Consider the following 72,089-nt stretch of genomic DNA (forward strand, 5'->3'; position numbering starts at 1 on the left):
TGAAATGAACACATCCAGCTTGATATAGAGCCCACATTCATATTTAAATTCATCCACAGACCTCAAGCCCATTCTGATCGCACTGCACTAGGCAAATAACCTTTCAAGGATCCATAATAACCCATTTTTCCCATAACACACAAGAACAGCCATCATAATCAGAACAAACTCCTACAGTCCACAACCAAATGAACCGAGCGCCCTTTAGGCATAAATTCTCAAATTAGTGATATTACCACAACCTCCATACTTGGTTTAAATCTTTAATCAATCAAGTGACTACATGTCACACTTATACAATCTTCACGTGAGATACGCTCAGGAATCCGCAAATCAATACACAAGGCCTCTTACACATGACAATCGACCCTAGGTGACGGTGAGAACAATACCAGCTTACTTTAAACATTTAAACCCTTTCCTGCTCATCCGAGCTCGTGACATCCTTGTCACTACCAAACAATGACATTAATCCTTAACTTTCAAATTTCATGCCACTCACCGCACCTATCTTACCGATACGCGAGAACCCAAGAATTTCATCATAACTCCTAAACCACTAATAGGATACACACTTCACTACGAGGAAACCTTTCACTTACTCGTTTCAGGAGAATCACTGCAACACAAGACTAAATTCTCATAAACGTAGAACACACAAATCCTCAAGTAGTGTTCTAAACCACCACAACCCTTCCGGATCCAACTACACATGGCATGCCATAACACTTGAGTACATCCAATAAAACCAATTACGGCGGTCGTCAAGCCTCACACATACTGTCACAAATCACATGCATAATTTAATCACACTGAAGGAACTGATCACTGCCACCATTATGACAATTCAACCATGGCTAACCGATCTGATTTCTTCTGACCGATTCTTAACTTGGCTTAGAAATAATAATAACTCCATTTAACCTATAACGAACTCAATCTGCACTCATCATGAGTGGCCTTGTATCACGAGACCATGTTGTCTCAACACCCACGAACCATCTCATACCCTTCTTGTGCACATATTTGCGTTTTTAACTAGTACACTCATTCTGATAATTTCTTCATGCATCCGAAGTCATTTGTCCTCAATCCTCCAAATGCCACACTACAAGCCTAAGATAACATAGAACACTCCAAGCCCTTTCTTTATACTCCGCTGCAAAAGCTCGACACTCAACCATATTATGGACTTGAAATCCCCATACACCACACTTCAACTTTTGAATCCCCTAGGACCATTGTTGAGAGTCACCCACTCTGACTTGGTCTTGAATATAATCAAACTCCAAGGCTTTTCTAGCACATGAACACCCTCTCAAAGAAGCACTGAGCTGAATCACTTTCCTTGTAAATCACCTCTATACGAAGCATAAATCTTGAACCTTCCCAAAGCCTGAAGACGAATTAATAAGGTCAATTATAGCACACATTCCTCAAATCCTTTGCTCCAATCACCACTGATGTTTTCTTTCCTTAGTCGTAATAACCCATCTATATGTCGATCACCATAAACCACACAAGTAGATAACCATACAATCCAATCATAGGCAGTGGGACTCTCCCACTTAGCTTGAAGCTACCATTGCATAAACCTGAAACCCACAAAGATTCTTCCTTCGTTGTGGACATGATCTTTCACAATCAACCCGCAAAACTCCTCAAAATCTTCTTGTTACCTATTTCATGAACACTGTGAATCACTAGCTACGTTTACATATTCAACCTCTAGCCAGATAGCCAGTAGAATTCTTCATAGAAGCTCCATCAACCACGCGACCGCTGACCTACTCACAGGAGATAATCCACCTATGGAAATTACATGCCGACATTTTCCAATGTCATTGCACTAGGTGCAATGACTACGGAACCAATAAACCATCCCGGGTCCATGCCTATTCACCAGTTGTACAAACCTATTCACTCCCTATTGACATCAGTTAAAGGTGCGACGACATATTCGAATCCAAAGCCATGTTGTATCCAATCTCCCCCATATAACAGCTAATATTCCAAATTGAGTCTGTAGACCTAGTCACCGTCCACCATGAATCCCAAATCTCTCTACACATTTCTCAAGGTGTGTAATCATCCTACCACAGAACCCATATGTACTCCTCCACTCTCCCACTTTGGTCAAACTCAACCTTTAAGCAACTACTCGACTCCTACTTCTCACACTTGGCCTTCTAAAAGTTTAACCACTGCAAGACACCTCCCACATGTCCTTCCTCATCCTTTGCTGTCCAGTTGTTGCCTTAAATCAAAATCCATCTCTGTAGCACTTGAACTAACAGGTCATCACCAGCTCTAAACCCTTCCGAAAATCATCTTTCTCGAGCCATCAATACTAGGAACGCCGATTCGATCCTAAACCACAGCACACTGCGATCTCTGACAGCCGCTTCTCCCGCACCTTTCATAATACTCTATTTCATAGGCGAATTGAAGAGAACCATAACACCGGCGAACTTAACACTTTATATTCAGTCAAAGATGACGACACCATATCATAGATGAAGATTCCACCATGCTCGAAAATACCAAGTATCGTTACTCCATCAACCCCAACCTGAAGACTCATAGTCCGGTTGCCCTTTCTCTGTCGGATATAAAATACTGAATCTCTGAATCTGGCACTAAGTAAACATCCTTCCAAGTCATTCACTACTTCGATGCACAAACAAGCATCCTATCATTACACCACATTGTGCGATAGCAATGCACGAATCGTCATAACAATCAATGCCAAATCTCAAAACATAAGGTAATACTGATATTGATAGAATGGCCTTCCGCAAGGCGACGGCAACGGCCCAATCAAAACGCAGGGAGAAACATCCTGCACCACGTCTGTAGTACCATTGTGATTCCTCAATTCTCGATTTATAACCAGCGTTTCACGTCGCATAAGATTAAATGGGAAGGAAATAAAGCACACGCCTCTGAGGAATCAAATCGCACGATAAGGAATCAAGAAGGGAAATGCTCCTAATAGCCCTGTAGCCTCTCGAAGATAAGTACAGACGTCTTCGTACCGATCTGCAAGACTCTACTAGACGTGCTCATGTCGTGAGACCTAAGTGACCTAGTGCTCCGATACCATGTTGCCATGACCCAAAATTCAATAAAGGTCGTGATAGTGCCAGACACAGCTATCAGGCAAGCCAACCATAATTACTCAATTTAGTCCTCGTTTTAGTATTTTTAAAATCACAATTTTTCTTCAATTCAGTAGTAAAAAGATAAAATTTCATGATGGATAATATTATTTTCAAACATGTCAATAATAAATAATTTATAATCATCCCAGAATCCAGTGTCACATGTGCATGAGCATCAACTAGGAAGAATAAAATGAATACAGTATTTGTCCGGAATACAATTTGGACAGGAATAGAAAATACAACTACTCTGAAGGAGACTCTGTTGGTTGCGGGTTGTCTCGAGAGATGCAGCTCACCTAAGTTTCCATATCAACCATGCTGCTGCACCCATTTGGCCCTAGACATACAGGTGCATGTGCAACAAAAATGCATAGAAAGTGTAGTATGAGTATGAAAACTACGTGTACCCAGTAAGAATCCAGTCTAATATCGAAGTAGTAGTGACGAGAGGTCGACTCCGACACTTACTATGGCCATCAATAATATAATATGTCATGGATATATTAAAACGGCAGTTAACTCAAGGAAATCATGAAGCAAGTAAACAATTCTTTTGATAATATAGGTTTCCAATCATATTTCATCATTTATCAATTTATCGCAGACCGGGGAAGCAATATCATTATTTATAAATTTCAGGGCAAGCAATACAAGCATGCACAAATCATGTCGAGGTCGTACGGCCCGATCCAACATAATATTTAAACTGTGCATAGCCAGAGGGTCGAATGGCGTGAATCATAGATGCATCTACTTAATCTACTGAGGCATTCGACCTGTTCCATAAAAGGTAAACACATTTAAACAGTTAATCAAGAATTCATCAAAGGGCAATTATCCAAGGAAATGGCAATTCCTCTTTTATCAGTCAATAAAATATTGTTTAGCCTTTTAGAAGTTTATTTACCAAGTTTGATATTATTTAAGCATTTTAAATAGACAATTAGGCTGCAAATATTATAAGTAAAACATGTTTTTGGGTCCTAGACTACCCGAACTTAAGTTAAATAGTAGCTACACACAGACTCTCATCACCTCGTGCGTACGTAGCCCCCACAAATAGGAGCACATATTAAATTATTTCACCTAGGGGGTTAATTCCCTCTTATAAGGTTAGAAAGGAGACTTACTTCGCTCCGAAGTTTCATAATCGGCTTCCGAGCCCTTCAAACAACTTGAATCGATGCCCAACACTCCAAAGCTATCCAATAATTATGCAAACCCATTAACATACGCTCGAATACTCATTATAATCCAATTTATAATAATTTCTAACCCTGATCGAAAAGTCAATAAAAATTACCCTTGGACTCACGTACCCTGATTCCGAAATTTTTCGAAGATAAACTTTACCCATAGCCCCATGAACTCAAATTTATAATTTATTCTAAATTCCGTGTCCAATTTCGTGGTCAAAATCTAAAAATATCAATTCTTATGTCTTCTACCAAAACCCATAATTTCTACTAATTTCCATGTATAATTCATGTATTTAACTCACAAATGGAAAGAAATCACTTACCTAGTGATGGTAATGAAGAAGCTCCTCCAAAATTGCCCTAAACTCGGCTCTCATGTAAGATTTTGAGATAATATGAGCCAAAACTTGTTTTTAAAACAACTCACTACCCAATCCGACCCTTCTTCGTGAACGCGGCACAGCCCTCGCGTTCGCGAAGCTCCACGACCTCGTGCCTAGAATTCTCACTTCGCGTTCGCAACCCTTTGATCACGAAGGCCAGCTGACCCGCTCCTTTGCGTTCGCGTTCCCTTCTACGCGTTCGCGTATGCCAAATGGCCTTAGGCCCAACTCCCTCTTTTCTTCTTCGCGTTCGCGGATGGGCCACCGTGTTCGCGAGGCACTGCCAGGCCCACCTACGTGTTCATAGGACCCTCACCGCATTCGCTTAGGGCAAAAATACCAGCCCAGAAACTCTTCTACGTGAACGCGTCTCTTCCCTCGCGTTCGTGTGAGACAAAACCAGCACCAGCAAACCAACACCAACTTTTCATCCAAAATCGATCTGAAACACACTCGAGGCCCCCGGGACCCCGTACAATCACACAACCCAGTCCCATAACATTACACGGACCTGTTTGAGGCCTGAAATCACATCAAACAACGCTAAAACCATGAATCACACTCCAATTAAAGCTTAATGAACTTTAGAATTTCAAACTTCTACATTCGATGTCGAAACATATCAAATCACGTCCAGTTGACCTCAAATTTTGCACACAAGTCATATTCAACATTATGGAGCTACTTCAACTTCCGGAATTGGAATCCGACCACGATATCAAAAATTCCACCTCCGGTCAAACTTCTCAAAACCTTTAAATGTCTAACTTTAGCCAAATGACTCCAAAATGACCTACAGACCTCCAAATCCACTTTCGGATGCGCTCCCAATACCAGAATCACCATATGGAGTTATTCCTAGACTCGGAATCCTAAATGGACATTAATAACACTAAAATGCACTACAACCCAAATATATGAAATTCTTCCCAAAATGCTAACTTCCACAATAGGCGCCGAAATACTCCCGGATCATCCAAAATCCAATCCGGACATACGCCCAATTATGAAATCATCATACGAACCTTTTAGAACCTTCAAATCCTGATTCTGAGGTCGTTTACTCAAAATCAACCCATAGTCAGATTGTTTCACTTTAAGCTTCCAAAATGAGAATTCCCTTTCCAAATCAACTCCGAACTCCTCGAATTTTAATTCCAACTACGCGTACAATTTATACTACCTGAAATGAAGCTGCTCATGGCCTCATACCGCTGAATAATACGCTAGATCTCAAAATGACTGGTCGGATCGTTACAACTAAACGGCATTCAAAACGCCAATTGGAACACTCCATATAGATTAGTCTTTGGAAAAGCTTGTCATTTGCCCGTAGAATTAGAACACAAAGTTTTTTGGGCATTGAAAGCACTAAACTTTTATTTAACCTCTGCTGGTAAAAAGCGATTTACTCAGGTTAATGAATTGGAAGAACTGAGATTGGGAGCATATGAAAATACTAAAATTTTCAAAGAAAAAACAAAAATATGGCATGACAAGTTGATCCGACCAAAGAGTTTCAAAATTGGAGATAAGGTACTTCTTTACAATAGCTGACTCAGGTTATTCTTACAAAATTAAAATCCAGGTGGACAGGTCCTTACAATATTATAGGTGTCACTCCATACGGGACAATTGAAATTCAGAAAAATTGAGGAAATAAGTTTAAGGTAAATGGTTACAGGCTAAAATTGAACTTTAGAAGACACTTTGAACAACATCCATCGGTTACTTTAATAGACTGATGAATTCTGCAATTAATAAGTCAAGCTGACGATGTTAAACTCAGAACTAAGATACAAAACTCGTAGCCATTGAGGGAGAAGCAATGGAGCCTCATAATCCCGACATAGATTTGGATAATTAAATGTTTAGTCAATTCATCTGGTCAATATCCAGGTTATTGTAGAACCAGAACATCTCATGAAGGCGTCTACAAAAACAGAGTCACCTGTACAGGAGTAACTCCATAGTAATCGATATGCCTAAGTAACTGGTTGATTAACCATTTAATGAATCAATTCAAAATGTTGGCACATGTAAATTTGTTGGTTTATATTTAAAGCAGGACTAAATGACTAATAAGGTCTTAAATTAGTCAGTCTATTACATATAAAAACATGTGTAGTCACACACTTTTTCAAGTTTTTTCTTCTCTCTCTCTCTCTCTCTCTCTCTCTCTCTCTCTCTTTATATATATATATATATATATATATATACATCTTTTATTTTGTTCTTAATTATTGTTCTCGTACAATATTAAGTTTTAAAGTAAATGTTTACATATTTTTCAAACATAATTTTTTTTATTTATGCCATATAACTTCCAAGTTTGTGATTTTATTTTTGTGAAGGCAAAAACGAGTATCTCTAAAGTTGAGAAAGTGTTGGAACTGAGAAGCATTATGATCTCAACAGGCAGAATCAATAAAATTCTGCTAGCACTTGCCCCAAATATCTATCAAGGTGAAATTCTAGACAACACTATTTTTAGAATGAAATTAGGCTTTCTTTGACACACTTTTTAGCCTATCTATTTTTAACCATAAATATTTATATTTTCCCTTTTAGCACCTAACTTTGAGCCAAAAAATAAGGAAGAAAAAAAAGGGGGATAAACCATATTTTATTGATACACCGTATTGGTTTATCCTACAAAAAGATCGATACTACTCCTTCCGACTATAGTTGAGCAAAAATGATTATTAAAGCAAGCGATGAAGGAATACTTGTGGAGTGAATGTTCTATTTCACTCTTAAAAAAAAAGAGAAAAACAAGGTGTATATATCTGTAGAATAAATTCTTGGTTCAAGAATCTTGAATTTAAGGATTCTATTTAGAGAAATGATGAGTTAAGTGATATTAATTATGGAATTGGAGACCGGGACCTTTAGCCCAATCTCTAGAGTTATTTTCTTTGTGCTGAGTTCTACATAGTTACTTTGGTAAAATAATCGGCTCTCATAATAAAGCTGGATGGAACAAAGTCACTACAAATATATCCCTTTACCTTACCATTATTAAGCCTATCATTACAAGCCTGAAAAAGTCCTAAAATATTATAAATTAGTGTTGATTCTATATTAGTGGAGACTGACATGAAGGGCAAGCTTATGGACAAAAAATTGATAAACTCAAATTATGATAATAATGTTATCAATCTCAAAAGGTTCATAAAAAGAGGAGTTGAAAGTTTTTGGCAAATAAAAGCAGAAGCAGAAACAAGGTATAGATTTGGCGACTTGAAAAACTTATACGTTTTGAATTTTATGTAAAATTTTATTTTTCTTACTTTTCTACTCTACAAGAAACAACAATTATTAATAAAACAATTGTCTCGAGGACGAGCAAGGATTCAACTCCCCCCTAAATTGACACTCCTCAAGACGGGCTCGTAACAAAACCATCTAAGCTTGGATATCACTGCACTCAGCTTCGGCCTCTTTGTTGAGCTCGAGTTCTTCCTCCTTGCTCCTCAACTTCCCCTCCAAGACGCTGCACTTCCCCACCATCCACACATGCTCCTCGTTACTGGCCTTCAAGTCCTCCCTCAATTGGCGCATATCGCGGCCCTCACGAAGCTGACACCAAAGCTCTCGGTACTTCTCAAGGACTCTGAAGTACTTGTCCTTCAACTTCACATAGATATCTTTACGCCTCTGCTCCCTACGAGTACTCTCAATTTCTAAGACGACCGTCTACAAAACAAACAAAGGAAGTTAGAGACAGTGAAAGAAAAAAAATCAAAGGATAACAACTAACAGCGAATGTACTTACCTGAAGGGCGAGGCCGGCAATGTTATTCCACAAGCCGTTGTCATTCATAGTCTTGAGGGTCGTACCCTCAACTTCATAACTAAGAGGGACAAGTGAGGGGATAATCTTCTCGGTGTCCACAAGACGATTGTGATCCATCAGGATCGTAATAGTCTGTGAACCTCCTCCAATCTCATTTCAAGCTGAGTAAGCCCCTCGTCGATCATCCTCAGCTCGTCTACATCCATATCGGAATCAGATCCAACATCCCCCTCAGCAACAACCTTCCCTCTATCATTAGTTGAAGAAGGAGCATTCGTCGCAACCCTGGAAGATGAGGCCTCATCGCACCTTGGAATAACAGGCTATTATTTCCCACATCGCCTTCAACCACATCCCCCACCGGTCGTATATCCATATCCTCCAAACATATGGCCTTGGGACTTGCTTCTAGGCTCTCCCCAATATGCATTGTGGTCGTCTCCCAGAGGACAAAACCACAGTCTCCTATATCGTTGGCCGCTGACCTCTCTCTCCTGATGTCCACGGCCCTTCTCTTATGAGGCATCAAATCTCCATCACCGGGCAAAGGTTCGTCGTCCTCGTCTATAAGAGCATATAAGGGAGAAGTCGATATCTCCAAGGCTAAAGTCTCTGCAGCTAAAGGAGGGACAGATCATATGCAGCAACAGGAGGGACCAGGACAATGTGAGGTTCAGTTGCAGTCGAAGCAGGGGTAGGAGCCGAGAACGTAGTAGCATTCCTCTTCCAGAACGAGGGTGCAGGAGCTCTCAACCTCCTTGAAGATCCCCGGTCCGGAGCTAAGAAAACACAGGGAAAGGGAAAGTTCGGCGAAGGTAAACAAAAAAAAAGCTAAGACACTGATGGTAAAAGGGGATTACCAGTCAGAGAAAGAGCGGGCCCAAACTTCTTGAAAAAAGTTGGCCATTCACGGATCCCGGCGATGTGAGGGAGGAGCCGGTCAACCCAGTCAGAAATGTGAGTGACAGAAGGAGGAGGCAAGGTCTTGGCTGCATAAGAAGATGACAAGAAGTCAAAGCCCACGACCAAGCACAGGAGAAAAATTAGATACCTACAAGCAAGGAAATTAGGTGCTTATGAACATAATTCCAAGCCTAAGGAAAACCGTCGACATTTGACCACCACGTTCTCGATTCTGACAAAAAAGAAGTTGAACCAGAATTGGCGGTTGACTTTGTCGTCCAGCTTCACCTCCAAGCACTTTCCCCATTGGTGGCGAAGATTCAACATCGTTCCTTTATAAAAGCTAGGGGCGAACAAATGTATTAAGTGCCGAAGTGTCAACTCGACCCCGGCTAGCTCGGCAAACTTGTAAGCATCTTTAAAAGTTTATAAACTTAAGGTGCGATTTGAGCTAGGCAAACGTTATAATAACGACAAAATTCCTCCACCAACGGAAGGAGAGGGAGAGAGTAGCTGACTTGGAATGGGTAGACGTAGAAGGCGCAATACCTAAGACGGGTGGACCCCCACCGTATCCCATCTAGTCGAGATTAATTCAATGTGATTAGAAAGGCCAAACATAGCCTTAAGTTCTTCCAATTCCTTCACTGTCATCACTGACCGAAAGGCTCCAGGTTCAGCATCTGGTGATATACTGAAAGTTGCGAGGAATCATCTCCTCCACCAACGGGAAGTTTCCATCCTTAACGGTGGTAGGAGCACTCTCCTTATGGGAAGGAAACACCACTGCTAAGGGGGCCACATGACTTCCCTCACTAGACTCAAAAGGCATGTTAGACATAGTTTGATAAAGGAAAGAGAGGTATCAAATGAGGAAGAACTAAGAACAATACAAATCACTAGAACAGAGAAGAGAACTTCGAAGCAAGAAGAGAGCAAGAGAAAAATATGGGATTTCGAAACAACAGAAAAATTAAACCTCAAAATCGCATCCAAATAACTCTATTTATAAGGGTCTTGGCACCAGAGCTAAAAATGGTTCATCATTACTGGCACCAATACTGAAGCGGTAGCTTTTTAATCAGAGATCACAGGCGAAATGAAGCAACGCATTGAAAATATACATCATAATGACGCATGACGTCATGATATCATCCTAACTCGTAAACGGCATGATTTCAGCAAATCGCCCGGGAAAATCGAAGCGTTTGAAATGTGCGGCCCACGTAGGGCCATGCTGCCAGTTCACCAAAAGCACCACGAGCTGCATAGCTCGCTCGATTGTTTCGACCACAAAGAACAAGATTCGTTCATCGAACCCACCTGAAGTCGACCTCAATAAGCGGAGGGACTAACTGTATGGGTCAAAATCTATCTTTAGAATATTGAAGCCAAGATACTACTAGGGGAAGAGCTCCCAAGTCGTCGGTTGTCGAAATGGCTCAAGAAGCGGCAAAGTTTGAGGTCGAAGAGTTAACAAGGGTCGAGGTCGAGTACTTTTGAAGGAGTTATAATGGCTAGTTTCAAGCTAGGGTATTAAAGAGAATATTCTAGTAGATATTCTCTACACTTGTATTATTAGGTTTTTTAGGAGCATGTTCCCTATAAATTCAAAACGTAAAAAGCCCTGAAATATCTCTATACTATTAAAAATTATTTAAAATTATCCTTTGTTATATTATTCGATCAGAAAAACCCTTACCGTCTTAATATTCAAACATATATATCCTTTCTTTGGTGGACTTTACACGTGGCACACATCCAAGGCTCTTGGTCCATCTAGTTTTAAATTAGATTCAGCCCGCCCCATTACCCGGTACCCAATCCATTAAAGTTCACCCTCTCCAACCAAGTTTCTTCTCTTTCACTCAATAGTATAATCTCTCATTTCCTCCACACAAAAATATTATCTCTGAAGCCACTATGTAACCCTAAGCCCGTCTCTCACTATTGTTCCTCCATTACCCCTCCCAATTTTGTATCTCTCAAAACCCTAAAACTCATTCCCACTCTCAAACCTCCTAGAAACTTCTACCCTTCCATCCATTTCATCCTCTAGTACAACTGTAACCTCGGCTCGTTAGATAAACCCCAAAAGTTGTCGTCATTGCCCCCACAAAGATGGCATTGGTAAAACCACCACCATTGCCAATACCGTTGTTGAGGTTCTCAATGGCGATTGTTATCTCGATTAGGTCCTCGTACACGACAAGCGTTGGTCCAATTTTGAATATTTCCAAAAAACAACCAATATTGCACTCTTAATGGGAATCATCTTATTCCTCAAAGTTGTCGTCATCTTCATTTTCAGCATGGAATAATTGGACTTTGGTCATGGAATAACTAGATCCATCATGTCAATCATCTGGTTTTCTATTGCTGGACAATCAACGTTGGTTGCAATCTGTTATGGCATGTCCTTTGCTTTCTTCTAGTTCTCAAAATCAGAAATGGAGTTTTATCTCACTGTCCTCTTCCAATTGTTGATCCATGTAATAACTAACTCCCACAATGTATAAGTATATAAATAAGTGATTGAACCATCTTTATATAAACGATCCATGCCACATTTCTGATTAACAATGGAGTTACTGTCATGTAATGAGGCGATTTGAATTTGTTAGTGAGAGTCAAATTTAACGACTCAGGTATTGGGTAATGGGGTGGGTCAAGTCTAACTTAAGCTAGATGGACCATGAGCCTTGGATGCATGTAACATGTCTAGTCCGTCAAAGAAGGGGTATATGTGTTTGATAGTGAGACGGTAGGGTTTTTCTGATCCAATAATATAATGGAGGGTAATTTAAATAATTTCTAATAATAGAGGGATATTTCAGGATATTTTTCGAATACAAAAAGACACAATGATAGGTGATAGGTGATATCATTTGTAAAAAATACACTTTGACTTGAGAAAGAGAATCAAATCTGATTTACTAAGATACAAACATCACATTTTCACTGAGATTCTTGTATATGCTTTTCTACTAGATCCGAGAATAACTAAAATATTCAAGGGATTGTCTATCATTCATCATTGTCAGAAAGAGCATCCACTTATTCCACCCTTTCTTGGGTGACTCATTCATTCTATTTACTTAAATGTCATTTATTACTATTCATTGATATTGAATGCTACATTATTGCCTCTGATTTCTAGAATATTAATTGTAAGCCATTGCACTGTCCGACTATATCTACATAGTATTTGTTGTTTCTACAAGAGCTCCATCTAAGGGTATTATTGTTAGCTAAGATTAACCCTTGTTTATATAAATTTAATTATTTGAACCAAGATCTATACTTTTTGTCAAACAATATGGCTGTAAAAAATTTGAAACTTGTGGTGTGCCACATGTCATATCACTAGTGTGGCTATAAAAATTTCATATGAAAATATTGAAAGATGTCAATCTTTTTTAAACTAACGAATAATGAAATAATATCAATCTTTTTAAAGTAGAGGGAGTACAATATATTTTTTTCTTCCCACGAATCGAGGAAATAGGTGAACATAACCTTTTATAATTTGAATATAAGAAAATAATTATTTAAAAATTTACTTTATATTATTTTAAAATCTTTTATGTGTAAAAGTAAAATCTCTTATTAAAAACAACAAAATCAAGAGGGGTAAAAAAAAAAGAAGTAAATGGGTAGTTTATTATGTTTGAAGTAGTTAGGGGTTACAATGTCAATTTACCATAAAAAATACTACAGTTGGTTGTACTCCTCTTGATGCACATGGTACCACACCAAATGCATAAGGAATCAGAAAAGGGTGAAGAAACTCAAGAATGTAGCGTAGCTAGTCCGCCCATCATCTTTGAACGAACATTGTGTCATTGTAGCAGTTAAAAAGAAAAGGTCAGCTTCCAGAAGCAGCAAGCAGAGAAAAACAACACATCAAGAATCACAAGAAAATGGTGAATTTAACACCCTCTGCAATTTTTTAACTATGTTTAGTTTCTGAATTATCTGAGAATTTGTAATTTGAATTGATAATTCGTCTTTAAAGAGTTGTGGCAATTATCTGACCATTTTAGAATTCTTTAACTTGATTCAATAATTGGTGAAAAGTTGACCCTTTTACTGATTATTGGTAATTGGGATGAGAATGGGGTTTTTGATGGATTTAAGCTAATGTGATTAATGTGGTTCTTTGATTTCATGATATTATGACTGTTGTAGATTTTCTTGAACTTGATTGATTGCTTGAGAGTTGACTCATTTTTTGGTTACTGTGATCAATCTCAGTGCTTTAAATTCATGATTTTAGGTATGTTGTAGAGTTTCTTCAAGTTGATTGTAAGTTAAACTGTTTTGATAGGTGAAAATTTTGACCCTTTTCTTCATTACTTGTGCATGATTTAGCCAATGTTATTAAAAGCTCTTGCGTCGTCGCTTAAAGCTATGCACCACAGTCTTTGAATACAAATACTAATGTCAGCTATATGGGGCACTCATATCACCCTACTGGACAATAGAACACTACTTCAATACTGTGCCTTTTAAATACAAATTAACAATTTTAGAAGAATGATGAGTGTGGAAAAGGAAGAGGAACTGACTTTTGTTATCAATGTTAATTTTTTTATTTTCACCAGATTCCTTGAAGAGGACCTTTTTGGTTGGTGTCATTACACAGCTGAGCTAGCAATGGCTAATGATGATGATTTCACGTTCTGTCAGGTAATTGAGATAATAAGTAATAACACCATGTAATGAAGGACATGTGAGACATTCATGCTTGAAGATCAAGTCGTATTACCTTGTTAAATTCCTCTTTTATCAGTTGAACCTGAAAGATCAATTGGGCTTTTTAGGTTGGTGGACCTGATAATGTAGACGCACAGAAGTTCGCTCAAGATATTAGTGAAATTAGAATAAAAGATGAGCCCTCAAATGATGCTGGTATTAGTCAAAATAATGATGCACCATGGGAAGGTAAATCGGACAGCAATGCTACCACAAAGAAGGAGGGAACAGTTGGTTCTTTGTCTTTCAATGTTATAGACACATCTCCACGCAAGCAAGTGAGCCGAACTTCTGGTCAAGTAGCATCAAGAGATGGTGGATCTTCAGTCACAGTTTCTAAAGAACAGATAAAGCCTGCTAGGAAGTCTGCAGCTCGAGCCAAGGTTCCCTTTGAGAAGGGTTATAGCCAGATGGACTGGCTTAAGCTTACAAGAACACATCCTGACCTTGCAGGTAAGAATCTCTTGGTGTAATCTTCCGCACTTTATTCTGAAATTTGTCGTTCTTCCAATTATATATTGATAAGGATAGAAAAGAAACAGGGTATAAATGCATTTCCAAGTTCGCCTTTTTGGCTTTATTTCACCGAGTTTTATACAGGTTATAGTTCAATAGACGTATAAGTATAGTACTTCATATGTGGAATTCCTTCCAGAATAACAAAAAAGATGTATTACTTGTTTGCATTATTCTATATCAGGTAAAAAAAGTGATTTTGTTGCTATGCCTAGACGCATTTGTAGTTTCGTTTGCTAATGAAAGTAGTTAATAGATCAACTAGATTTGGCTCGTTAAATCCATTAGGTAGCACAAGATAAGGAGCGAATATGTGAATGTCTAATGCTGGATATTGTATCCTTTCTTAGCTTGAGCTGTAACAGAGCCTAAAAATCCTGTCCAATAATGGACCAGAAAACTTGTTGATCCACTTCGTCCTTGTTAGTCCATTTACCAGGCTTCGCATGCGATGTTGCGCAACTTTCGAAAAGGAGGATTTGAACCCCTAACTTCATGAGCTTATCTTGGGCTCTAATACCAAGGCTGGTTGGAAATCCTATAAGCCAATTGAGGAATAACAAACCTTTGATGTAAAAGACTTCCGATGAACAAAAGAACTACTTCAGAAGGTCATGCGATATCAATCAATCAATTGATCTATTGTGCCTTTATTCTAAGCTAATTGGGGCAAGATATATGAATACTCTAAACCTATGCCACTTTAGTTTGGGATTATTTCATTCCAATACTAAATAGTTTGTCTTTTAGGGTTAATTAAGGGTCCCCTAAATGTATAGGTTGTCTAAAAAGTCCTTTGATGTGAAGATATTATTCCGTATACAAACTCTAGACAAGTACCTATTGTGTGTAGAATGAGGTTCCGTGGTGCATGATACTTGCAGATGATATTGTGTTAATATACGCTACTGTTCTATTATAAAAGATATTGCATATTACTGTTTTACAAATGAAATTGATCCTGTTTCATTTGAGTGTCTAAGCCTCAAGCATAGAACAGGCTTTAGTGGGAAATAGGAAGTAGCTATTACTCACCAACATAGAATTGTAAAACCTTTCAAAATTGCAGCTTGCTCTGCAGTTAACTTTCATTTTGCATGTCCTTTGGAATCAATCTTCAGATGCCTTGATGCATTAAACCAAGGTTAAAAGTTTATTGTACTCATTACTATGGGTAGTCTAGTAAAAATTTCTCCCTCCATAACAGAAGTAGAGTAAACAAATGAAGGGAACATGCAAATCCTTGTTGTACTACAGTAATTTTCTACCCTATGTCTGACATATAAAGTGCATAATCGTCAATCACTTGGTTGGCTTCCTCCCGTGGAACTTCTCTTTCTTGTGCTTCTTATTCCAGTTTTCTTGCATCTGTTGTTCAGGATTGAAAGGACAGTCCAATAGGAGACTTATATCAATAAATGAAGTTAAGCAACACCAAAATGAAGATTCAATGTGGACTGTTCTTAAAGGCCATGTCTACAATATAACACCATACATGAAGTTTCACCCAGGAGGTATGGATCAAATTTTGCTTTGCTCTATCTCGTTAATTAGTTATGGAAATCATTTCTTGTCCCATCTTGGCTTTCTACTGTACCATGTTGTGCCAGATGCATTTCAATCTCAATAGTTCTTTTGTCCTCAAAGATACTCGGTGTTTCAGTTCATAGTCTGAGCTTGCCAGTTTGTCAACTTAGTAGCATACAATTTGACATTTTCTTTTGCTTCTGAGACTAACTAGTTATTTAGATGAGTCTTGCTGGTGAGCTACATCATTCACTGTTTGAAATTCATTCTCCTGGAGTATTAATGAAGAGTTGTCCTAGCGAGTGGGATTACGTGGTGGGCCATACATACCAAAGGAGTTGGTGAACTGTTATGTTCTTGCACCTTGATGTGGCAGGTTCAGTGACGCTCACATTGCCCTGGGTGTAATGAATATTTAAATATTACATGTGGTATAATGCCATAGAAATTTTGTAGCATTTGATATAACTTATAAGTGAGTTGACCTTGCCTCTTAAAGAGTTTTTCATTTTTACCGGAACCTTTAGTATGACTGAGCATTAACTTTTGTGGTAACCTCGAGTTTTTCATGTTAGTCTCCCTTAACTTTTACGTTGTCTTTCATTGACCAATGTTCTTGTGTAACTGACCTTTTGAGGCAATGTGTATGAAGTGTATTTATTATAATTTCCCTAGTATAACATGAGAACCAGAAATTATGAGTAACAAAATTTAGAAGGTTTCTCAAGAACATCCACAGGAGATGGTTGAGAACCATTCCTTACATGTAGTTTTTGGACAGCCTGGTAAGAGAGGAACCAAAGATGTTTTAGAGAGATCTTTTGTTTTATCTTTTGTAAAGATCCAATGCTTACGATACATAAGTTTTTGGTGCAGTATTGCTTTTGTAAATAACACTGACAATGTATTGGATTTCATTTGAGTACATGACACATAGGGCAAATAGTCCAGAGAAGGCTTTTGTAGCTTCGTACAGCATCAACTTGGTGCTAGAATTCTGAATAAAACAGCTTACTTTTCCAAAAATAAATCTCAAAGGGGAAGGTTTTTGAAGACATAATCTCTGGTTCATGCATATCATAATGTGAGACTTGACTGTGAGGGTGGATTCCTCCATTCCCTGCTTTTATGAAGAGGATATGGAAAGGATGGGATGGTGGCATGAGGTTTATGGACCTGAGTTATATGCTAAATGTTGCTCTCAGTAAGCAGTAAATCATAGAGTCGCCATACTAGATGTATGTTGTGTGCGGACCTAGGAAACCAGCATGGTTAACTCTATCTATCTGAAAAAGTAGGGGTGGCAATTTGAGCCCAATCCCATCCAACCCGTCCAGAGATTAATGGGTTGGGCTACAAATATTTTAGTTCATGGGTGTATTTGGGTTGAGCCCAAGTTAACCCATTTATGTTTTATAGTTCATTCTGACCCATTAAGCAGCCCAAATACAACCCATGAAACTCACCCAAAACAAAGGGATCTCAAACCCAACTTATCTAGAAATTTATTTAGTTGCCCCAATTTTACTTTCTTTTTTTTTCTTTTTTAATTTTCAATTTTCTGTTTTTTGTTTTTCTGCACCAAACACCAACCCCCACCCCCCACCCCCCACCCACCCAAAAAAAATTTTACTTTTTTTTTTGTATTTTCAATTTTCTGTTTTTTCGTTTTTCTACACCACCACTTTAACCCCTATCCCCTTTTTTTTGTATTTTCAATTTTCTGTTTTTTGGTTTTTCTGCACCACCTACCCACGCACTCTACACCCTAACCCTCCCCCCTCCCCAGAGATTAATGGGTTGGGCTACATACATTTTAGTCTATGGTCTATTTGGGCTAAGCTCAAGTTAACCCATTATTTTTTATAGCCCATTCTGACCCATTAAGCAGCCCAAATACAACCCATGAGACTCACCCGAAACAAAGGGATCTCAATCCAATTTATCTAGAAATTTACTTAGTTTTCCTAATTTTACTTCTTCTTTTTTTTGCATTTTCAATTTTTTATTTTTTTTTGTTTTTCTGCACCCCCCCCCCCTCCCCTCAAAAAAAATTTTTTACTTTTTTTTGTATTTTTAATTTTCTGTTTTTTCGTTTTTCTGCACCACGCCTCCCTCCTCCTACCCCCAATTTTACTTTTTTTTTGTATTTTTAATTTTCTGTTTTTTTGTTTTTCTGCACCACCCACCCTACCCTATACCCAACCCAAACCCCCTCAAAAATATTTTCTTTACTTTTCTTTTTTGTATTTTCAATCTTCTGTTTTTCATTTTTCTGTACCACCCACCCTCCTCAATCTCACCCCCACCCGCAAAATATTTTTCAACTTACACATTTTAAGGTAAAAGGCCTTTTTATGCAAGATGAGCATGGTTCTAAAACATAGGTCAAGTTGGGCGGGTTGGGCTATGACCCATTGTTTAGTCCATCTTAGCTCAAGTACACTTTGGGCTGGGTTGGGTAATGACCCATTTATTGACCTAACCCATCTTGACCCGCTTAAATTCAGCCCAACTTGCTCGTTTGCCACCCCTGCGAAGAAGTATACATCCTCTGCCATCTTCCTTGCCTTGGGAATCCCTTCTGAAAACATTATTAGAGAACCACTGGATAATCTTTTTTGACCTAATTGTCTCCTGATTTCCATGTGCTCTCAACTCGGAATCCATTGTCTGTTAACGCAGTCTTTTTCTTCTATTTTCTTTTCTGGGAATTTTCCGGCGGTGGGGGCAGATTGTGGACTTTGGAGGCTCAAGTGAGCCTCTTAAATAGAATTCCTTCTAAAGCCTCGAAATTAGACTTTTTTTTAGCTGGAATCCTCATGATTCTTTGTAGTTCAATTCCTATTTATGTATAGCAAAAAAGGAATGTTTATGGATTTGGTGATATGCCAGGCAGCTGGTAAAGATTCCAGAATGGTCAAGAACTTTAAACTCTTTCTAAGTCAATAGTTCTTTTATATTTGACATGAAAATTCTTTTAATTTCCTTCATTATTTTGACCTATTTTTGCAAGTGATAGCTGATAAACTGTCATGGAATTTGTAAAAGATGGAAATGTTCTGATTTCAAGGAGCTGTTGCTGAAGTTAACTTTGAAATCAACTGGTGACATTTTCACTTTCTACTTTTCACTGATGCTTTGTCAGAAGTATATATAAGTAGTTCATTATTCCTTTCCCGCGTTCTACCTCTTGTAATTTGTTTGCACTCCAAGATACTTGTCTATCCTCTGTGCTGTTGTTTTTGTCCCATTCCTCACGATTACTGTTCACTTGTTCATGCATTCAATAGATTCCTTTAGTAATAACCAAGGAAAACTTTATTTTGATATTAAGTTATGAATTTTATTTACTTGGACTAGTTTGTTTACCTTCTCTTTTTCAGGTGTTGACATGCTGTTGAAGGCCGTAGGAAAAGATTGCACGGCATTGTTTAGTATCCTCTGCTAGCTCTTGTTATTTTCCTAGTTTGTAAAACTCATATAGCCGTACTAGATTCAACTAAAGTTTAATGGGATCTCCATATCGAATCTGTTAAAGATTACTAATTATCGGATTGGTTGCACAAAAAGTACATGAAAAGTGGATCCTCTTCTGCCATTGCTGATGGAGCTCCTCTTCCATCAGCAATACTAACATCAGGCTTTATGTGTACCATGTGTACATTATTCTGCATCTGCTAAAGTTATCCTGACCCTCCTCACCCTGCCCTGATTCCCCTCCTCCCTGCCTCAACAGACACACACACAGAGAGCATATAGGAAATATTAATAATGGTCGTTGTCTCCAAGGGGATGGTCAATGGTCTAGTGGTTGAAGCAAGGGAGTAACCACCTTCAGATTCCAGGTTTGAATCATAGTTACAACTATTGGTGTGAGCCCATGTGGTCCAACTTTAGTCGGCATGATTAACTTGGTGACCTGTGCTTGTGGGTTGGATAGACTGCCTGGTGGATTAGTCAAGATGCTCGGATTAACAATTGTGATAGGATGATATTTGACGTAAAATTATGAGCCTTTTCAAACGCAATAAGGATATATTTTCTTAAATGGATCTGATGAATGGCAGGGCAAAGAACTTTCTAATGTTGGAGTTTGCAACACTAGTATTCCTTGCTTAGAATTTGAATTTTTCTTTGTTTCATCAAAACTTGCATTCTTTAACACTTTGTTCAGACAAATACCATGCCTGGGTTAATGCTGAATTTCTATTGGAGAAGTGTCTTGTGGGCATTTTGGATGACAGCAAATGAAGAATCCTTGTTTCCTGAGCTCTCTTTTATGACAGAGATCTCTCCATTGTATCAGATGAGCATTGTCACTACAAGCAGATGACTTGAACAGAGGACATTCGCTTCTTTTGTGGAAAAGTCTATAAGCCCATAGTACATTGGACTAACCATTCTATAGAAAAGGAGTTTGATTCTCTATAAACTGTATGACAAAGCGACATCCTTTTTATTAATTTCATAATAAGAAATGAATAGAGTAAATATTCCTCCGGTTGAACACCTGCACAAGTTTCTCTTATTTTTCTTTCCTTTTTTTTTTTTCCCTAGAAGTCGGAATTATCTTCTGTTATATTTTCATTATTTGGCTATTGTGTACTAATTTTAATTGCTTGTCTGAATGATGTTGTGTTTCTTTATCACTAAGCAAATTGAGAATGTAGGTAAACTGAAACCTAGGGGTGGCAATTTGAGCTTAAACTCATCCAGCCTGCCAACCCGCCAAGAGAGTAATGGGTTGAGCTACAAATATTTTAGCTCATGGGTCAATTTGGGCTGAGCCCAACTTAATCCATTATTTTTTATAGTCTATTCTGACTCATTAAGCAGTCCAAATATAACCCATGAAATTCACCCAAAACAAAGGGATCTTAACCCAACTTATCTAAAAATTTACTTAGTTGCCCTAATTTTATTTTATTTTTTTATATTTTTAATTTTCTGTTCTTTTATTTTTCTGCATCACCCACCCTACCCCTACCCCCCCCATTCCCCGCGCAAACCGCCCTCAAAATTATTTCTTTTTTACTTTTTTTTTTATATTTTCAATTTTTATTTTTTGTAGGGAAAATTTCACATTAGAACAACTGAGCTCTATACTTTTCAATTTTATAGTCTATATTTCAATTTACAGTAACCAACTAGCCCAAAAAATAATAGGCTAAGATTCAACATCCAACTCAAATAGATTCTCAAAATTACTATTTAATTTTTAAAAAAGAGTCCTGAAGCTTTTAAATTAATTTTTGAATCAGTAACGTGACTCAAATATTAATTCAACAAACCAAATTCATTTGGGTGGTGAAGATTAGATTTTTAACAAGCTTAAAATGTGGGTTTCAATTTCGAATTTGATTTTGTGAGAAATTTGGAGTGAGTGTTATTTAGACTTGTTAGAAATAGTATAAGGATGTTGTATATAAAATTTGAAGTCATTTAATGGAGATTTGGACTAGTTTTGAACGAGAATCGCAACTGAAAATCGTGGAAGAAATTCGTCTACAGACGCTTGTATAAAGGTGTATAAAAATGTATAATAGTGTATAAGGTGTGTTTCTACACTCATATACACTATTATACAAGATTATACATAATTATACAAAAACTGACTTCGTCTTCTTCCTTGTGTCTTTTCTGAAATTTAACTCAAATCCTGCTCAAATCTACTCCAAATCACCTCAAATTTAAATTTTGAACTTCTTTTGATATTTTCAATCAATTGGAACAATACCCGATCCAAACAACTAACAAATTCAAAAAAAAAAACCATTATCAAAAGCAAAGCTTTGAATGGTCTTCAATGGTGGACTTCTACTCTTCAATTTTCTTACATTGCAAGCAGGTGACACAAGAGGAGAATCAGAAAATACACGGCCCCTTGAAGCATATGTAGAAGATGTGAGAAGAAGAGAGAGTGAAAGCAATGGTTGTGAGAACAAAGAATTAACTCCATAGCTTTTAAAAGCAATGGTTGTAAGAACACAGATTTTGAATTTGCAAGTGCTTTCAAAATATGTACAATGTGGGCTAGGTGGGGTAAAACTTAAAAACATGGGCCATTTTTTGTTATGGTGTGAAGTCATATGTATTTTCTTGTAATTCTTTCTTTTTTGTATTAGCCATTCTCCTAATCTTCAACAAATTTCATTCTCAACCATTACAACCAGAGTGAGACGTTAGCAATATTCTTCTTGCAATCAATTCCTACAAAAGAAAATCCAACGAGAATTTTCTCGCGCAAACCCCCTTAAAAAAATATTTACTTTTATTTTTGTATTTTTAATTTTTAATTTTTTTATTTTTCTGCACCACCCACTCACCCTACCCTCATACCCCCCTTCAATTTTTTTTTATATTTTTAATTCTCTATTTTCTATTTTTTCGTTTTTCTGCACCACCCACCCACCCCAACCCCCCCACCCCGAAAAATATTTTTCAATTTACACATTTTAAGGTAAGACTTTTTTTTATGCAAGATAAGCATGATTCTAAAACATGGGTCAAGTTTGACGGGTTGGGTTATGACCTATTGTTTAGCCCATCTTGACCCAGCCCATCTTAGACGAAGTATGTTTTGGGCTGAGTTGGGCAATGACCTATTTATTGACCTAACTCATCTTGACCCGCCCAAATTCTGTCAAATCAACCCATTTGTCATCCCTACTAAAACCTAAAGAGTGATTTATTTCACTTTACCCCTTGAAATTAGTTTTTTCTGACTAGTCTGGGGTGCAGCCACTGAAGAGAACAGAGCAGAATATATACAAGCCTGTTAAGCTTTTTATGAAAAGACAATTTTTCTTTTTTAGGAAGGCCATAAGCCAGAAACACTTTAGGGGTATGCGTTTGAAGAGGAGTTGGAATTTATTAGAGGTATATTCCTGACAAAGGGATTGTGAGATTGTACGGTGACCAGAAAAATTAGATAGAAAAGGTATAACAAAAGAAAGAAAAAAAAATCCAACTAAGTGACTAAAGTGAGAAGATTAGTAATGTAATTTACATTGAGTTAATATCCTAAAACCCGTCTAAACTATACAATCTTTGTCAGTTGCCTACATAAACTATCACATGTCCCCGAAGACCCCCTAAAATATATCTCCCTTCATAATAAGCTCCCTCGTCGCATTCTTACTAGTGCATGTAATACACTCTCGAAATTATTTTTAAAATCTGCCATGTGACAATCTACATGAATATTTCTTTATCTTAATCTAAAAACAGACTTAATTAAGATTTTAGTACACTTTATTATATCATTATAAAAATTTACTAAAAATAAAAAAGGAGGCTAGGGTTAAAACTAGTGGGTCAATTGTAAAAAACTCATTTTCTCTTTTTGCTCTCATCAAAGAATGGCTACACTCAGTAGCGATTTTCTTAATTAATCTTGGTTCTAACCTTGATTGCATTGTCTATTCTTGCTTCCATTCGAAAAGCAGGATAAAAACTAGGGTTTCTGCTCCTAATTCGATATAGAAGATTAGGGTTATGATAGACCTGAATTGTGAAGATTGTTGAAAGGAGATACCTAAATTGTTAAAGAAGATAGCTACACACGGGTAAAACGAGAAAGATAAGAAAAAAATCAAAAATGATAAAGAGAGAAAATTTCAGATGGATTCAAATGAAGAAAGGTGAAGAAAATAAGGAAGGTGAAATATAAAGAAAAAGAGGAGAAAATAAAAAGAAATATAAATTTCAAAAAAGAAGGGCTAATTAGCTGTTAGACACAGGTTTATTTAGCCTTCACGCGCTCTTGGGCAATTTATTAACACACATAATGTCACATAAGCGACGAGGGGATTTTATTATGAAGGGGGATATAGTTTAGGGGGATTTTCGGAAACATGCGATAGAAGTAGACATCACACAAAAGTTATATAATTTAGACGGATTTTGGGGTATTAACTCATTTATATTTCATCCTTCAAGAAACATGAAAAGTTTGAAATATAGTAGTACAATTTTATATATTACTTCTTGACTATCTAAGAATCAAGATCAAAGTGCACATAGTAAAGGAGAGGAAGTTCAACTAGATCCACGCTTCCTTAAAAGCAATAGTACACAAGTCTCACAGCAGGCATCTAATTCATAGTTTAAAGCAATCACATAGGTAAAATACAGCAATTGCCTCACAGTGGTAGCTTAATAAGTATGAAATTAGCATTGCAAAAAACTCTATTGACCATTACAAAAGCTCTGTGTACTTCTAAGCAACAGGGGTCACCTTAACTTCATCCACAACAGGACCACAAAGAGATCCATAGTCATTGATCTTTGTATGGTAATAAGAGCTGTAGAAAGTAATTCTTGTCCTGTCTGCGATAGCTGTGAACTTGAAACTAACAGTCTTAAAGCTGCCTTTTCCTTGTGACTTGAAGGGAACTTTGAATGTTTCTTTAGCAGCGAATGCTTCAACCATCATATCGCCATGGCAACCGTTCTTTGCATCACCAACAGTGAATGCAAAGGCATACACCTTCTTAGGGACTGTCCTAATGATTTGGGCAATGGCACTTTCTCTCCCTGCAAGTAGTTCAACTGCAGCTTGGCCAAACGGGACATTGAAATGAGCTGAATCCAAGAATTTCACTGCTTTGAGTGACTCAATGATCCAGCCTGGAAGTGGGGATGTCAAATCTTCCTGTTTGGGAGGGAGAAGGACTCCGTGCGAAGAGTTTATTAAGAGGTGAGGTCCTTCTTCAAAACCAGGATTTTTTACCAAATTCACTGCAGAACACCAAAGAGAAAAATCAAGAAAACAAAAATTTCACACACTTGCACCCAACAAAATACTTCATATACTGGATTAATGGTTATATATAAATGTATTATTTCACTAGACATAACAACAAAAACATGGAAGGCAGATGAATGACATGGAGAACATATATTAGTAAAACGAAACGTTCAACAGATTAAAAAGTTTATAACTTTGTATAGAATCCTATCCTATTCACAAGTTCAACAAGCAATATCAAAATATAGTAAACTTTAGAGAAACAATTCTTTTGAGATCATAACATAACATATAGTAAACTTTAGAGAAACAATTCTTTTTAGATCATAACATAACATATAGTAAACTTTAGAGAAACAATTGAAATATATCAATAAATCAACTATAACTCAATACTGAACTAGTAGGGTTAGCTACATGAGTCCTCTATATCCATTTCGCTTATTTGGCTCAACTCATTCCAAAGAAAGTTAAAATATGTAAGAACACATATCTATTTGATAGAACTTCTTCATATACCTTTTGAATTGGATTTTTTCTTTTTTTTGAATTGGCTTCTTCATATACCTTTGAAGTATTAGATGCACAAATAATACATCTTTAACATTACCTAATAAAATAATGACAATCAGTGAAAAGCCAGATAAAAGCATAAATAAAGCCCGAAAATATACCTCTGGTGGGCCGAGGAGGGAAGAGTTCTTTTATAGCAACAGCATCCAAGAGTGGACCACAAGCTGGATCCTCTTGAACTCCAGGATTATGAAAGGAAACTTTAACTACATTAGAAGTAGCATAGAAACCCCAAGCATAGGTATCACCGCCATTGCTGCTATAAAGGGTCTGCAATGGAAGGTCCCCGGTTTGAGGAGGTACCGACACCCTCAATACCTCATCTTGAGCACAGGTTCTTGATGCCCCAAATGTGAGTGCATACAAAGAGCCTTTCTTTACTGGAATTGTTTGAGAAATTGAGGCATCATTCCCTAGCCTCACGGCATGGATGCCGTGGGCGACTGGGAAGTACATCCCGCCGGGCTGTGGCCCGCCAGAAATGTACTCTACCAAGCCATTGATTTCCCATTTGGGCAAAGCATATTTGCCTACGAGTACTGTTTTTTTCTTGAGGTCTTTTGGCTTTGGTTGCTCTTCGAAATTCCCATTTGGAAGTAGTCCTGAAAATAGAATATTTCCTTCAATTCATAACTGTAATCCAACCATCCAAGAAAACGTTCTTTTATACAAAAACCTTGCTCTCCTAAGCGAAGATGCAACCTTTTCCCATAGGCGGATGCGATGTAGTTCTAACGAGCTCAACTCCCAATCTTTTTATGCCAGAGCATAATTATATATATGTGTGAAAAATCACTAAAATTTCAACAAATTAAGTTATGAACTCATAATTGCAAAAGCATTATGAATCAGCGGTGAGAATATAAATATTGAACCCATCAAATTTAAATATCTGAATCCGCACCATTTAAAAGGAAAAACCCCATCAAGCAAACAAGAGTGACATACTATATAAAGTACAGATCCTAACAAAATATTGTTTAACACTATATCGAGCACAGATTCAACCACTTCCCTTTTTAACCCTCCCTCACCCCACCAAAAGAAACAAGCACCTATAGCCAAAAACAAGAGCAGCTTATTTTTTATAAAACATAATAGTATGAATCCTAAGTAAATGTTCTTCGCAATGTGAACCTCCTCTTTATAGAGAGCTGAATAGCATTACAGAACCAAACATTCTTCAACACATAAAAAAAAACATAAAAGCTTGCAAACATCACCTAGTGGAGTAGCTGGAAGGTAGGACTTCTTGGTAGGAGATAGTTCCAAGATTGCATTTTTATACGAAAATAAGTAACAACAACAACAGCCCAGTGAAATCCCACAACCGACCATATTAAGTAATGGGAAGTAAATTATAGCTTAAATTAGCATATTAAAAGATTAATGTTTGAGCTTTGTAGTACCTTCAAGAGGAGCTGGGCGAACGGCAGAGACAGTGGAGAGCAAGGAGAGAAGAAGCAAGATTGAAACCTTCACCACCATATTTGCAGAAAGAAGTACTCGTAGATGTAAGTAGAAAGAAGAAGGAAGGAAGAGGGTATATTTAAGGAATAAAGGACTAGTGTTCTTCACTTGTCCCTATGTTCCATTTATGTCACTGTCCGTCTTATTTCAAAATAATTTACCTTTCTGTAATTGAAAATTTTTAACTTCAAAATTTTCGTTTTATTATCACAAGTCTTAAAGTAATTTTTTTGATGTGTGTTGAAAAAAATTTCTTCTAAATTTTATATTAAATAACATCATATAAGATGGATTGAGGTATATAATAGTACCATCCAAAGGATGAACAAAGAGATAAAGGGTTGTGGGGCAGAGACAAAGGCACAGGCTGATTCAGATGGATTACTATAGGGATTTCAAATTATTATAATGGAATAATAAATAAATAAATAAATACGTATTTAATAGTATATTTTTTTAGTATGTATACGTAAACATATTAACCAACATAGTGATCCGCCCCTGGAATCCGGATTGGATGGGGTGGGGGTGGGGGTGGGGGTGGCAATAGACAGAGAAATGAGGGAGCCATTCAAGGCACTGATAATTTTGACCGAATGTCTAAAGACTGGTCCCTCTGCTTTAGAAATTTTGAACACTTTATCTCCGTAATCCATGCAATTAAACATAAACTAATGAGATTTTGCATTATTCTATTTCTTTGAGCGCGGGAGTTGAATCAAATCTGACAAACTAATTCTTTAATACTCACAGTGGACTACTTTTTCGCATGCAATTGGCAAGAAAAATTTATTTTTAGTTAACAGAAAAGATTAGGTCTGTCAACAGAAGGTCATCCAAAAGCTCCTACGTTTAGATCTAGTGGATAATACGTTGTTTCTACTCATTGTACGTCAATCATTGTGCTTTGGGGTCGTTAGGTATAAGAAGGTATAAGAGTAGTATAAAAATTTAATACTATCTTAATATTCTGTTTGGTTAGCAAATCAGGTATAAGTTATCCCGATATTAATTTTAATATTGGGATAACTTATACCTTATAAAAGGTTGGTAATTAGCACCAGTATAACTTATACCTTCTTTTTAGAAATTATGCAATTGTCATTCTTAATACAACATACCCAACAATGAATAAATAACAATCCCAGCATAATTAATCTCAGCATAACTTATCCCAATATAACTTATACCGGCATAACTTATATCGGTATAAATCGTATTCCAACCAAACGACCCATAAGTATTACAACACCAATAACAAACCCAGTGCATTCTTACAATTAGAGTTTGGGAAGATATTACCCTTACCTTTAAAAAAGGCAAAAATGTTATTTTCGATAGACCCCCAACTCATGAAAGATAATAAAAAAAGGCCAATGACAAATAAACTAACCAGAAAACCAAACGAAAACACATAACTAAGACTAGACAGTGCAATTAGAAAACCAAAGCGAAGGCAACAAGAAGTTATAACAGAAATCTAAAAAGACGAAAATACACGAAAGATACTAAGTGATGTACTAAAGTTACTATAACAAACAAAGACAAAGCTCAACTACCTAATCCTCCACCCTAATTCTAGACATTTATATCTTTCTATCTATGGTCATGTCTTCAGTAAAAAATAAGACATATCTTGCATAATCACCTCTCCCAATACTTCTTCGGCCTACTACCTCTCCGTTGGCCCTCCAAGGCCAACCTCTCACACCTCCTCACTGGTGCATCTCTTCTTCACATGTCGGAACCATCTTAGTCTCACCCCCGCGTCTTATCCTCCATAGACGTCACACCCAATTTGTCACGGATAATTTCATTTCTAATTCTGTCTAACTTGGCATGCCGCACATTGATCGCAGCCTACTCCGCACTACTAAAAAGTAGGAAGAGAAGGTCGCAATAGCTTTTACCCGATTTGTGGGTCGGGATCGATTTTCACAGGGAGCTAGAAATGGAGTCGAATATCTATTTAGATTGGGATTGTGTAATTGTTCCAAATATCACTTCCAATCATTTTTGTTTTTTCTTTAACAAACTACTATTATCAACTACTAATTATAAATGCAACTAGATTATGCTAAACGAGAATTGCTAAAAGTTGTATCTAATGGATAAAAAGGCACTAGGGTAGTGTCATCCTCCTAGGTGGCCAATTGACGTGTAATTGCTTCTAATGCATGATTGACATGATTGGGGAAATATGCTATAACCGCTACACGATTTTACCCACTCTTACACCTCTCGGCAGAGAGAGTGATTTTGCCCAATTGACTCTCTCAAGACCAAATGGGTAGGCAATCTTGCTCAAGCAACTAGGGTTCAAGTCGGGTAATTACTCTCTCAAGGTTTAACCCTTTAATTGGGACTATCAATTCTCTTGAGTCCATCCCAATTCCTTGTTGGGTCAATTTTGGAGACTTAGGCTCTCTTTCTCAAGAAGAGCCAAGTCAACTTAGTACAAACCAGTGTTTGCAACCACTAATTCATAGATTAAACCATAAAATTGACCCAAATAACAAACACCCATAGTCAATCTAACCTTAAATCACAACACCCATCAATTACCCACACTAGAGTTGAGCCACAACCCTAACTAATGGGTTTAGCTACTCATGTTTGAAGAGAAAAACAGAGAAATAGATGAAGATAAAGACATATTAATTAATTGCTAATGTAGATACAAAGATTCAATGATAAAAACTACGTAAAAATGCCCAAAATGGCTACAGATGGTCTTCTCACGAGCGCAGCTCTGTTCAGAAAATAACTGATGACCTAAAAATGGACAAAGATTCTATTTATACTAAGCTGGAAAAATTGGACAAAAATGCCCCTCCGGGGTTAGTGCGGACCACACAAAATGGACTGCGGCAGCACTAGGCTCTTGACTCTTCAATTTCATCTCTTTGAACTCAGGCTCCGCGGACCGTGCAAAATGGACCACGGCCGCAGAGTCTTCTAATGTGGTCCGCACAAACATGACCGCAGACCGCGCAGCTTGAGCCTTGGCAATTTTCATCTCTCTAATCTTCGCCTCTGCGGACTGCATATAATGGTAGTGCGGCCGCGGAACCTTCAGTGCAGACCGCACAAATTCCACTGCAGCTGCACTGTTTTAACACTTGATTTTCCAGTTCTCTGAATCTCCCTAGTGTGGACCGCACAAAGTGTAGTGCGGCCGCACTAGGCCTGTTTGTCCTGAGTTTGCCTTGTCTTTGGTACTTGTGCAGGTTTCACTCCTTTTGAGCCGGTCTTTGACATCTTGTCACTTTGTCGATCAAACCTGCAATCAAGCACAACTTATGAGCCTTTTGGGACTATTTTGTAACAATTTATAATCAAAGCGTAAGCAAGAAAGAGCATGAAACACGTTAAAATCCCTAGTTATCAACTCCCCCAAACTTAATCTTTTGCTTGTCCTCAAGCAAACAAAATAAGACTCACCCCTAAAGGGAAAATCCAAGAATTTTCAGCTATCCTAAAGTAACCTCAACAAGCATAAATTGGGACTAATAATTTCCCTCAATACGAATGAATCATTAACAACCTTTAACCTTTGAAAAAAAAAACATGGATCAAGTATGACATAAGAGCATCAAGAGTTGACTCATTACATCAAAGAACTCTCTCAATTACTTTGGTCATTGTGGAACCCAAACTCACACATCCTCAACTCTCCTTAAGCAAACCTCATCTTTTAGAATATTGTCACACAAACCGAGGTTAATGGAAATTTATTCATCTCTCTCAAGAAAAGGTCACAAGTCCGGCTCTAAGTATCATATACTTGCCCCTTATGTAAGTATCCACTAATGTAAGCTTCATTCAACTAAAGATCATATAGGGCTTTTGTGGACTCATTGTGAAGGCTTTTGGTTCAGGGTAAGAAATGTTTTGATCTAAGTGGGTTCCATCTTCCCTTAAGCACTTCTTTTGATTTATTTGGCACACATTCTCTTGACTCTTTGAGTCATCTCACTTCTTTCTAAAGGGCTAGAGAGACACATTGTCACTCTTTCTTGTGTAATTCAAACCTCTTCTCCTTTTTCAAATTTCCACACCTTTCTTTCTTTTGCTTTTCTTGAATCCCTTTTTATTCTTTTTCACATTGAGCATTCTCTTCTTTTTTCTTTTGCTTTTCTTTCTTTTTCATTGCCTTTCATTTTCTTCATTTTTCTGCCTTTTACCACTTTGTTGCCATTCCTCATCTCTCCCCCCAAACTTATACTTTTGCCATGTGCTCAAGGAAAGATCGGGTGCCAAGAGAGGGTATATTTTAGAACGGGTATAAGCTTGTGTCATAGTTCTTGAAAGAAACAGGTCTAAGACTCAAAAGGGTTAATTAGGGATCATATCATTGGTAAGCTATGGAATTTTTCAAACTATCATTTGGATCAAGGAGAGCCTATAATCACGTCTCAAGTCAAAATTCACTTAGTATTTCGCCTCAACAAACATTCAGGGCAAGTTCTAGACCAATGACTCGGGACTTGGATTTGCAATTCAATTACTCACCACACAAGCTAAAGGATTGCTAAAGATATAGAGTCGGGGCCCACAATGACCTTAGATACGATTTGACCACACAATGGTCCCGAAAAACCACTTGACGATTATCGGTCAACACAAGAGTCTCAAGGTCACGACTTTCACCATCCTAAACACAATATTTTGTCTTTGACCATGGGATCAAAGGCAAATGTGTTAGGCCCAAGTGAAGCTTTGCTTGAGGTATCATTAACTATAAACTACTAAAAACAAAAAACAAAAACGGACTCAAACCCTTAAGAAGGTTGTCACGCCATCCATCATTGGGAAGAGCCGCCCGGTTCACACAATACTCCACATTTGGAAAGAACCGTGGCATTAAGAAAACCAAAGGCTTATTAAAAACGTCCAAAACAAAACAAAAGCTACGAACATAAATAAGAAGCTAAAAACGAGAATTTTTTGCGGAAAATAGAATGAATATATACAATAGGGAGTTTGAATATACAATGGGGGAATATATACAATGATGTAACTTTATATATAGACCCAAAGAAAGATGAAAAATGCGATAAAAGTAACTAACTATCAAATTATATAAAGACCAAATGTGAAAATCAAGAAAGCATAAAATGAATCAATATATACAGTCATCCAAAAATGTAGGGCGCACCCCTCAAATAAAAGTTGGCATTGTCCCAATGCGAACTAGTCCAAATAAGCATAAAAAGGAATAGAAAAAGGATATGAGGACTCCCTAAGCCCTGTCGGTCTGCATATGATCATGGATGGTCCCTGGGTCCTCTATGTGCTCGGGAACCTCAGACTGGTTCTCGGTGTCCTGCTGCTCAGCTGATGGGACCTGGGCCTGGACCTGGACAGGCTTTGGATCTGGTACACCCTGTGGCTGACTGGAGGAAGCCTCTGGTGGGTCCGCCAACTGGATGATGGCATCATCTGCTCTAGGAATCTTCCTCCTCTTCGGAGGCCTCTGGGTCTGTTCCGGTTGTGGATGAGCTGTTGAGACTGGGTCATCGAGCAACAGGTCCAAAGGCAGCTGGTCTGCCTTCAGTCTATCTACATCTTCTTGCAGCTCCTTCACGGACTCCTTGGAGGCCCGTGTCTTCCTAAGCTTCTTATGCTCCCGAGCAAGCTCCTTGAGAGCCTTGCTGTGTGAATCAACTGCCTTGGTCAATGTCTCCTGAGTAGTGAGGATTTTCTTCTGGTTTTCAAGTATCTCTTTCAAAGCATCCTCTATCGACCGGGGAACCTGTGGGGCTGGAGGAGCCGACTAAGCCTCTACTGTGGTAGTCAATGTAGACAACTTGGATGAGGCAGTCTGCATCCAATTGTTTATACTTAGAAGGGCCTGGCTTAGTTGATGGGCAGTGATGGAATGGGCCCGGGTAGATGGGATCTCCGGGCCTGCTGATGTGGAAGGGCCGAAAGACATCTCAGTATGAGTGGAGGTAGGCTCAGCTGGGGTTTTTACCACAACTAGCTCTTCAGACTAGCTAGTTGGGGTAGAAGTAGGGGCTTTGTAGTTCTTGTCTTTGGGGTTGTCATTCCCCTTCAAGCTATACCAGGAGAACAGGGTTGTCACTTTGACCTTGATTTCATATGGCCTCTTGTCCACCTGCAAGTCCCGAAAGTACATAGTAAGGGTGTTGGGGAAGGGATAGTTCCGGTCTCTCTCGGCACCCACTATAGAAATGATCTGGGACATCACATTCCCCACATTGATGGGGTACCCTGCCATAATGGAAGCAACCAAAACAGCCCGGTGGAGAGAAAGTGTTTGGTCATGGGTAGTAGGGTCTAACTGGCTGCACACAAATGTCTCCCAGCCCCTCGCCTCAAAGTTTAGGGTCCTCCGTAATATTTTGACCCCAACAATCAACCACTCCGGAACGGTACTTGGGATTGCCAAGTATTGAGCTAACCGTGGACGGACCTCCTCCCCCATCTCCAGCTTTGCCATATAAAGAGACTCATCTTCCTCATTGAAACCCAGGTATTCGTTGAGCGACTTCCCGTCAAACAACACCTTAAGGTTCCGAACCTTAGTCAATTTGGAACCCTTTACGATGTGGAATACATCACAGTATAACTCTTTGACTAAGTGTTCATTGGCATCCACGCAATCATCTAAAAAGTGCTCCTAACCCACTCTCATTCTGAACTATCTATACACGTCAGGGTTGTGGGGTAAAGATCTCTGTCAATGAAACTCCGCTCCGGTATCAATTTTCTCACCGGCCACCACTCCCGAAATTTGTGGTACGCCACCTGGCTCACAAACCTATTCTCCCAAACTTCAGGATTTCTAGTTCGAGCAATACCCCCAACCTGAGGCTCTCCACCCTCAGCTACCTCCTCATCCCCATGCACCTCCTCCTCACCTCCGTCTGCACTCTCCCCGGATGATGAAGCTGTGGGGGAGGTGGAGTATTCACCATTGCCGGTTGTTGAGCCCTCAGACGACTCAGTAGAAACATGCCCTGGTGCTTGGGCAGTGGGTGATGGTAGAGGAGTGTCATCTGTCAATCTGAAACTTGAGAAGAAATGTGTTGGTGCTGAGTCTGACGAGATATCTTGGGAGGGCAGATACTCACTCCCCGACTGATCACATGCTCTACCAGCTGCCTTAATTGCCTTTCTCATCTTCTTTATGTTTTGACGAACCTGGGGAGTGAGTTTAACCAATCTCTACTTCCCTCCCTAGGAGGAATCACCTCTGTCGGGTTGTTTGGAGCCTTTTCATCTTTGTTTAACCATTATCTGCAAACACAAGCATCTAACTTGTTAGTATCAATAGAAGCAGTGAAACATATGTGCATAATGAATTGCAGAACATAAGTAGACAGTTGCAGAAACTGTCCAGTGCGGATCACAAAAAATGGAGTGCGGCCGCACTGGGACCACTGTGGTCCGTACAGGGGTGGGGCTCAGAATACCCACCCTTTGAATCTGACCAGTGCGGACCGCACAAAAGGGTGTCGCAGCCGCACTGGACCAGTGCGAACCGCACAAAATGCAGTGCAGCCGCACTGAGCAAAAGTCATCTTGCAGAAGTTTATCACCGCGGTCCGTATAAAGTGGTACTGTGGACCGCACTAGGGCACCGCGGTCCGCACAAACACGATCGCGGTACGCAGAGGGTGCCCAGATATGGCACTGAGTTAAGGTTCCTAATTTTTGCTTTTTAGTTCAACCTTTTACCTAATTAGGGTCCCTACTCAATTACCCAGCACATTTTACTCACTAAGTCCAAAAAATCATCATTTAAACTAAACTAACCTAAAAATTGAACTAATTATGGAAAGAAGAGGAACATAAATTAAGACAAAATGAAAATTAAACAAAGTTACAAAATTAAACTAAGAAAAGTTGAGTGAAATGTTACCACATATAAAGATGGAATGAATCAATACAATGCAAACAAGCTACTACGATCAAAGGAGAATTATGAACAGTGAATATGAGCTCTAAGGTTCGATTTTGCGAAAAGTGTAAAAGGGGGTCCATGGGGTCTATTTATAGAAAAACCCCTGGGGCCCATTCTCACCTACCAGTGCGACCGCACAAAATGGACCACGGTCCGCACTGGGCTGTTCAAATCAAACCTGATAAGGCAAGCCTATGCGGTCCGCAGAAAATGAACCGAGGCCGCAGAGCTCTACCACGGACCGCACAAAATGCCATGCGGCCACTGTGGCAAACTTCAGAGAGTCCTCACATTGGTCACACTAGTGCGGACCGCATAAAATGTAGTGCGGCCGCACTGGCAACTTCAGATACTTGTTCAATTTTTCCATCATGCCTTGTACTGCATCAACACAACCCTGTAACATCTCACAACCAGTGAGCCAAAAAATCAATACTATACTACAAAGAAAATCAAAGAAAACAAGAAGAAAAAGACATGGGTTTCTTCCCAAGAAGCGCCTGATTTAACGTCGTGGCACGACGCATGTTACCACCACATCACTTGAGATGAAGAAGCGCCACCACGTGGCTGTTATCAAACTTTCCAAGATAATGCTTGACTCGGTGCCCATTAACTCTGAAGACTTTACCATTATTGTTTTTCAAATCAAGAGCACCAAAAGGGGTCACAAACACAACTTCAAACGGTCCACTCCATTTGGATTTGAGCTTTCCCGGAAACAGACGTAATCGGGAGTTGAACAAGAGAAGCAAATCACCTACGTTGAACTCCTTTCCACGAGCATATTTGTCATGAAGGTACTTCACTTGTCCTTATACAAGGACGAACTGGAGTAAGCATGGAATCTAAATTCATCGAGTTCATTGAGTTATTCAACACAAAGATTAGCTGCAACATCCCATTCAAGGTTCAACTTCCTCAAAGCCCACATGGCCTTGTGCTCTAACTCAACCGGAAGATGGCATGCTTTCCCAAACACCAACCGATACGGAGACATCCCAATCAGAGTTTTGTAAGCCGTCCGATAAGCCCATAGAGCGTCATCCAACTTCTTCGACCAATCGGTCCTATTTGCATTGACCATCTTTGATAAGATACTTTAGATTTCTCTGTTGGAGACTTCCACTTGACCACTAGCTTGAGGATGATAAGGGGTCGAAACCTTATGATTGACACCATACTTGGAAAGCAATGTGTCGAAAGCTTTATTGCAAAAGTGAGACCCCCCATCACTAATAATCGCACGAGGAGTGCCAAACCTTGTGAAAATGCTCTTTTTAAGAAATGCAACAACACTCCGGGCTTCATTGTTAGGCAAAGCCACGGCTTCAACCCATTTTGAGACATAGTCAACCGCCACGAGAATGTAAGTATTCCCACAAGAGCTAACAAATGGACCCATGAAATTGATGCCCAAAACATCAAAGATATCCACTTCAAGAATGGTATTGAGAGGCATCTCATCCCTTTTTGAAATTCCGCCCGCTCTTTGGCAATCTTCGTACCTCTTCACAAAATCACCCGCATCTTTGAATAAGGTGGGCCAATAGAATCCACAACTAAGGACTTTCGAGGCGGTCCTTACCCCACCATGATGGTCACCACAGGGTGAAGAATGACAAGCCTCTAAGATACTAAATTGTTCTTCCTCCGGGACACATCTACGAATCACACCATCCGTGCAAATCTTGAACAAGTATGGCTCATCCCAATAGAAATCCAAACTATCCCGCTTGAGCTTCTTCCTTTGGTTAGAAGAGAGCTCACACGGGATTACTCCAATCACAAGGTAATTGGCAACATCAACAAACCATGGCATATCATTCATTGACACTACAAGTAGTTGTTCGTCGGGAAATGAATTATTGATCTCAAGGCCATCATAAGGCCTCCCCTCTTCCTCCAAACGAGACAAGTGATCCGCCACTTGGTTCTCACTACCTTTCCGGTCCATAATTTCTATATCAAACTCTTGAAGTAGTAACAACCATCTCATCAATCTTGCCTTGGAGTCTTTCTTTGTCATCAAGTACCTAAGGGCGACATGATCGGTGTGCACTATAACTTTGGCTCCCATAAGATATGGTCGAAACTTTTCCATTGCAAACACTATAGCCAACAACTCTTTCTCGGTGACTGTATAGTTCCTTTGAGCCTCATCCATGGTCTTGCTTGCGTAGTACATCGGATGAAACATCTTTTTAACCCTTTGACCCAAAACAGCCCCAACCCCAACGTTACTTGCATCACACATGAGCTCTAAAGGCAAGATCCAATTTGGTGCGGTAATGATAGGGGTAGTGGTCAACTTAAGCTTGAGAAGATCGAATGCTTGCATACATCCCTCATCGAACACAAACTTTGCATCATTTTCAAGCAACTTACACAAGGGGTGTACCACTTTTGAAAAATCTTTTATATACCTCCGGTAAAAACCCGTGTGCCCAAGAAAACTCCTTACCCCTTTGACAGAAATGGGGGGAGGAAGCCTTGAAATCACCTCTATCTTGGCTTTGTCAACTTCAATTCTATGCTTTGAGATTTTGTGACCCAACACTATACCCTCTTCAACCATGAAATGCCATTTTTTCCAATTGAGTACGAGGTTTGTGTCTTCACACCGGGTCAACACTCTATCCAAATTACCCAAACACTCTTCAAAGGAATCACCAGCCACACTGAAATCATCCATGAAGACCTCCAATATATCTTCCACCATGTCGGTGAAAATAGCCATCATACATCTTTAAAATGTCACCGAAGCATTATACAATCCGAACGACATCCGAGAGAAAGCAAAGGTTCCATACGGACAAGTAAATGTGGTCTTCTCTTGGTCCTCTGGGGCAATTAAGATTTGATTATACCCCGAGTACCCATCCAAAAAGCAATAAAAAGCACGCCCAACAAGATGATCTAACATTTGGTCAAGGAATGGCAATGGAAAATGGTCCTTTCGAGTCACCTTGTTTAGCTTTTGGTAGTCCATGCAAACCCTCCAACCTGTAACTGTCCAAGTAGGAATAAGTTCATTGTTGTCGTTTGTCACCACAGTCATACCACTCTTCTTCGGCACATATTGCACCAGAGAAGTCCACGAGCTATCAGAAATGGGGTACACAACCCCGACATCCAACCATTTGATCACCTCTTTCTTCACCACTTCTTGCATAGCCTCGTTCAATCTTCTTTGATGCTCCAAGGAAGGCTTTGCATCATCCTCCAAGATGATTTCGTGCATACAGAATGCGGGGCTTATTCCTCGAATGTCAGCTAGAGTCCATCCAATTGCCCTTTTCTACTTTTGAAGCACTGCCAAAGTGGCTTCAACCTGCATGTTAGTAAGGCAAGAAGAAAGAATAACTGGTAAAGTAGAGTTTGAGCCCAAGAATTCATACCTGAGGTGTGGAGGAAGTGGTTTCAACTCCAACACAGGTGGCTCCTCAATTGATGGCTTTGTTGATGGAGTTTTCCGGTTTTTAAGATCCAAAGACAATTTTCTAAGCTCATAAGAATAAGAGTCCAACCCATGTAATGCATTCACGCACTCCACTCTACTTTCATCCTCATTGACATCAAGATTTAATAGCACGGCCTCAAGAGGATCCTCCATGTTGATCATAGCACTGGTATCATCCACAATCATATTTGTGACAAGGTCTACAAATGAGCACACCTCGGTTCTATTAGGTTGCTTCATAGATTTGCAAACATGGAAAACGACCTTTTCATATCCTACTCGGAAAGTGAGCTCACCCGCTTCAACATCAACCAATGTCTTCCCTGTTGCAAGGAAAGGTCTGCCCAAGATAATAAGAACCTCATAGTCCACTTCATAATCCAAAATGACAAAGTCGGCCAGCAAAATGAATTTGTCCACCCAGACAAGCACATCATCAATAATTCCCAAAGGTCACTTCATCGATGAATCCGCCATTTGAAGTCTTATTGAGGTTGGTCTAGGTTGCCCAATATCCAAAGTTTTGAAAACTGAGTAGGGCATTAAATTAATACTAGCTCCCAAGTCACATAAAGCCTTGGCAAAATCCGCACTCCCAATGGTGCAAGGAATGGTGAAAGCACCGGGATCTTCAAGCTTCAGGGCCAATGAATGCACTATAGCACTAACTTTGTGAGTCATCTTTATAGTTTCACAATCCATAGAACACTTCTTTGTAACCAAGTCTTTCATGAATTTTGCATAATCCGACATTTGTTCAAATGCCTCCACCAAAGGCACATTAATAGATAAGCTCTTCATCATATCAATGAACTTTTTAAACTGATTATTATTCTTCTGCTTCGCAAGCCTTTGAGGATAAGGTGGAGGTGGCCTTGGCAAAGGAGCCTTGGCTTTTGGCACAATCGGCTCCGGCATGTTAATTATGTGTTCCCTAGACGGGTTCATATCATTTTGGGTTTCCACCTCGATTTCTTGAATATCAATCCTCACTTAATTGTTCACATTTTCATCAACCACATCTTCAACTACCAAAGGGACTTCGTCATCTTGCAACTTAACATCATCATCGCCTCTCCCACTTCTTGTTGTGACTGCCATAACATGATTGTTCCCACCCTTTGGTTTCACTACCGTATCACTTGGTAGAGCACCCTTCGGGCGAGTATTCAATGACTGAGAGATTTGGCCTAATTGCACCTCCAAGTTTTGGATAGAGGTGTTGTGAGAAGCTAACTATGCATCCGAATCCGCATTCCTCTTCATCATCTGCTCGAACATCATTTCAATTCTGCTCATATCATTTCCAGAAGAACTAGGACCTTGAGAAGGGAAAGGGGGTGGATTGTTCGGTTGTTGGTACATTGAGGGCCTTTGAAAGCCTTGCCCCCAGTTGCCTTGGTTTCCATTGTTGTTCCACCCGCCTTGATTGTTGTTGTTGCCCCAATTGTTGTTATTTTCATTCCAATTGCCTTGGTTGTTGTTTTGATTACCCCAATTGTTGTTTTGGTTGTTGTTGTTCCAATTGCCACCACTTTGTTGTTGGTTGCCTCAATTTCCTTGGGGTCGCCATTGTTGGTTTGAAGAGTTGCCTCTATTGCCTTGATAGTTGTTGACATATTGTACCTCTTCACTTTGGTCATCATAACCATCATTTGGACACCCATCATATTCATCAACAAATTTCTTAGAATTTACTTGATTTTGTTGCCTCATTTTCCTTCTCTTGTTGACAAGTATGCTAACACCCTCCATGGCATTCACTTGGCGAGGATTCTGAACTTGTTGCAATTGTGCCTTAGCCAATTGGTTCATAGTAGTAGTAAGCTCAGCTATCGCTTGCCCGTGATCATGTAATTTCTTGTGCATATGGATAACCGTAGGGTTACCTTGAGGCACATTTGCTCTACTCTGCCATGTTGAAGAAGTGTCCGCCATTTCATCAAGTACATCACATGCCTCATCATAAGAAAGCTTCATAAAATTGCCCCTGGACAATTGGTTCACAATGCATTGATTTGTAGTATTTATGCCCCGGTAAAAGGTTTGTTGGATCATAGCCTCGGTCATATCATTATTTGTGCACTCATTCACCATCGTTCTATACCGCTCCTAAATTTCATGCAAAGGTTTTGTTGGCTCTTGCTTGAAGGCCAATATTTCATCCCAAAGTGCCACCATATGACTAGGAGAGAAGAATTTGGCAATAAACTTATCCGCCAACTCATCCCAAGTTGTGATGGAATGGTTAGGGAGTTTCTCGAGCCAATCTAATGTCTTTCCCCGAAGTGAGAACGGGAAAAGTCTCAATCGCAATGCATCCTCGGACACATTCGTCTGCTTGCTCCCCTAGCATGTATCTACGAACCCCATGAGATGTTTGTATGCATTTTGATTTGCAGCGCCCGTGAAGTATCCACGCTGCTCAAGTAAGGTCAACATCATATTGGTTATCTGAAAGTTGCCCGCCCAAATCCGAGGTGGGACAATAGCACTTGTATAGCCCTGGTTCGGTAATACTCTGGGAGCCACTCTAGGAGGAACCGGGGGAGGGTCTGGAATATTGTCATTTGGATTAGCATTGGCATTCCGGCCTCTCCGTTGACCTTGAGGTGCAAGAGGCACCTCATCTTGCTCAAGATCATCTACCTCCTCCCCCGCTATCACATTTCAAAGAGGGTCATTAGCGTTGTTTAAAGCCATGTTAGTACCTGACTAATGACACAAACAAGTAAGTAACAAAGAAGGAAAGAAGAACAATACACAAAACTAACTAAATAGATATCCAAAACCGTTAGCTCCCCGGCAACGGCGCCAAAAAGTGATCGCAGCCTACTCCGCACTACTAAAAAGTAGGAAGAGAGGGTCGCAATAGCTTTTACCTGATTTGTGGGTCGGGATCGATTTCCACAGAGAGCTAGAAATGAAGTCGAGTATCTATTTAGATTAGGATTGTGTAATTGTTCCAAATATCACTTCCAATCATTTTTTGTTTTTCTTTAACAAACTACTATTATAAACTACTAATTATAAATCCAACTAGATTATGCTAAACGAGAATTGCTAAAAGTTGTATCTAATGGATAAAAAGGCACTAGGGTAGTGGCATCCTCCTAGGTGGCCAATTGACGGGTAATTGCTTCTAAGGCATGATTGACATGATTGGGAAAATATGCTATAACCGCTGCACGATTTTACCCACTCTCACACCTCTGCAGAGAGTGTGATTTTGCCCAATTGACTCTCTCAAGACTAAATAGGTAGGCAATCTTACTCAAGCAACTAGGGTTCAAGTCGGGTAATTACTCTCTCGAGGTTTAACCCTTTAATTGGGACTATTAATTCTCTTGAGTCTATCCTAATTCCTTGTTGGGTCAATTTTGGAGACTTGGGCTCTCTTTCTCAAGAAGAGCCAAGTCAACTTAACACAAACCAGTGTTTGTAACCACTAATTCATAGATTAAACCATAAAATTGACCCAAATAACAAACACCCATAGTCAACCTAACCTTAAATCATAACACCCATCAATTACCCACACTACGGTTGAGCCACAACCCTAGCTAATGGGTTTAGCTACTCATGTTTGAAGATAAAAACAGAGAAATAGATGAAGATAAAGACATATTAATTAATTGCTAATGTAGATACAAAGATTCAATGATAAACACTAAGTAAAAATGCCCAAAATGGCTACAGATGGTCTTCTCACGACCGCAGCTCTGTTCAGAAAATAACTGATAACAATGGACAAAGATTCTATTTATACTAAGCTGGAAAAACTTGACAAAAATGCCCCTGCGGGGTCAGTGCAGACCGCACAAAATGGACTGCGACCCACTAGGCTCTTGACTCTTTAATTTCATCTCTCTGAACTCAGGCTCCGGGAACCACACAAAATGGACCGCAGCTGCGGAGTCTTCTAATGCGGTCCGCACAAACATGACCGCGGACCGCGCAGCTTGAGCCTTGGCAATTTTCATCTCTCTGATCTTTGCCTCTGCGGACCGCACATAATGGTAGTGCGGCCGCGGAGCCTTCAGTGCGGACCACGCAATTTCCACTGCGGCCGCACTGTTTTAACACTTGATTTGCCAGTTCTCTGAATCTCCCTAGTGCGGACCGCACAAGGTGTAGTGCGGTCGCACTAGGCCTGTTTGTCCTGAGTTTGCCTTGTCTTTGGTACTTGTGCAGGTTTCACTCCTTTTGAGACGATCTTTGACATCTTGTCACTTTGTTGATCAAACCTACAATCAAGCACAACTTATGAGCCTTTTAGGACTATTTTGTAACAATTTATAATCAAAGCGTAAGCAAGAAAGAGCATGAAACACGTTAAAATCCCTAGTTATCACACATCCATCTCAACATCCTCATCTCAGTCACCTTCATCTTCTGGACATGGGAATTCTTGACTGGCCAACACTCCGCCCCATACAACATAATCGATCTGACCACCGCTCTATAGAACTTCCCTAAGTCTTGGTGGCACATTCTTATCACACAAAACACTAGAAACGAGCCTTCATTTCATCCATCTTGCCCCAATACGATGTGTGACATCCTCGTCGATCTCCTCATTCCCTTGAATAACGGACCCAAAATACTTGAAACTCTCTCTCCTAGGGACGACTTGAGAATCAAGTCTCACGTCTTCGTCCACTACCTGAGTTGCACCACTGAACTTGCAGTACTCCCAGTATTCTGCTTTGGTCCTGCTCAACTTGAAATATTTAGACTCCAGGGTCTGCCTCCAAACCTCTAACCTATCGTTGACACCACCACTTCTGCCTCCAAACCTCTAACCTCTCGTTAACACCACCGCACGTCTCGTCAATAAGTAGTAGTATTAAACTAATTTATAAGTCAATCACAATTCTACAATAACAAAGTAGAAAATAAGGATTGGTCTAATAAATATTCTAAGATTGATCACAAATTTAATTTAAATAATTACAGGAAACATACAGCTCATACTGATAGAGTCAAATTGTTTTTCTTTTTCACACACACATGAAAATATGGTATTGATAAGTGTAGTTTCAGCTAGGGGTGTGCATTCGAATTGGTTTATCGATAAATCGAATCGATTATTTGTTATCGATTTATAGATTTCGATTTCGAAATTTTCCTTATCGAGTTATCGATTTCGATTTTGTCCTCTTCGGTTATCCGTTTATCGATAAACCGATAAGATATACTTAATTTTTTTTACCCTTATTCTATAATACTCTTTCCTTTACCCTAAGTCTTTAACCCTATTATTTTATCTACCACATTTAAGGAATGATCATATTTAAAGTTCAAGGGAATGAAGTTCAAATTAATAGAAAATAAAATTAGCCGGGATGATGTATTTTTATTTTTTTATACTGTTAGAGTGTTGATGGCATACATTTGATCCCTTACTTTAGTTTCGTTGCATGTGCTTGTTGACACAAATTTTATGTTATAAACGGTGTTCGTCTTATTTTAGCTTCTTTTTGTCCATATTAATTAAGCGTGTTTATAGCAATATACTTTCCGTGAAATCCCGCAAATTTTCTTATTGGTGTAATCGATAAACCCCAAAAATCGATAAATCGAAATCGAAAAAATCGAAACATTATTGACACGATAACAATATGTACAAATCGATAATCGATAAGTAATTATCGATAAGGGTCAAAATCGAATCGATAAATCGAATGCACACCCCTAGTTTCAACCGTGCAAGTGCATGGCCGCGTGAGGTTGCTTATTGCTTATGGATTGGTAAAAATAGCACGGTATAGACAGTTTTCGGATTGGTCATTCAAAAATAGCCAGCGTTTACCAAGTCAATGAAAAATAGCCACTATTTTGCTGCAACAGAGACCGGTCCAGCATAATATACTGGAGTTCGGTGCACCTGTGTATGAACTCCAGCATATTATGTTGGATCGGTATACGTTGCTGGCTCCAGTATAATATACTGGAGACTGGAGCACCGGTGCTCCAAACTCCAGTATATTATGCTGGACCAGTATACTTGTTGGAACTCCAATATATTATGCTGGAGTTCTAGTGTACTTATGCTGGAACTCCATCATATTATGCTGGAGTTCCAACATACTTATCCTGGAACTCCAGTATAATATGCTGGAGTTCAAGTATACTTATGCTGGAACTTCAGCATAATATACTGGCGTATTTTTCGAGTTTTGAACAGTGTTTTCGGTCAAATTTATCTTTACATAAAAAGTAACTAAATTTTAATTATTTTTAAAACTGAGCTATTTTTGAACGACCAATTGTAAATCTGGCTATTTTTTAATTTCTCCGGATGGATTGTTCTCAATCTTGAATTATGTTATACGCGGAAACCGGGAGAATAAATGGTGGTTATTGATGTTGACGGTTAGAAAATTTAATAAAGAGGCGTCATAAAATCTTCCACTTAAGGGCGGCTCCGTTTAGATCGATATTCTATCTGTTATTATTATTGTTCATCATAAATATTTCGGATTTATGGGATTATGTTTTTCTTTTTGATTCTACAAAAAATTAATACAATTTTATGTGATTTTTATTTTTTTTAACTTTTTAGATTTATCTTTAATAGTAATAAAAGATCACAAGATTCTATCAGTACTTATTAGGGCGGTGCATAATTTGGTAAATACCGAATTACCCTACCGAAAGCGAAAATTTTGGTATTTGGTACTCAATATTTTGGTATTCGGTATGGTATTTGGTTTAATTTTTTTTAAAAACGGTAATATGTATGGTATTTAGTATTTTAAAATGAAATACCGAAATACCGATACCGTACCGAAATATATATTATATTGCTCAATACACATATTATTAATTATAACATAAATATAAAAAATCTAAAAATTTTGCTTTTCTTTATTCTCTAAGTTCATCAAGTAACTCTAAGCAACTAACAAGACATTTTTAATGATCAAATTTATTCTTTTATGTACAATTTTCTCTCTCTGAGTTGATATTTACTGGGTTTGGATAAAACTTTTGTCAACAAACATTTTTAGTTTTATACTTTTGAGTACTTTAATTAAGAATATTACATTCTATGACTCGATGCACAAGTTAGTATTCAAACCGAATAAATCGAATTTACCGAACAGAATAAATCGAAACCGAAAGGAGAAAAACCGAAACATGCCAAATTTAATTAGGTACGGTATTGGTATAACATTTTAAGAAACCGAATATCAAAAATACCAAACCGAAATATCTAAATACCGTATTATACCGATCGACGAACACCCCTAGTACTTATAGAATGTTATATGTTTGTGTAATTTTTGAACTTCATGTCTAAGAAAATCATCAATTTAAATGAAATTTATTAGTGCTTATATTATTTAGTCATGGTAAAGAAATATATATTTTTACTCCAATATAGCATTAAACCTCATCGTGTGTAAGTACTTCTATTTTTTTAAAAAAATAACTAGTGGTAGTGACCCCTTTAGTTGATGACAGTATTTGGAGTTATTTGGATTTGGGGATTGAAGATGATGGGATCCAAAGTTCTGGGGCCCATTTTGGTGTTTAACCAAAAATGTAGGGTTGTTGCCGTGATTTACTCTTTGCCATGTGAAATTTTGGACATTATTTCCTCCGTGACCCACAAGTCCATACCTTTCCCGGTCCTCCACATGGGGTTCCCTCACATTTCTTTTGGTTGTTGTTAAGTTATTGTGTTTTTATTATGAAATTTAAGAATTTTAAACGCGTCACCATTTAATGATTTCGGACGATTTAATGTTTAGAAATTGATAAATTAACTTGTAGTTCAACTACATCATCTTCGCAACTTCAATGACAAGACACTTTAATTTCTGCAACAAATTAAGTACAAGTAAGATACATTCTTTGCTTAATTTCAAAAGCTTGTCTCTGGAAAAAAATTTGTGGAAAAGGTACTCCTTCCGTTCACGTTTACTTGTTCACTATATTAAAAATACATTTTTATTTTTACTTGTCAACTATATTAAATTAAGAGAAAGACAATCTTTTTTTTTTCTTGTTTTACCCTTATAAATAGCTACTCATTCCTCAAATCATTTCTCAATACTTTTAAAAATGCTATTATTATTATGAATAAAATTATAATACATACTTCATTTATTTTTTTTAAATGGAGTGCAAAGTTAAAAATGGATAACTAAAAATGAACGAAGGAATAGCAAAATTATGAAAATGTCATCTCTATCACATTCATCTACATCAGCACAAACTTACTACTAAAACTGGCACTATTATAACCCACATTTTAGGCACTGGTTTGAAGAGCAGATTATTCATAATACTCCCTCCGTTTCAATTTATCTAAACACATTTGACTGGGTATGGAGTTTAAGAAAAGAGAGGAGACTTTTGAAATTGTGGTGTAAAATAAAGCACATATATTTTGTGTGGCTATAAATCATTGCATAAAGGTAAATTGTTTCCAAAGAGATCATTTTTTTTGCACGAACTAAAAAGGAAATAGGTTCACATAAATTGAAACGGAGGGAATATATTAAGAGTTTTTTTTCAAAGTTGATTGAATATGTAAATTGGAAAGGATTCAACTTTCAAGTAAGAGTGAAGCTAGGGAGTCAATATTATATAATCATAGCTCATCTCTACAACAGAAATGTTGCAACTTCAATATTGAACTTGACAACTTTGTCCTGGGTATCGGGGACGGTCCAGCGAATTTTGTAGCTTAAAGTCAAACTTTATGAGGGGTCTTAAATTTTTAAATTTATTATTATTATTTATTTGAAGTCTATTTTTTTAAGCTTTTCTTAGATATAAAGTTATTCATAATTTTTTTTTATAATCAACAACTCCTAATAAGTATTTTCCAATTGACAATATAAATAATCCATTTAACCTTTCTTGTGACATTGTTGTTCTTAGGTATGATTTTATCAATTTTAATTTTGAAAACTTCTTTCCGCTGAAGCAACAGTAACATGAGTTATAAACATTATTTCATAAGCAATTTAGGCATTTGGAAAAAAATTAAATATTTTTATTTGATTCAGTGTATCATTTAAACTGATATCTTCTAATTGTACTATTTTCCTTAATACTTTTTAATTCAGAAAATATATCTAAACCATCAATATCGAATTGATTATTACGCTTTAAGGAACATTCAAGATTAAGGCAATATTTTTTCAAATTTTCAGCATTTAGTGGTCTTAGTTTTCACTGCCAAATAGAAAACCAAAAATATTTTCATATACTTCAAATTGTTCAAATCTATTTTGAAATGAAAAAATAGCCTTGTCTATTATGTATAAAAGTAATCAACTCTAATGGAGTCGTCCGAAGATTTTGAGATTTTATTATCAACATTCGCATCAAATTGTTACTTCTTATATATCACATATTTCTGACAAAATTTGGGTTTGATATTTATTTCAAGTGCGATTTACTTGGTAGAAATCATAGCAGTTGCAAATTCTTCTTCTCTATATTTGTTAAAGAAAGAAATCAAACTTTTTCACTTTACATAACTCTTTTTTAAAGTTATACAGAGTCTATTAGGGTATAACAAAAAAGGGGCCCCACAAATATGAGGCTAAAGCGATTGTTTTACTTGCTTTATGGAAGGGCTATCCTGCTTGCCATTTAAAGTTATATGTCACAGCACCACTTAGGATGTCATATATGTAAATGCTTTTATGATTTGTTACCTACTATATAAGTATTTTACTACAAAATTGGTAGATAATAGTTATGGTAAAAGAAGGGTAAGTATGAATACGATGCTTCTCCCTTTTCAAATTGCATTTTCTGAATTTACTTTAGAATATCTTTGAGATGCTTGTAAATGGAGTTTAAAATACGAATTATTAGGGTGAAGTGCACAGTTAGCCAGTAACAAAATATGTATTTACTTTTAAGTCACTGTTTAAAATATCTTAGTCTTTAGTCACTGTTTTAATAAATTTATACTTGCCCGGACAAAAATACCCTTCTGCTCATAAAGTTTAGGACCAAGTGTCCTTAACTTATGAGCTTGTTACTATAAGTTCAGGACTAACTGTCCTTAATTTATAATTCTAAGTTTAGGACTACCTGTCCTTAACTTTTGAACTTGTAACTCTAAGTTCAGGACTACATGTCCTTAACTTTTGAACTTGGAACTCGAAGTTCAGGACTACCTGTCCTTAATTTTTCTGCTTGTAACTCTAAGTTAAGGACTACCTATCATTAGTTTATGTGCTTGTAACTCTAAGTTAAGGACCAAATGTCCTTAATTTTTGAACTTCCAACTCTAAGTCCAGAACCAAGTATCCTTAACTTATGAGCTTGTTATTGTAAGTTCAGGACTAGTTATCCTTAATTTATGAGCTTGTGAGTCAAAGTTAAGGACTACCTTTCCTTAACTATTCCGACAACCAAGGACACAATCTCTTTCATTTATTTATTTTCTCATCCTGAAAAATGAATCTTATAAAAGTACTTGCCCCAAATGAAAGCGTCTGTTAATAAACATTTGTGCCTGTTGGACTCCAGGATGAGGTTCAGCCCAAAATGCACACAAGGCCCAACAAAGGCCTCCTTAGTCCATTAGTTTAGTCCCTTTATTTAAGATTGATTTGTAAATATATAAACATGCCCATATATTCTTTTTGTACAGTTTTTACATTATCAGAAAGAAGATGAATCCAGAATTTTGCTTCTAGTCTCTTCTTCTCTTCCTAGCTAAGAACTAGGGTTTTCTCATTACAAATTGCACTGAATTTTGACTTGAATTTCAGCTGTTATCTTGGTATCAAAGCCAATCAAATCATGTTGTTCGATCGACACTACCCGTGTTGATTGATTTGGTCATTTTTTTTGCTTTTGGCGGTGGTTCGACGGTGCTACGGTGAGGTTCTACGGCGAGTTTTCAACCGAATTTTTGGCACGTTTTCCATTCCGCTCAAATACATTGACGAAATTCGGTAACATTTCCTTCTGATTTACTGTTCTCATCTTTGACATGAGCCGTGTTGGCTTTTTTGGTTTCAATCTCGATTGTGTATAGTATGGGTGAATATTTCCTCGGAATTTGTGGTATTTCTTCACAGCATGTGTTAATTGTGACTTTAATTGCTAGTTTTGTTGAAGTATGGGGTCGATTGGTGATCCTCCGACTATAACTTCTTCTTCCACTGCTTCTTCTACTGTCGAACCATCTCATCCACTATATTTGTATCCTTCCGACTCACCCGGGACAGTATTAGTCACCAAATCATTTAATGGTACTGGATATGGAAGTTGGAGGAGAAGTATGTTGATAGGACTGTCTTGTAAGAACAAATTGGGCATTATCAATGGGACATTTGCTAAGCCAAATGAGAACTCTCCCCTGTATGAACCATGGTGTCGTTGTAATGACATGGTGATTGCTTGGATATTGAATAATCTAGAAACAGAAATTAGAGAAAGTATAATGTACACTGAGTCTGCTCAGAAATTATGGAAGGAAATTGAGCAAAGGTATGGAAAACCAAATGGAACCAAGGTATTTCAGATTAGGAAGGAACTTGACTCTATTTCTCAAGGAGCCTCCATTATTCCTTCTTATTTCAATCGAATTAAGAAACTATGGGATGAACTAGCTTATTCCATATCATATCCAGAGTGTACCTGCGGATGTAAAGAGGCATTCCAGAAGTTAGAAGAGGAACAAAAGGTACATCAATTTCTTATGGGATTGAATGAGTCTTATTCTGGTGCTCGAAGGGATATCCTGCTCATGAAACCCTTACCTGACATAGATAGTGTTTATGCAATGCTAATCGAGGATGAGAGTCAAGTGGAGGTTCAACCTTCTAATCCGACATTTAACTCTGACTTAACATCTTTCTTTTCTGGTGTTCAGAAGCCCTATCCTATGAGAGTGAATTTTGAGTCTTCTAAGGTGAATTTTGAGTCTTCTAAGAAGGGGAATACTAATATGGTGTGCATATATTGTAAGAATCCAGGCCATTCAATTGATAAAAGTTATAAGTTGCAAGAGTATCCTCCCAATCCTGGGCCTAAATTCAAGAGGAGAGCAGCTTGTGTAGACATGTGATTTTTGACCCTCTCCAAGATTTTTCATATTTTAGCACGTAAATATTTAATTTAGGCCTAATATAACTATTTCAACTAATTTTTACTCTTTTACTTTATTTTATACAAGAAAATAAAAATTACAAAAAATTATTCCATTAATGTTTTGTTAGTCATTTTTAACCTTGAAAAAATACAAAAAAAATAGTTTGTTTTAATGGTCAGTCTTATTTTAACAGTTATTTTATTTAAGTATGACTAATTAATAAATAAGGTCGTATTTTAGTCCCATTCGCGGAGAAAGTATAAAACTTGGGCTCGAGCAACCCATTTTTAGGTCTAATTTTGGACCTAGCCCATAATTTCCAAGCCTATAATTCCTAGGCCCATACCCCTAACCTAATCCCTACCCCTATATATAGTATCTAACACCGAAAAAACCAGGAGGACCAGCGGTTTTTCTCTGAAAAAGATCAAAGATACACAAAAAGCCAAAAGGCTCTAATCAGACGGAAGACCCTAGGGATCTAGGAAATGAGGCACCATTTGTGACCAATTTTTGGACTCCCCTCCCCTCTATGGATATGGTCTCTTTCAGATGACCCTCCTGACTTCATCTTCTCCTCGACCCCTTCGCCACCCACTCACCGGAACACACACACACATGCACAAGACAAAAAAATCAAACGCGGCCATGACACCTCTTGAAGATCCATGCCGCCGCCACTCTTTCTCGTCACCGGACTCACCGGAGAAATCTAATACAACCACTGCTCTTCTTTCTCGTCGTCTACTCTTTCCCTTTGATTGCTATGATGGAGACAGATGGAAATAGAGAGAGAACATCGCCTGAAAATACTCCATAACCATCGAGCATTCCAGTCCAAAGTCTAAGAATCGAGTCGAGGTGTCCGTTGTAGCCGAGTTCGAGGAGGTTTGGTCGAGTTTCTATTGAGGTTTTGTACGCAGTTTTGTTGGTGTTTTAGCTTTAAAAGTTGTCAAGGAATCGAAGCTCAGATGCATATATAAAAGGTTTTTTTTGTTCCTATCTCATCTTATGACAATAGCTTGATGAATGTTGTTGACGGATCCCCGCTTCTCTGTTAGCATGCTTTCATGTGTGATTTTATTTTGTTTATCTATTTTTGGTGTTATTGGATCATTGATGTTGGGTTGTTAAGAGGGATTGATCAGATTTCTATGGCTGGCCTCTAAAGTAGATCTTGTGTAAATATGCAAATCGTTTCTCTCGTTCCTGAAGTCTGCTAGAGACTTGGTTCGTTATTCTACTTCTTTGAAGATTGAGTGTCTTCTTGGTAGTTTAAGAATGTTTAGTAACACATGTAATGAATTCTTATTTTTGCTCTTTAAGTGATCTCAATCTTATTCATTTTTATTTTAGATTAATTTAATGGGTATTTGTATTGTTGGTTTCTTAAGTTAAGATGCCATGTTTGTTCATATAATCTAAGAATGGATTTTGTTGAAGCAGATAAATATAATAGCAAAAGATCCAGGGGTGTAGTTGGATTGAATTGAACGGGTAAGTGCATGAGTTTATTGCCTTTGATGGTTTACATGCTAAGTCTGAATACATTTACTCCGTTTTAGATAACCTGTTCGGTCAAAAACAACACATTACTATTTTTTTAAGGGATCCGGGTTTGCATTTCATGTGACCCGATTCTAATTTCCAACAAGGTTAAATAGAACGTGTCGTAGACCGCGGGTGCATTTCATGCGGCATGGTTCAAGGCGTGTTTTAGATAACGTTGAATCTTCTTAAAAATGATTAAAAGCGGTTAATAAGCTAAATATACCATAGGATAAAACATGTATTAAAATCAGATAATATGCCAATTATAATAGTTTAAGCGACTGTGCTAGAACCACGGAATCCGGGGATGCCTAAAACCTTCCCCCGGGTTAACAAAATTCCTTACCCGGATTTCTGTGTTCACGGACTGTAATACAGAGTCAATCTTTTCCTCAATTCGGGATTTGAACCGGTGACTTGGAACACCATAAATTATCCCAAGTGGCGACTCTGAATTTTTAATAAAACAATCCCATTTCGATTGTCACTTTAAATTGGAAAAAACTCCCATTTATACCGGAGTGTAGTAAAAAGGAGGTGTGACAGCTCTGGTGACTCTGCTGGGGATGTGATTTTTGACCCTCCCCAAGATTTTTCATATTTTAGAACGTAAATATTTAATTTAGGCCTAATATAGCTATTTTAATTAATTTGTACTCTTTTACTTTATTTTATTCAAGAAAATAAAAATTACAAAAAATTATTCCATTAATGTTTTGTTAGTCATTTTTAACCTTGAAAAAATACAAAAAAAGTAGTTTGTTTTAATGGTCAGTCTTATTTTAACAGTTATTTTATTTAGGTATGACTAAATAATAAATAAGGTCGTATTTTAGTCCCATTCGCGGAGAAAGTATAAAACTTGGGCTCGAGCAACCCATTTTTAGGTCTAATTTTGGACATAACCCATAATTTCCAAGCCCATAATTCCTAGGCCCATACCCCTAATCTAATCCTTACCCCTATATATAGTATCTAATACCGAAAAAACCAGGAGGACCCGTGGTTTTTCTCTGAAAAAGATCAAAGATACACAAAAAGCCAAAAGGCTCTAATCAGACGGAAGACCCTAGGGATCTAGGAAATGAGGCGCCGTTTGTGACCATTTTTCGGACTCCCCTCCCCTCTCTGGATATGGTCTCTTTCAGATGACCCTCCTGACTTCATCTTCTCCTCGACCCCTTCACCACCCACTCGCTGGAACACACACACATAGGCACAAGACAAAAAAATCAAATGCGGCCATGACACCTCTTGAAGATCCATGCCGCCGTCGCTCTTTCTCGTCACCGGACTCGCCGGAGAAATCTAATACGGCCACTGATCTTCTTTCTCATCGTCTCCTCTTTCCCTTTGACTGCTATGATGGAGAAGGATGGAAATAGAGAGAGAACATCGCCTGAAAATACTCTATAAAATTGAGCATTCCAGTCCAAAATCCAAGAATCGAGTCGAGGTTTCCGTTGTAGCCGAGTTCAAGGAGGTTTGGTCGAGTTTCTGTTGAGGTCTTTTACGCAATTTTGTTGGTGTTTTAGCTTCAAAATTTGTCAAGGAATCGAAGCTCAGATGCATCTATAAAAGGTTCTTTTTGTACTTATCTCATCTTATGACAATAGCTTGATGAATGTTGTTGACGGATCCCCGCTTCTCTGTTAGCATGATTTCATGTGTGATTTTATTTTGTTTATAAATTTTTGGTATTATTGGATCATTGATGTTGGGTTGTTAAGAGTGATTGATCAGATTTCTATGGCTGGCCTCTAAAGTAGATCTTGTGTAAATGTGCAAATCGTTTCTCTAGTTCCTGAAGTTTGCTAGAGACTTGGTTCGTTATTCTGCTTCTTTGAAGATTGAGTGTCTTCTTGGTTGTTTAAGAATGTTTAGTAACACATGTAATGAATTCTTATTTTTGCTCTTTAAGTGATCACAATCTTATTCATCTTTATTTTAGATTAATTTAATGGGTACTTGTATTGTTGGTTTCTTAAGTTAGGATGTCATGTTTGTTCATATAATCTAAGAATGGATTTTGTTGAAGTAGATAAATATAATAGCAAAAGATCCAGGGGTGTAGTTGGATTGAATTGAATGGGTAAGTGCATGAGTTTATTGCCTTTGATGGTTTATATGCTAAGTCTGAATACATTTACTCCATTTTAGATAACCTGTTCGGTCAAAAACAACACATTACTATTTTTTAAGGGATCCGGGTGTGCATTTCATGTGACCCGATTCTAAATTCCAACAAGGTTAAATAGAACGTGTCGTGGACCGCGGGTACATTTCATTCGGCGTGGTTCAAGGCGTGTTTTAGATAACGTTGAATCTTCTTAAAAATGACTAAAAGCGGTTAATAAGCTAAAATATACCATAGGCTAAAACATGTATTAAAATCAGATAATAGGCCAATTATAATAGTTTAAGCGACCGTGCTAGAACCACGGAATCCGGGGATGCCTAACACCTTCCCCCGGGTTAATAAAATTCTTTATCCGGATTTCTGTGTTCGCTGACTGTAATACAGAGTCAATCTTTTCCTCGATTCAGGATTTGAACCGGTGACTTGGGACACCATAAATTATCCCAAGTGGCGACTCTGAATTTTTAATAAAACAATCCCGTTTCGATTATCACTTTAAATTGAAAAAAACTCCCATTTATACTCCCTTCCGGGGGTGTAGTAAAAAGGAGGTGTGACAGTTCTGGCGACTCTGCTGGGATCGAACCTAGAATCTCTGGTTCAGGGTTCCGAATTTGAGCTTAGATAAATTGTTATAGTTGGCTTAATTAATTATCTGATTTTGTTACATGTTTGGGCCTAATGTGTTAAGTGTTGCTTTTATCGCTTTGATATTCTGTGAACTGTATATAAACTGCTATGAAACCCTTCTTCTCTCTGAGTCTTCTAAATCATGGAGGAGTGTGCACTTCGTGTGACTTCTCTTCTGTTAGAGTCTTATCCCAAATTTTAAAACGAGGTTCGGACAAGTTGCAAAGCCGATGAAGCTTCTGTATTCCCGGTACGCTGCCCCCCCTCCTCCCGGCTCGAGCTGTCCGCTCGGGTAAGCCAGGTCTAGAATAAATAAACCCAGGTTTTTAAACCTAGAATAACTCAACCTCATGCCAGATCCCTAGTAGGAATGTTTGTTTGCATCATGTGCACTTGACTTAGGGGACCCAACACAGGGGTTTAGTCCGTCTAGGACAGGTGTACCCAAAATAACAGACCATCTTGATTCATCCTATGTGCTACATGTTGCATTTATTCAAGGGTAAAAGAGTCATTTGGCGGACCAATAATAGTTGAGGACAAATGAAAAAATGAAAAAACCTGGCTTCACCGGTTTAATTATGTTTTCTGTCACATTTTTGTTAAGGGAAAAAAAGAGCTTGAAAATTCAAAAAAAAAAGATTTTGCACTTTTCATCATTTTCCAAAAAATCAAAAATAAAAAAAGGAAAAAGAAAATCCAAAAATATTTTGCATGTTTCATCATTTTTCAAAAAAAAAAAAAAGGCAAAAATGTTTTCTATAAAATTAGTTGTTTTTTTTATTCTTGCCCGTATCCAATTTGCCCGAACTACGCATACCTGATTCTCGTCTTTCGGGGCGTGATACGTAGGCAACCCACATAGGGTCCGGTCTTCCTAGTAAATCTTAGGTTCTTGGTTTTGCGGGGTATTAGCCAAATTTTGCACTTCTAGCCACCTCTTGGCCAAATAAGCCATTTTGTAAAAATAGCCCCAATCATGTCTTGCATGTGTCTTAGGGAATGTTATTGTCTCACATAGTGTTGATTTAAGTTTTCTCATACAGGTGTGGTTCTACTTACCGGAGTTTGAGCATGACAGATACCCTAGGATCACTGCATTCAGGAGCTACCCGAGGAGCCATTTTATGTTTTTGAGTCAATTATTTTTGTTTTATTTTCTAGTCCTGTATAGTAGTATTCAGTCTTTTAGGTGATGTTAGAGTTTGTATTGTCTAGTTAAGTTTGCCTAGCCTTTTGTTTTTGCATTTGGAAATGTGTTACAAGTCAAGAATCCAAAAAAAAAAAAAAAATTTGCGTTTTTATATTTTCGTTATAAGTTTTCTTTAGAATACTAATTCTAGAAATGAAAAAAAAATTCCTTTGAGATTGTTTTTCCTTTAGGCAATTAATATCAAAATAAAAATTGTTTTTATATTTTCTTTACTATATTGGGACCAAAATTCAAAAGAAAAAAAAAGAATTTTCTTTTAGTACCTCTTTAAAAGTTTTCTTTAAGGTATTAATTTTAAAATCCAAAAGATTTTCTTTTGGGGCGTTTCTTTGGAAAATTAGTGAAAAATGGGAAAACAAATTTCTTTTTATTTTCATTAGAACTTCAGGATATTGTAAATAAAAAAAATATACTTTGTCTTTTGTTTATCATTAGAATTTTTCCTTTAGGCAATCAAAATTGAAATCCAAAAACATTTAGTTTTATTTTGTTTATTCTTTGTTTCGAAATCTTGTATCAGGATATCAAGTGAAAATTCAAATACTTTGTTGTGGTTTATTCTTTAGATTTTCTTCCTAAAAAAAGAATAAAAAAGGGGGGGTTTTCTCTTCTAGGATTTTCCTTAATAGAGTATTTGTTTCAAAAAGAAAAAAAAGAAAAAAAACATGCTCGTTAAGCTTGAGTTTAGAATAGGTTATAGAGCATTCAGTCTAGGAAATTCAAAAAAAAAAAATCTTTTCTCATCGGAGTAGTCACTAAGGTAAAAAAAAGAAGAAGAAAATGAAAAAGGAAATGTTAGTTTATGTTCTTTACTCTCGATCTTCCAGAACTACGCAAAGATCTGATTCATGCGGTGTCATGATATATAAGCAACCTACATAAGGTTCGATCAAATCATTTTTTATTTATTAAAAGAAAAAAAGAAAAGAAAAAAAAGGAAAAGAAAAAGAGAGAAAAAAGGAAAAAAAAGAGGTGAAATCATGGGATGAGAAATGAGAGGAAAGAAAAGAGCGATAATCAGAAAGAAAAAGGGAAAAGAAAATGAGCGAGCTAAGAAGTGCGAGGAAAGAAAAGAAAAGATAAGATTCTAATGGACAAATTGGGATGATGCTAAGTGACCTTAGAACACTGGAAGTCATTCAAGAACCGATAAGTGTGACTAGGTGCATTGCACACAATGTGATATTTTAGCTGTTAATGCCCTAACGCTAACGGGATAACCCCATTTTGTTCCTTTTGATATCTTCATAGCAGAAAGGTGGTTGGTTTGTGGTTCTCGAAGTAGTAACTCCTCTCCACAACATAAAAGGCAATGGCAGACAACAACAGAACTGGGTTGGTTGCTACCGGTGCCCGAAAGCAGCTGGTTGAACAGGACACTGGTTTGGCTGATGAGGTAAGGATGTTGAGACAACACATAACAGACATGTATCATGCCTGGATGAATGGGAAGGCACCACCTCCGCCACCACCTAGCTTCTTAGATGCTGCCTTTACCCAAACTCCGGTCGTAGTGCCGAATGATTCCCCATACTCTCCAGATTCACCCGTTTATCACAGCTTTCCCAACCACCCTAGTAGCTCCATCACTCTTCCTCCAATTACCTCTTCTCGAAATTGCCCTCCTGTCATATCCACTATTCCCAACAATGAATACCCACTCAAAGCTCATGATGCCCAATACGACCCCACAGAGGTTGCCCACAAGGTTCCTGACTCATACAAGAAGAGCCCTCGGGATGAGCTTCATGTTGAAAATGAAAAGTTCACAGGAAGAGAAGGGCGAGATGGGATACACAGGAGGCTAAAAGGCATAGAACAGTCCTTAGAGAATAAGCAAGGAATGGGAGACCAGGGTAGTATGGCTTACAAAAAACTGTCTGTGTCCCCTGACGTTCGCCTTTCCGCGGGATTTAAAGTGCCAAAATTCAACTTGTATGATGGGTGTGGAGATCCGGTAGCCCACCTGAGGGTTTTTTTGCTGTAAAATGTGAAGTGTTGGAGAGAAAGATGACTTGTTGATGACATATTTCAGTAAGAGCCAGACTGGGGCAGCTTTGGAGTGGCATAATCGTCAAGATGTCGGTAAGTGGCCTACATTAGGTGACATGGCTCAAGATTTTATTCGACACTTTCAATACAAATCAGGTGTTACCCCATACCGCTCTTCCCTATCTAGAATGGAAAAGAAGCCGAAGGAAAGATTTAGGGAGTTTGGGCTTAGATGGAGGGAGCAAGCTGCTCAAGTCAGTACCCCGATTGGTGAAAAAGAAATGGTTGAGCTTTTCCTACAAGCCCAAGGGCCCACCTACTTCAGTCATTTGATCCCGGCCTTGGGTAATCCTTTCAATGATGTGTTAAAAATGGGGGAGATGGTAGAAGAGGGAAACAAGTCAGGCAAAATAATGAGTTAATCGGCATTGAAATATACTACGAAAGACATTCAGAACATCCCAGTAAGTTTGGGTGGAAGAAAGAGAAATAGAAAAGATGATCCGATGGGCCTTCCTGCTCAACACTTCCAGCCTCGACATCGTCCCCGTGGATATCCTTGTGCACCAGATGACCCTCCCCAATGCTACTTCTCTCCACAGAACTCCCAAAGTCGTACATCACTTTCCCAGTACCCTGTTCACAATGCACCACCATATGCTCCACACCCACAAGGCCCGCGATGGCCCACACTACTTCCCCAAATGTCTTATCCGCCCCCACAAGCTTACCTAAACCCCCCTGGATCAGGTTTCCGGCCCAATCAAGCATTTAAGAATGAGAGGTAGCAGAGAAAGAAAACATTCACTCCATTGGGAGAGTCATATGCCAGTATGTTCTAGAGGCTAAGGAAATTGGACATGTTGAAGCCGATTCAGATAAAAATGCCAAACCCTCTTCCAAAGAAGTTTGATTTTTCTCAAAGGTGCACATATTGCTCAGATTCCCCGGGGCATGACATAGAGAAGTGTTGGCATCTGAAGAAAGCAATTCAGAAGCTTATTGATGCAGGTGACATTGGCCTGCAAAATCCAGATGCAGCAGACACTAGCCAAGGGCCATCGCCTGTGCATAATGAGACGCATATGGTGGGTATGATTTATTTTGAAAAGGAATATGAGAATTCTTCTGAGATCCTTGGAGTTCCACACGCTATGAAGCTTTCAGCCCTATCAGAGGTTGATCCTAAGAACGAGCAGGCACAGGGAACCCAAAAGCAATTTGTTAAGAACAATATGCTGGAGACTTGTGAAGGTCCTAGTATTGTTGATGCAGAAGTCAGTGGCTAAGATGCTGAGTTTGGTGATTGGAAAGACGCTCTTTTCTTGGTTAGCCAAGGAGGAGTTTTGGTGGTTTATTTTGTTGTCATTTATGTTGTCCGGGTTATTTCCAAGGTTGTAATCCGGATATTGTCCTGTGACTCAAACCCTTCTATCCTTTTATTTTGCCCAGCTGTTTAGTCATAGAAGCTCGTTTAGTGTTGTTTAGGTTTGTTCTAGATTTGTAACCCCAGTTTAGTTTGCTTGTTTTGTTGTTAAAACCCTTTCACCATCTGTCTAATGCAATTTTCTATTTTCTGTAACTGCTAGTCATTTTTGTTTAGTTCTCTTTTCTTTTATAGTTCTTTTCCTGTTGACTCTAGTGACATGACATGCACACATAATTTTAGCCTGGTTTTAAAAGTCAATTTAGTCATGAAGCAATGAAGCAATTTTGAAGATATAGGGACATGCGAGGGGAAGTAAGCAAAGGCATTTTGAGATCACTTCAAGCCCGAATTGCGTGAAACTGGAGAAGATAGAACATAAAGAAACCCTATTGAAATACATCCTGCTACATCGGGTCGAAGCTTAAGGCAAGTTCGCCCCAAATTTGCAGGGGGCCGTTCGTGTTAATGAGAGTGAGAGTGTTGTCCAATGGTGCTTTGTATTTGACAGATGTTGAAGGCAAATGTGTAGAAATGACTATCAATTCTGATGCGGTCAAAAGATATTATGTATGATTTCTTTGGTTAAGTTGTATTTATTCGTACTTGGCATGTTTTGAAGATTGGAATGACGAAGGCATTTTGTTCTGCTATCTAAACACTTTATCCTTTGTTACCTTTTTTGAGCCTTATTTTTTTTTCATACCCCTCTTTTGGAATCAGTAGTAAAGGTCAGAAACGCAAGTACAAAATGTAAGTAAAGGACAAAGAGAAATAAAAGAATGAAAAGAGAAAGAAAAGAATGAAGAGAGAAAGAAAAGAATGAAAAGAAAAAGAAAAAAAAGAAGGAAAAAAGAGGAAAAAAACAACAAAAAGAAAAACAAAAAGAAGAAAAGAAGAGAAAGAAATAGAAAAGAAAAATCACAACAAACAAAGTAATTCCTATAACATGAACTACGTTCGACCTGATTCCTTTTAAGGATACGTAGGCAACCTCACGGTTCGGTCTCATCAAAGTAAAAATTCAAAAGTCCCCAAGCGAAGAAACTGGGCTAGAAGTTGTGATTGTTGTAAGAAATCTAATTCCGAAAGTTGTAATTCGAACCCATTTGAATTGTTTTGAACCTTTTGATACCCTATCTTTCTAACCCTATCCAAAAACCCACAATATGGTCCAAAGAAAGACCTTCTGATCAGTCTTCGAGAGATACCAAGTCAAGAGAGTAAAGGTGAATCATATCGGGGGCAACACTCCGGTCCAATCAAGGAAAATGAAAAATGAGATAGTCTTATTGGTGAAAACCTTCGCGGGCACCTTGAGGCGACGGTAAGTTGAGAAAAAGAACAAAATGAGAGAGACTTGATGGTGAAAACCCTTCGGGCACTATAAGTCGAAGAAGGATTGTGAATCAGATTGGATAATCGGAGCATTGAAGTCCAGTTTCACGTTTAAAGGTATAACAGGAGTTGAACATCAGACTTGCTCAACAGAATAGGCCACAGGTGCATGTCATGGTCATTAGAGTTGGTATCCACATATGATAGGTTTCTACTTTGTAGTTTTCTTGTTAGGAATCACCTCTTTCTTTTGTCCTTTACTCTGTTCCTTTTGTCTTGTTTACTTCCTCTTCTTGAGTCTGTTTGGTCAAAATAAGTGAGAAATGACTTCAAAATTTGCCACCAGCTTTCCAATTGCACAAAACGAGATTTGGCTGGCACATCAAAGTGGCATAAGTTAAGAAATAACAGCATACACACTGAGTGGGTGGTAATTGACGTGCTTTGTGATTCATGTGAGACACAAAGGTTTGGCAAATGTCAGTTCATGAGCAATACAACAGATAGAGGGTATTGGGTCTGAATGGAGAAGAGGTATTTTCTTTGATAAGGATGACAGAGAAAGTGGTTAGCAAGGTCTTCGAGCGGAAGTCAAAGTTATCATGGGAAATGGAGGAGCAATCACCCTCAACGTCAAGGCCACAAACCAACCACCGCATTTTAAACTGACAAGTTTTTCTTTGATTGAAATAGGGGCAAAAAATTTTGTTTGTTTCGGAGAAACCCTCCATAAGGAAAAGCAAGAACCATACAGGTTTGACCGTAAATATTTAGGATCTTCCTGGAAAATAGGACCTAGTTTAAAATTCAAAACAATCATGAGTAGCATAATCTAGCATAAATGTACCCCAAAGGAATATAATTGACTTCAAAGTTTGCATGTTTAAGATAGGATTCAATTAGGAGTTTTCAGGACCCTCCTGGATAATGGGATGTAGTTGTAAGACCTTCTTAGATAACAAGATTTAGCGGAAGTCATACCTTTAGAAAACATAATTCAGCTTTTAAAACTGTCATTTAACTAGGAGTTTTCAGGACCCTCCTGGATAATGAGATCTAGCTTTTAAATTTTTAGTAATATTTGGTAACATGATTTAGTTTAACACTCGCCCAGCTACCAAACTGGGGCAGAAAAGTTTCTTTGTTTTTGTCTATTTTGTTGAAATCAATAGCCCACCTGGAGAGCACAGGAATACAATTCAAGATAGAAATCAGGCACCCACCTGGAAAGCACGGGAATACAGTTCAAGTTCAAAAATTAGGAGCCCACCTGGAGAGCACGGTAATACAATTCATGTTCAGCAATTAGGCACCCACCTGGAGAGCACGGGAATACAATTCAAGTTCAAAAATCAGGAGCCCACTTGGAGAGCACGGGAATACAATTCAAGTTCAGCAATCAGGCGCCCACCTGAAGAGCACGGGATTACAATTCAAGTTCAGCAGTCAGACGCCCACCTAGAGAACACGGGAATACAATTCAAGTTCAATAATCAGGAGCCCACCTGGAGAGCACAGGATACAATTCAAGTTCAGCAGTCAGGCGCCCACCTGGAGAGCATGGGAATACAGTTCAAGTTCAGCAATCAGGCGCCCACCTGGAGAGCACGGGAATACAATTCAAGTTCAGCAATCAGGCGCCCACCTGGAGAGCACGAGAATACAGTTTAAGTTCAGCAATTAGGTGCCCACCTGGAGAGCATGGGAATACAGTTCAAGTTCAGCAATCAGGCGCCCACCTGGAGATTAAGGGAGAACAACACCAGTTTTAGGGAAGGGAAACAATTTAAGTGTCGATAATCAGGCGTCCACCTGGAGTAAAGGAAAGCATCTCAGATTATAATTTGATTTCAGTAATCAGGCGTCCACCTGAAAAAAGGGGAAACATCTCAGATTACAATTCATGTCAGCAACAAAAGAAGCTCGCGGCAAGAATGTGAGTCAACAGTCCGAGCTGATCAACAGAAGTTAGTCACAATAAAAAAAAAAGAAGGGCAAAAAGTGAATCCAAATGCAGAAGTTGATGAAAGATGTGAGCTTCTCAAGACATGGTTGAGGTCACAAGCACTACATGTCTGGTCTTGATCCGAAAATTTGAAGAAGAACGAGCTAGCACCTGCAACTAGCAAGCGTCAAGGTTCAAATCCAAAGTCTGCATGAAGAACCATTCAAGACTCAAGATCAAGCTTCAGAAGACTTCTAGATAGGAATCTTGTAACTCGTAGTTGACAGGCTTAACTAGTCTTTTTCATTTTTTTTTATTTTGATGTAAAAACAGGACCGCGGGCCGGAACATCGGCGGAACGACACCTTGACTGGCTCTCCACCTCAGCATACTCCATCATCTCACTCACTTCTGAACTACACGTGACCTGATTCCTTTATAGCCAAGGATATGTAGGCAGCTCAGATACCAGGGCTCAGTCATATTCCTCTTTTCTCTTAGTTTTGGTCTCCTTAAATAAGGGTCGGGTCAAAAAACATATCTAGTCATTCTTAGTCCGAAAACTCTTCGCGTTTTCAGTCAAACAGGGGCAGCTGTAGACATGTGATTTTTGACTCTCCCTAAGATTTTTCATATTTTAGCATGTAAATATTTAATTTATGCCTTATATAGCAATTTCAACTAATTTTTACTCTTTTACTTTATTTTATACAAGAAAATAAAAATTACAAAAAATATTCCATTAATGTTTTGTTAGTCATTTTTAACCTTGAAAAAATACAAAAAAAATAGTTTGTTTTAATGGCCAGTCTTATTTTAACAGTTATTTTTATTTAAGTATGACTAATTAATAAATAAGTTTGTATTTTAGTCCCGTTTGCGGAGAAAGTATAAAACTTGGGCTCGAGCAACCCATTTTTAGGTCTAATTTTTGACCTAGCCATAATTCCTAGGCCCATACCCCTAACCTAATCCCTACCCCTATATATAATATCTAACACTGAAAAAACCAGGAGGACCCGTGGTTTTTCTTTAAAAAATATCAAAGATACACAAAAAGCCAAAAGGCTCTAATTAGACAAAAGACCCTAGGGATCTAGGAAATGAGGCGCCGTTTGTGACCATTTTTCGGACTCCCCTCCCCTCTCTGGATATGGTCTCTTTCAGACGACCCTCCTGACTTCTTCTTCTCCTCGACCCCTTCACCACCCACTCGCTGGAACACACACACAAGCATAAGACAAAAAATCAAACGCGACCGTGACACCTCTTGAAGATCCATGCCACCGCCGCTCTTTCTCGTCACCGGACTCGCCGGAGAAATCTAATACGGCCACTGCTCTTCTTTCTCATCATCTCCTTTTTCCCTTTGACTGCTATGATGGAGACTGATGGAAATAGAGAGAGAACATCGCCTAAAAATACTCCATAACCATCGAGCATTCTAGTCCAAAATCCAAGAATCGAGTCGAGGTGTCCGATGTAGCCGAGTTAGAGGAGGTTTGGTTGAGTTTCTATTGAAGTCTTTTACGCAATTTTGTTGGTGTTTTAGCTTCAAAAGTTGTCAAGGAATCAAAGCTCAGATGCATCTATAAAAGGTTCTTTTTGTACTTATCTCATCTTATAACAATAGCTTGATGAATGTTGTTGACGGATCCCCGCTTCTCTGTTAGCATGCTTTCATGTGTGATTTTATTTTGTTTATCAATTTTTGGTATTATTGGATCATTGATGTTGGGTTGTTAAGAGGGATTGATCAGATTTCTATGGCTGGCCTCTAAAGTAGATCTTGTGTAAATGTGCAAATCGTTTCTCTTGTGTAAATGACTAACTCTCTAGGTGAACGCCTAATTGCTGAACTTGAACTGTATTCCCGTGCTCTCCAGGTGGGCGTCTGATTGCTGAACTTGAACTGTATTCTCGTGCTCTCCAGGTGGGCGCCTGATTGCTGAACTTGAACTGTAGTCCCGTGCTCTCCAGGTGGGCGCCTGATTGCTGAGCTTGAACTGTATTCCTGTGATCTCCAGGTGGGTGCCTGACTGTTGAACTTGAATTGTATTCCCGTGCTCTCCAGGTGGGATCCTGATTGCTGAACTTGAATTGTATTCCCGTGCTCCCCAGGTGGGCGCCTGACTGCTGAACTTGAATTGTAATCTCGTGCTCTCCGGTGGGCGCCTAATTGTTGAACTTGAATTGTATTCCCATGCTCTCCAGGTGGGCTACTAATTTTTTAACTTGAACTGTATTCCTGTGCTCTCCAGGTGGGTGCCTGATTGCTGAACTTGAATTGTATTCCCGTGCTCTCCAGGTGGGCTCCTGATTTCTAACTTGAACTGTATTCCCGTGCTCTCCAGGTGGGTGCCTGATTGCTGAACTTGAATTGTATTCCCGTGCTCTCCAGGTGGGCTCCTGATTTCAATAAAATAGACAAAACAAAGAAAATTTTCTACCCCAATTTGGTAGTTGGGCACATCTGTGAGTGTTAAACTAAATCACGTTACCAAATATTACCAAAAATTTGAAAGCTAGATCCCATTATCCAGTAGGGTCCTGAAAACTCCTAGTTAAATGACAGTTTTAAAAGTTGAATTATGTTTTCTAAAGGTATGACTTCCGCTAAATCTTGTTATCTAAGAAGGTTTTACATTTACATCCCATTATCCAGGAGGGTCCTGAAAACTCCTAATTGAATCCTATCTTAAACATGCAAACTTTGAAGCGAACTTATATTCCTTTGGGGTACATTTATGCTAGATTATGCTACTCATGATTGTTTTGAATTTTAAACTAGGTCCCATTTTCCAGGAGGGTCTTGAAAATTTATGGTTAAACCTGTCTGGTGCTTTCTTTTCCTTACGGAGGGTTTATCCGAAACAAACAAAATTTTCTGCCCCTATTTCACTCGAAGAAAAATCTTGTCAGTTTAAAATGCGGTGGTTGGTTTGTGGCCTTGACTTTGAGGGAAATTACTCTTCCACTTCCCATGATAACTTTGACTTCCACTCGAAGACCTTGCTAACCACTTTCTCTGTCATCCTTATCACAGAAAATACCTCTTCTCCGTTCAGATCCAATACCCTCTATCTGTTGCATTGCTCATGAACTGACATTTGCCAAACCTTTGTGTCTCACATGAATCCCAAAGCACGTCAATTGCCACCCACTCAGTGTGTATGCTGTTCTTTCTTGACTTATGCCACTTTGATGTGCCAGCTAGATCTGGTTTTGTGCAACTGGAAAGCTGGTGGCAAATTTTGAAGTCATTTCTCACTTATTTTGACCAAACAGACTCAGGAAGAGAAAGTAAACAAGACAAAAGGAACAGAGTAAAGGACAAAGGAAAGAGGTGATTCCTAACAAGAAAACTACAAAGTAGAAACCTATCAGATGTGGATACCAACTCTAATGACCATGACATGCACCTGCTGCCTATTCTGTTGAGCAAGTATGATGTTCAACTCTTGTTATACCTTAAAACCGTGAAACTGGGCTTCAATGCTCCGATTATCCAATCTGATTCACAATCATTCTTCGACTTGTAGTGCCTGAAGGGTTTTCACCATCAAGTCTCTCTCATTCTGTTCTTTTTCTCAACTTACCGTCGCCTCAAGGTGCCCGCGAAGGTTTTTACCAATAAGACTCTCTCATTTTTGATTTCTCTCAGCTTTCATTGTCTTACGATGCCCGTGAGTGTTTTCACCAATAAGACTCTCATTTTTCATTTTCCTTGTTTGGACTGGAGTGTTGCCCCTGATATGATTCACCTTTACTCGCTTGACTTGGAATCTCTCGAAGACTAATCAGAAGGTCTTTCTTTGGACCGTAATGTGGGCTTTTGGATAGGGTTAGAAAGAAAGGGTATCAAAAAGCTCAAAACAATTCAAATGGGTTCGAGATTACAACTTTCGGAATTAGAGTTTTTACAACAATCACAACTTCTGCCTCAGTTTCTTCGCTTGGGGATTTTTGAATTTTTACTTTGGTGGGACAGAACCGTGAGGCTGCCTACGTATCCTTAAAAGGAATCAGGTCGAACGTAGTTCATGTCATAGGAATTACTTTGTTTGTTGTGATTTTTCTTTTCTTTTTTTCTCTTCTTTTCTTCTTTTTGTTTTTGTTTTTGTTTTTTTCCTCTTTTTTCCTTCTTTTTTTCTTTTTCTTTTCATTATTTTCTTTCTCTCTTCATTCTTTCCTTTCTCTTTTCATTCTTTTCTTTCTCTTTTTCTCTTTGTCCTTTACTTATATTTTGCACTTGCGTTTCTGAACTTTACTACTGATTTCAAAAGAGGGGTATGAAAAAGAAATAAATAAGGCTCAAAAAGTTAACAAAGGATAAAGTGTTTAAATCGCAGAACAAAATGCCTTCGTCATTCCAATCTTCAAAACATGCCAAGTACGAACAAACACAACTTAACCAAAGAAATCATACATAATATCTTTTGACCGCATCAGAATTGATAGCCATTTCTATACATTTGCCTTCTATATCTGTCAAATACAAAGCACCATTGGACAACACTCTTACTCTCATTACCACGAACGGCCCCCTGCAAATTTGGGGCGAACTTGCCTTTAGCTTCGACTCAATGCGGCATGATGCATTTCAATAGGGTTTCTTTATGTTCTATCTGCTCCAGTTTCACACAATTCGGGCTTGAAGTGATCTCAAAATGCCTTTGCTTACTTCCCCTTGCATGTCCCTACATCTTCAAAATTTCTTTATTGCTTCATGACTAAATTGACTTTTAAAACCAGGCTGAGAATTATGCGTGCATGTCATGTCACTAGAGTCAACCGGAAAAGAACTATAAAAGAAAAGAGAACTAAGCAAAAATGACTAGCAGTTACAGAAAAAAAATTGCATTAGACAGATGGTGAAAGAGTTTGAATAACAAAACAAGCAAACTAAACTGGGGTTACAAATCTAGAACAAACCTAGACAACACTAAATGAGCTGATACGACTAAACTACTGGGAAAAATAAAAGGATAGAAGGGTTTGAGTCACAGGACAATATCCGGATTACAACCCACCAAACTCAACATCTTAGCCACTGACTTCTGCATCAACAATACTAGGACCTTCACAAGTCTCCATCACATTGTTCTTAACAAATTGCTTTAGGGTTCCCTGTGCCTGCTCGTTCTTAGGATCAACCTCTGATAGCGCTGAAAGCTTCGTAGCGCATGGACCTCTGAGGATCTCAGAAGAATTCTCATATTCCTTTTCAAAATAAATCATACCCACCATATGCGTCTCATTACGCGCAGGCGATGGCCCTTGGCTAGTGTCTACTGCATTTGGATTTTGCACGACAATGCCACCTGCATCAATAAGCTTCTGAATTGCTTTCTTCAGATGCCAACACTTCTCTATGTCATGCCCCAGGACATATGAGCAATATGCGCACCTTTGAGAAAAATCAAACTTCTTTGGAAGAGGGTTTGGCATTTTTATCTGAATCGGCTTCAACATGTCCAATTTCCTTAGCCTCTGGAACATACTGGCATATGACTCTCTCAATGGAGTGAAGGTTTTCTTTCTCTGCAAACTCTCGTTATTAAATGCTTGATTGGGCCGGAAACCTGATCTAGGAGGGTTTCGGTAGGCTCGTAGTGGAGGATAAGTCATTTGGGGAAGTGGTGTGGGCCATCGCGGGCCTTGTGGGTGTGGCGCATATGGAGGTGCATTGTGAACAGGGTACTGGGAAAGTGATGTACGACTTTGGGAGTTCTATGGAGAGAAGTAGCATTGGGGAGGGTAATATGGTGCACAAGGATATCCACGGGGACGAAGTCGAGGATGGAAGTGTTGAGCAGGAAGGCCCATCAGATCATCTTTTCTATTTCTCTTTCTTCCACCCAAACTTACTGGGATGTTCTGAATGTTTTTCGTAGTATCTTTCAATGCCGAATAACTCATGATTTTGCCTGACTTGATTCCCTCTTCTACCATCTCCCCCATTTTTAACACATCATTGAAAGGCTTACCCAAGGCCGGGATCAAATGACTGAAGTAGGTTGGCCTCTGGGCTTGTACGAAAAGCTCAACCATTTCTTTTTCACCAATCGGGGTACTGACTTGAGCAGCTTGCTCCCTCTATCTGAGCCCAAACTCCCTAAAGCTTTCCTCCGGCTTCTTTTCCATTCTAGATAGGGAAGAGCGGTCTAGGGTAACGCCTGATTTGTATTAAAAGTGTAGAATAAAACCTTGAGCCATGTCACGTAATGTAGGCCACTTACCGACATCTTGAAGATTATGTCACTCCAAAGCTGCCCCAGTCAGGCTCTTACTGAAATATGCCATCAACAAGTCATCTTTCTCTCCAACACTTCTCATTTCACTGCAATAAACCCTCAGGTGGGCTACCGGATCTCCACACCTATCATACAAGTTAAATTTTTGCACTTTAAATCCCGCGGAAAGGAGAACGTCAGGGGACACAGACAGTTCTTTGTAAGCCATGCTACCCTTGTCTCCCATTTCTTGATTGTTCTCTAAGGACTGTTCTATGCCTTTTAGCCTCCTGGGTATCTCATCTCGCCCTTCTCTTCTTGTGAACTTTTCATTTTCAACATGAAGCTCATCCCGAGGGCTCTACTTGTATGAGTCAGGAACCTTGTGGGCAACCTCTGTTGAATAGTATTGGGCATCAAGAGCTTTGAGTGGGTATTCATTGTTGGGAATAGTGGATATGACAGGAGGGCAATTTTGAGAAGAGGTAATTGGAGGAAGAGTGATGGAGCTACTAGGGTGGTTGGGAAAGCTGTGATAAACGGGTGGATCTGAAGAGTATGGGGAATCATCCGGCACTACGACCGGAGTTTAGGTAAAGGCAACATCTAAGAAGCTAGGTGGTGGCGGGGGTGGTGCCTTCCAAGTTATCTAGGCCTGATACATGTCCATCGTGTGTTGTCTCAACATCCTTACCTCATCAGCCAAACCAGTGTCCTGTTCAACCAACTGCTTTCGGGCACCGGTATCAACCAACCCAGTTCTGTTGTTGTCTGCCATTGCCTTTTATGTTGTGGTGAGGAGTTACTACGTCGAAAACCACAAACCAACCCCCTTTCTGCTATGAAGATATCAAAAGGAACAAAATGGGGTCATCTCATTAGCATTAGGGCATTAACAACTAAAATATCACATTGCGTGCAATGCACCTAGTCACAATTATCGGTTCTAGAATGACTTTCGAGGGTCATAAGGTCACTTGGCGTCATCCCAATTTGTCAATTTGAATCTTCTCTTTTCTTTTCTTTCCTCGCACTTTTTAGCTCGCTCATTTTCTTTCCCCTTTTTCTTTCTGATTATCGCTCTTTTCTTTCCTCTCATTTCTCACATCCCATGATTTCACCTCTTTTTTTTATTTCCTTTTTTCTCTCTTTTTGTTTTCCGTTTTTTTATTCTCTTTTTTTCTTTTAATAATTAAAAAATGATTCGATCGAACCTTATGTAGGTTTCCTACGTATCATGACACCGCATGAATCAGATCTTTGCGTAGTTCTGGAAGATCGAGAGTTAAGCACATAAACTAACGTTTCCTTTTTCATTTTCTTCTTTTTTTTTCATTTTACCTTAGTGACTACTCTGATGAAAAAAGAAAATTTATTTATTTTTGAATTTCCTAGACTGAATGCTCTATAACCTATTCTAAACTCAAGCTTAACGAGCATGTTTTTTTTCTTTTTGAAACAAATACTCTATAATGGAAAATCCTAGAAGAGAAAAACTCCCTTTTTTTAATTCTTTTTTTAGGAAGAAAATCTAAAGAATAAACCACAACAAAGTATTTGAATTTTCATTTGATATCCTGATGCAAGATTTTGAAACATGCAATAAACAAAATAAAACCAAATATTTTTGGATTTCAATTTTGATTACCTAAAGGAAAAATTCTAATGATAAACAAAAGACAAAGTATTCCTTTTTTTTAATGTACAATATCCTTAAGTTTTAATGTACAATATTTTTGGATTTTTTTTTCCATTTTCACTAATTTCCCAAAGAAACGCCCCAAAAGAAAATCTTTTGGATTTTAAAATTAATACCTTAAAGAAAACTTTTAAAGAGGTACTAAAAGAAAATTCTCTTTTTTTTCTTTTGAATTTTGGTCCCAATATAGTAAAGGAAATATAAAAATAATTTTTATTTTGATATTAATTGCCTAAAGGAAAAACAATCTCAAAAGAATTTTTTTTTCATTTCTAGAATTAGTATTCTAAAGAAAACTTATAATGAAAATATAAAAACGCAAAATTTCTTTTTTTTTTTTTGGATTCTTGACTTGTAACACATTTTCAAATGCAAAAACAAAAGGCTCGGCAAACTTAACTAGAATACAAACTCTAACATCACCTAAAATACTGAATACTACTATACAGGACTAAAAAAAATAAAAATAATTGACTCAAAAACATAAAATGGCTCCTCGAGCAGCTCCTGAATGCAGTGATCCTGGGGTATCTGTCATGCTCAAACTCCGATAAGTAGCTCCACACCTGTATGAGAAAAATTAAACCAATACTATGTGAGACAATAATATTCCCTAAGACACATGCAAGACATGATTGAGGCTATTTTTGCAAAATGGCTTATTTGGCCAAGAGGTGGCTAGAAGTGCAAAATTTGGCTAAGACCCCGCAAAGCCAAGAACCTAAGATTTACTAGGAACACCGGACCCTATGTGGGTTGCCTACGTATCACGCCCCGAAAGACGAGAATCAAGTATGCATAGTTCGGGCAAATTGGATACGGGCAAGAATAAAAAAACAACTAATTTTAGAGAAAACATTTTTTTGTTTTTTTTTTGGAAAAATGATGAAACATGCAAAATCTTTTTGGATTTTCTTTTTCCTTTTTTTATTTTTGATTTTTCGGAAAATGATGAAAAAGTGCAAAATCTTTTTTTTTTTTTTTTGAATTTTCAAGCTCTTTTTTCCCCTTAACAAAAATGTGACAGAAAACATAATTAAACCGGTGAAGTCAGTTTTTTTTATTTTTTCATTTGCCCTCAACTATCATTGGTCTGCCAAATAACCCTTTTACCCTTGAATAAATGCAACATGTAGCACATAGGATGCATCAAGATGGTCTATTATTTTGGGTACACCTGTCCTAGACGGACTAAACCCCTGTGTTGAGTCCCCTAAGTCAAGTGCATATGATGCAAACTAATGTTCCTACTAGGGATCTGGCATGAGGCTGAGTTATTCTAGGTTTAAAATCCTGGGTTTATTTGTTCTAGACCTGGCTTACCCGAGCGGACAGCTCAAGCCGAGGGGGGTAGCGTACCGGGAATACAGAAGCTTCACCGGCTT

General features: G+C 38.3%; 3 protein-coding genes across 3 annotated transcripts; 2 read left to right on the forward strand and 1 right to left on the reverse strand.

Moving 5' to 3' along the window:
- Window positions 1–13,244: 13,244 nt before the first annotated feature.
- LOC104226469 (cytochrome b5 domain-containing protein RLF) lies at window positions 13,245–20,773 on the forward strand. Its single transcript, XM_009778482.2, has 6 exons — window positions 13,245–13,377; window positions 14,059–14,143; window positions 14,278–14,662; window positions 16,105–16,239; window positions 19,639–19,689; window positions 20,430–20,773. Exons 2-6 carry the CDS (start codon window positions 14,111–14,113, stop codon window positions 20,504–20,506), a joined length of 681 nt encoding a protein of 226 aa, XP_009776784.1. The 5' UTR covers window positions 13,245–13,377; window positions 14,059–14,110; the 3' UTR covers window positions 20,507–20,773.
- A 3,521-nt stretch (window positions 20,774–24,294) lies between these two features.
- On the reverse strand, window positions 24,295–27,323 carry LOC104211372 (protein TEEBE). The gene is made up of 3 exons (XM_009760414.2): window positions 26,990–27,323; window positions 25,682–26,182; window positions 24,295–24,997 (listed from the first exon to the last, which is right to left on the reverse strand). Exons 1-3 carry the CDS (start codon window positions 27,066–27,068, stop codon window positions 24,477–24,479), a joined length of 1,101 nt encoding a protein of 366 aa, XP_009758716.1. The 5' UTR covers window positions 27,069–27,323; the 3' UTR covers window positions 24,295–24,476.
- Window positions 27,324–49,559: 22,236 nt separating this feature from the next.
- Window positions 49,560–50,510, forward strand: LOC104211373 (uncharacterized). Its single transcript, XM_009760415.1, has one exon. The coding sequence runs from the start codon at window positions 49,560–49,562 to the stop codon at window positions 50,508–50,510; it is 951 nt and encodes a 316-aa protein (XP_009758717.1).
- Window positions 50,511–72,089: the final 21,579 nt, after the last annotated feature.

This window comes from Nicotiana sylvestris, chromosome 9, assembly GCF_000393655.2.
Source record: "Nicotiana sylvestris chromosome 9, ASM39365v2, whole genome shotgun sequence".
Classification (NCBI taxonomy): domain Eukaryota; kingdom Viridiplantae; phylum Streptophyta; class Magnoliopsida; order Solanales; family Solanaceae; genus Nicotiana; species Nicotiana sylvestris.

What these genes read in the sequence shown, in the direction of transcription:
- LOC104226469 (XM_009778482.2), top strand. Translation starts at nt 14,111, where the DNA reads ATGGCTAATGATGATGATTTCACGTTCTGTCAG. An exon ending in ATGATTTCACGTTCTGTCAG is followed by an intron (nt 14,144 to 14,277) that starts GTAATTGAGATA and finishes TGGGCTTTTTAG; the next exon opens with GTTGGTGGACCTGATAATGT. An exon ending in AACACATCCTGACCTTGCAG is followed by an intron (nt 14,663 to 16,104) that starts GTAAGAATCTCT and finishes TCTGTTGTTCAG; the next exon opens with GATTGAAAGGACAGTCCAAT.
- LOC104211372 (XM_009760414.2), bottom strand. Translation starts at nt 27,068, where the DNA reads ATGGTGGTGAAGGTTTCAATCTTGCTTCTTCTCTCCTTGCTCTCCACT. An exon ending in TCGCCCAGCTCCTCTTGAAG is followed by an intron (nt 26,183 to 26,989) that starts GTACTACAAAGC and finishes TTCTATTTTCAG; the next exon opens with GACTACTTCCAAATGGGAAT. An exon ending in CCCTCCTCGGCCCACCAGAG is followed by an intron (nt 24,998 to 25,681) that starts GTATATTTTCGG and finishes GGTGTTCTGCAG; the next exon opens with TGAATTTGGTAAAAAATCCT.
- LOC104211373 (XM_009760415.1), top strand. Translation starts at nt 49,560, where the DNA reads ATGGGGTCGATTGGTGATCCTCCGACTATAACTTCTTCTTCCACTGCT.